General features: G+C 45.3%; 1 protein-coding gene across 2 annotated transcripts; it reads left to right on the plus strand.

Annotated features, from left to right (window-relative positions):
• The first annotated feature begins 22,310 nt into the window (after positions 1 to 22,310).
• Positions 22,311 to 55,866, plus strand: LOC144145253 (uncharacterized). Of its 2 annotated transcripts, XM_077676793.1 has the most exons (6): positions 22,311 to 22,501; positions 26,234 to 26,343; positions 30,507 to 30,572; positions 41,118 to 41,159; positions 55,160 to 55,213; positions 55,730 to 55,866. In XM_077676793.1, exons 1-6 carry the CDS (start codon positions 22,426 to 22,428, stop codon positions 55,805 to 55,807), a joined length of 426 nt encoding a protein of 141 aa, XP_077532919.1. In that variant the 5' UTR covers positions 22,311 to 22,425; the 3' UTR covers positions 55,808 to 55,866. The 2 variants fall into 2 exon arrangements, with proteins under 2 accessions (XP_077532919.1, XP_077532920.1); XM_077676794.1 differs by lacking the exon at positions 30,507 to 30,572.
• The last annotated feature ends 11,634 nt before the right edge of the window (positions 55,867 to 67,500 follow it).

The following is a 67,500-nucleotide window of genomic DNA, read 5'->3' on the forward strand; positions in this document are numbered from 1 at the left end:
TGGTAAGAACGGCGTGCGGCTTATCCTGCTTGACAATCTATATTTAGGCCTTACCATTAGTTCGTGTTATCGGCCACTGAAGTTGCTTTCTCACTGAAGTTGCTTCCCCTAAAAATGTTTGCAGAAGAATAACAACTCTGTAATGTGAAAAGGAACAGCGCCGTGTCACCTGCTCATGATTATCGTTAGGACGAAAGATTTATCTAGGAATTTTCAGCAATTTGTTTCTAATACGCTCACTACGGCGACCACCAAAGGCCCAATCAAGAGACAGTACAACCTTATCGTGAGGGTAAACCCACATAGATTTGGGTAAGCATTCCACAGAAGTATTCGGTCATCTCGTGGTATCTACTTTCAGCGCCCGAGATCATATTACCTAGCATTATGCATTGAATGTATTTGACAATATCGGCGCCTTAGCTTCTGCTGCTGCTTGTTTGTTTCAGTAAGCCGTCTGTAATGTACAGCAAAACTAGCATTTAGGAGGAAATGTTTTCGAGAATACCATATTCATGAGGGTCTCGATATGCATAAGAAAGGAATAAGCGCAGTAAGCAGAGAAAAACAGAGCAAGCGTGAATGGCTTCAAGCGGCTGTAAAGCTATCACGCTGTATTGATTGGCAGATTGTAAGATTGTAAGGGTGTATTGATTGGCAGAAATCGTTTTAGAATTGTAAGTTGTATGAATAGTCTACCTTCGCAAAGCAGAGACGGTGTTTTTTTTTTCAAGTCATTTTGCAGCAGTGCCTGCTCTATGTTGTGGTGGGGAGCTTACCTTCCACAGTGTGGCCGGTAGAATTTCTGTCATTTTCTTTGGCTGTCTAAAGCTGGTGCCCCCGGCAAAAAGAACTATCTTCCGCTATTAAATGTCTTCTGCAGCCTTTATTCCTCACAGGGCACTAATTTATAACGTTAACTGTAATCATATTGACCGTGAATGGCCACGGCATTTCAAAGGAGGCGTGAAGTTGAGCCGATACTCTCAAGATGTTGTTATCTCCTTCCCGACATTCATTTTTGTCGACTATGTCATATTAGCCTAATTTTGCAGACTGTTTCCTGTCTGCCAGCTTTTATTCTGGACATAGCCCGCATATAATCGCGACATTTATTGCTTGGAATATGTGTACGCGAATATAGAAGTGGTGTGTTAACTCGTTTTACAGAGGTCTTCCCGGTCCAGCGGTGGGATCCTGCTTTGTAAGGTCCAATTTCTCCAAAATTTCAAAAAGCAACTACTCTATATCTTAGCCCTTCAGAATCTCCTCTAGTTACCTATACTTTATTGCCTCCAACCTCCCGCTTTTCGTACCACCTACCTGCTTGAAACACTCAAGCTTGTCAGCCTGAATTTTTCTCGCTATGCTGCGACAGAATGTAGCTCTAGCGTCGAGAGTGGACTTGTAGCAATATTTTTTTTTATTTCGCTCATGCTGCCCTACGCCTGAACACGCATACGTATCCCTGCTGACCAAGGAGCCCAATTTAATTCTGTCGGGGGCACGAATATTTAAAGTATCTATGCGCCAAAGATGCTAAGTAACATTCCCACTGCTTGGTGCATGGTGCTCATCTTTTACCTCGCACACCTTGGGCAGTCATGTTCAGTTCTGCCACCCTATCTATACGAAACACAGGTGAACCTTCACTTTGTTAAAGCCATTTTCTTCCTACACTACGACCGCACTTGGAAACAGCTGTCCCATGTTTTCACTGAACATATTGCAATGACTGCAAATAAAACAAAAGCAAAAAAAGTGTTCACTGAGTAAAAAATAGGCCCCCGCACGAAAACGTAAACAATAATTTGAAATATGAGGGACACGGGAAGCGCCAGTTTGTGTATCTGGAGCCATTTTTTTCAGGCGCCGACATCCAAAACGAACACAAATCAGGATTTGTGAGCACAGAAGGCTTGAACGCGGTGGCATTTCGCCATCCATACTGACGATTGGGAACCCAGTTGGACGCGGACGCTGTGAACAATAGACTAGGTGCGCTGCGAAAGCTATGATTATCGCAATGGTTCTGGTATTCTGCATCACCGTACCCTCAATCTGGTCCTGCAAAACTGATCCGCGAGATGGTAAAGTTTTTATCTTCGTGTAAAGCATGTTGCACTGGCAGTGTGCCATAGGAGTTGGAATATTGTGGCTTTTCAACGTGTTTACCCAGCCCCAAATAACTGTGAGTGTATATATATACATTAGGCCAAGCGTGCTGAATTAAGTGAATATCCGCCTTCTTGCGATTGTTTAGGCATCTAAATGTCGAAACAATATATGAGGGTTTTTTTTTTTGTAAAACCTAAAAGTTTTGTTTGTACAACATATGCAATGTGTACCCAACCTCAATCTAGGAACACAACCGCATTCCCATAAGTGACAGAGCGTGCTGTCAGGGCATATCTATCCAATTTAGTAATGGTCACAACTGCAAGCCCTCGTTTGGGCGCATGCTCTAACATTACATGATAATATGTAATGCAAACATGATGTTATTTCGAGTTAAACGTAAGACCGCAAGCGAGAAAGTGTGTCGACAAAAGCCTATTTTAATATAAAATTGCTAGCTTTAAATCTATTCATTCATTATTGGTCACTGCTAGGGCGGGCTGTAGAACTGAAATCTTGTGACAAATCGTCTCATAAATATACATGAAGGCATGATTTTGGCAAAGGTACCAAACATCTGTGGGTATCTTGAGCCCGGCAGTCCGCAACTTTTACGTTTTCAATGCAACCTGTTAAATTTCTGTGGGATTGGTAAATTCGCAATTGTATGAACAATTGTATTTAATTCTTCGTGAAGTATTATAGTTACTAAAGATATTTCAACCGGTATGTTGAAGTACCGTGTTAACATTATTTGAAGAGTCTGCAGAGTTTCCTTGGTGGCTCTAATTAAGTGCATTTATTCGCGTGAAAACAAGCCCACATCGAAAAGCAGTGACACTTCCAAAAGGTTTTGAGCCAATTACACGCCTTGATAACAAAGCGCACTTACGCGCATACACCACAAATATTTAAATTTGACATTAGGCTGCTCGAAAAGAGGTTCCCAACTTTTAATTTTGGTAGCCAGAAGTAACGCTCTCAGCTCCACTGATTGCGAAAATATTCTTTGTACGCACATATACAGGCAGTACAATTATCTGAGAACGGGATTTTATGTTTGCTCTTAAATAATCTCCACATACACCGAGTTATGCTAGACTGGTATAACTCTGGCAGAAGTGCTGGAACATCGAATAAAGAAACAGTATTATGTGCAGCCTCGAGGGCGGAGATTCTTCGAAAATAATTAAATCGCCTCCGACATAGCAGCTTCGGCGTAACTGCTGTTTGTATCTGCGCGATGTCATGACACTTGCTGGCAACCCCACGAAGACCTCTGGGCGCCGAGCTTATTCGAGATGGTTGCGGAAGCTGCACGTGAAATGTGGGCGTTGAAATCATAGATATTTTTAGAACACCTTGAGAACGAGAACATTCTGGCCACAGGATTGGACGGAGGATAGATTTATCAAGTTTTTATGGGTGTTCGCACCAAAGTTGCGCTTAGGCTTTGAAGAGCTCCATTGTAGAGGATGACGGAATATATTAAACTAATCGGGTATCTTCAGCTTGCGCCTTAATCACCCACAAGGGCGTTTTAAAACGAAGTTTGGGTGGCTTCATGAGTTTTAGTGTTTTTAACACACCCGTAGAAAGCCAACTTTCTCTGACTATGAAAATAAATGAGCGTGGGTAAAAAAAAAGAAAAAAAAAACCGCGTCCCGTGGGTGGAATCGAACTTTGGTTGTTCGCGTTCAGAAGAAGGCGTGTGTTCGATCGCGCCATTTCGACATGCTTGATAATAATTGTCGTGAGAAGCAGACGAAATACACGATGAATTGGCCACGACAGTACAATCCATGTCTTCTCGAAGTGGGGACGAGCGCACCGTACAGATTCATGCTCGCAATACATATAGTCCAGATCACAAGTCCTGATTAGCCTCCAACATATCCTGGAAACATAATCTTTACCAGGAACACATGGTGAGGTTGTGGGAGGGGCACATTGTTCAGAGGCGCCTTATTATTCATAATGCGGCTTCGATAATGGTTTTGGGGTTCATTGAAACAAACGCTGAGATGTAGGCTGTATGCCTGATTAGCCTGATGCATAAGCTTGGTGTTTCAGGCGATAACTGCAGGGTCCTCCCTGGAGTTTTTGTTTACGACATATAATTTTTGTACCAACTATAGGCTAACTGCTTCGCTGTAAAATGCAGCCAAAACATTTAGGCGGATTAGGCACAGCATGTCAAACACTTTCTGCTTTGCTCCACGTGCAAACGTACCCCATGTAGCTGTAAAATACTTTACCACTCTCGGAGCAATGGGGACAGGTACCCCAATGCCGCGCATCTCCCGCTCTGTATGGAACTGATTGAGCGCCTTATTACAGACAAGCTGTTAGCCTCTCGCTGGTGGGAAACATTTATGTCGTTGTAAGCAAGAAACCGAGGCAGAACTCAGAAGTTCTCTCCTAAGAAAATATGGGCGAATTAATTGAACTTCATGGAACTGCACGTGAGTTGGCCTTGAAGCCGGAGACGTCAACATTGGCGAGTTGCCACACCACAAGGATGGGTTGTCCATCTCACGACGCGAACCGCGCCCTATGTACCTTTAGACATTTTGCGCTCACACGCAGGCATCGCAAAATGATGTGTAAAGAGATCGCTGGCAAAGACGAGACGGCGAAGTCGGCCTATCTCCCTGCAAGGCCATCCAACTCTTCCTTCTCTCTCTCCTTTTTGCCTATTCAAGGCACATCGGCTTCTTAGTCTTAACATAACAATTCACTTGCATGAGTCATTAAAGAGTTCGGCTTGGAATTAAGTTACGTTTATTAAAATTCTAATGTAGCCGCTTTTCAAAATTTAGTACAAATATTAAATGATACCGAGGTGCAAAGAACGTCCGGAAAAAGGGAGAGAGGAGAATGTTTGGAGAATTATAGAAAACTTCAAAGCGCACAAAAAACTAGGACAGAGAGAAGCGACCCGCAAAAGCGCTTTCTCGCAGCTACCGGTTTATTGAAAACAACACAAAATTTATACATGAACACTAATGATAGATTAGACAAACATGGTGCCGATTAACGCGTGCTCCTACCCTTGAAGATTGGTAGATGATTTGCTTAAACACTCGTTATTATGTCCCTTGTTAAAGTAGGCCTCCACCGGTTCCCTGACAATGTGATCATTTGGCCTCTACAGCACTACTGTCTTATCAAACAAAGGATGACACCCACACTTTTTACAATGCTCAGGAAGATCGGCGCCTGGTGAATATGTCATAGTGGACGCATGCTCTTTCCGACGGATGTTTAGACAGCGTCCAGTCCGGCCCACAAACACCGACTTACATAACAACGGGATTCTGTAAACGGCTCCAACCACACAACGAACAAATGGCTGCGCATGGATGACGCCACACTCGTTTCTCTCTTTTCTAGGACAATCCTTGTTATTAACGATGCGGCAGACACTGCAACCTTTTATTTCTCCAAAGATTAACACCCATAAGCTGTATCGGGGCACCAGGTTCTTCAAACCGTGCGCCATTTCATGGACGTACGGGATTACAGCACATTTTCTGTCACACTGGTCTTTCTCTTCCTCTGAAAATTTGCACTTGATCCGGCGCACAAGGCTACCACACACTGCCGACGGAGGGCATCCAGCCGCCTTAAGGCGGTGATCTGGTAAAGACAAGGACGACAATGGTGGGTGTTCTGCATTTTTAAAGACAATAACGAGCCAAAATGTCAGGCAGAGAGGGGTGTAACTGTTGGGGGCTTCACGGAGTTACTGATGATGTATTTTATGTCGACTTCGTAATGTTTGATGGGAAAGTACTGCACCAAAAGGAAGGAGTATGTATTGGTTCTTGCGTAGTCCCTGTACATAGCCATATTTTCCTTGAGAGAGTGGATGTCAGCGTTAAGGAATGCATTCAGGATGATGCATGATGCATCTACAGATATGTGTTTATTATTTGGTCTTTGTGCGCGGTGAAGAACCGAAGTTTGAATTACATGATATTGTCACGAAGCCAGAGACGACGCAGTTGTCTTGAAGGAAAACGCGTTTATTGGAGCGAACTTGTGCTTCTAACAACTCAAAGAATAAAGGCGGCATAGCAGCACTCAACAAAGTGACGTGCGAAGGCGAGCGCAACGATTCGAATGCCATGGCGTCTGCTCTACAGGCTTTTTGATCTCTTGGCGCGAGTGTTTTTGGAGCCGTCGATTTTGGAGCCGGGGTGCGTGAGTGGGTTAGGCGACCAGGCTTTGTTAGGCGCTCCACGAGTTAACAAAGCAAAGGAGTTCTGGCGGCGCGGAGCACACACGTGGGCGTGCACGGTATGACAATACTTTAAGACGTGTCGCCCGAGAGCCAATTCCCGGAGTTGGGTTTGCTTTTAGTTGGTGCATTTCATTTCTGTTATATTTGTGTTTTGAGAAATACCTTTTAGTTTGTGTAATAGAGTGAGAGAAGTGGGTCACGTCACTATTTTTAGCCCATCTAGCTTTGTTTTCTGCGGTGGCCAATCTGGGCCTAGTGTGGGCTAATGAACGAGCCATCCTCACTCTCAAGTTGTGACGTCCCGTTTGTGGGCGGGGTTTTGTTGGTAAAAGCGGGGAGTTTGATGTTTTTGGGTATCGAACAGAGAGAGGACAGGAACAGAGTGGAGAGGTGGAGAGCGGGGAGCTCACGCTCCACGCGGGCCTTCCTCGACCTCTTGTTTCAGATCACGAGTCATGACTTCAAAATACGTAATGTAAATATATTGTACATATTGTATATTTTGAGTTTATTTGGAGTAGACCGTCGTCGGCTATGTGCCGTCGGCCAACGAGACAGCGAGTCGTCGTTAATCGGATCATCACTTCGATCATCGACATCGGCGACCGAGCCACCTATATTAACGTCGTCGTTTACATTTTTCCTATATCATTTAAGTCTGTGCATGTGGGCCAGACTGGACGCTGTTTAAACGTCCGTCTGAAAGAGCATGCGTCCACCATGACAAATTCAACAGGCGCCAATCTTCAGGCGCATTGTAAAAAGCGTGGGTGTCACCCTTTGTTTAATGAGACAGTGGTGCTGCACAGGCATAATGACCAGATTGTCAGGGAGCTGGTTAAGGCCTACTTTATGAAGGGACATAATAACAAGTTCGTAGTAAGCAAATCATCAGTCACTCTTCACGGGAAGGAGCACGCGCTAATCGTCACCATGTTGGTCTAATCTTTGATTTGTGTTAATGTATAAATTTTGTGTTTTTTCAATAAACCGGTAGTTGCTAGTAAGCGCTTGTGTGTGCCGCTTCTGTCTGTCCCGGTTTTTGTGTGCTTTGAATTTTTCAACCATGCACCAATCAGCCCAACTTCCGATATTGCTTCGGTTTGGAGAATTAGCCAGACTAGAGTCTGGTTTGCAGCACTGCAAGCTGGCAGAACGGACTGGAGCGGCTCTTGTGCGGGATTCCATTCCCGGTAGGTTGCCCTTCCTCGTCATAGCAAGGCTGAGTGGACGGAAGAGTGTCGCAAAGTGCCATACCCTGTCAAAAAACCCCGCGGTTTCCGGTGTTAGGAGAGCGATGGAATAGGATGGAGGGAACTAAAAACACTGGAAACCACCGAGAAAGCCGGCAGCAGTGTGGGGAGGTGTCTGGGAAGATCTGAAACACAGAGGGACATTGCCCGTGGGGACTGGGCTCCAGCGAGAGCACGCGGTATAGCACGTGTCTTCGCTGTAGTGCAGTGTCATGACGCCGCTACTGCGATTGACACAGGGGAACGACGCGCGCTGCAGCTGCGTTCCAGCGGAGATGTGAACTCTCTATACGACTGCGCCGAGGTAGACGCACACGCTCCGAGACCGCTTAAATGTTTGCTGCGTTGGGGCTCAGAAATCCCACTTTGTTATCGTGCGTTCCACGATAACAATAATAGAAATAGCTGTGTACGAGTCATCATCATCTCGTTCAGTTGCATTGAAAGTGGCTTTCGCAACGAATGTTTCCGCTAATACCATTTCGAACGCGTTTGAAAATCGTTCGCTATGCATTTGAAATTTTCAACGCAACTTAGCCAAATCACGCTAATGTTTTAACGCATCATGGTATCTTACTAACCAAATGAGTGGGTGTAATAAATCATTTCACAAATTGTGGGTGTCGTTTAAGGGAGCTACAGTTGCATATACTGTACCGTCCACAAAAATGGATAAGAGATTCAGGCAAATAGAATAGTTTGTGGGAAAAAAGTCTCAATGAGGGACATGCAAGATGTGCTTTTTCAACACGTCCTTTAGGTAGTGCAGTCTACATTTGAACATGCCTTTTTTGGCACCTTTGAGCGCCCCTTTGCGTCCATCTGCGTGTTTTTTAACGCGTTTATTTTAACCGGAACCACTGTTCCAATGAGCGGGATTCCTGAAAATGATTCTCTAAAACCAGTTAACCAGCGTCCACTACCTGTGAACGTAGAAAACATTGCGGGAATGAGCTCAGTGCATCAACCCGCCCTGTCAGAAAAAAAAAAAAAAAAAAGCGCAGGAAGAACCTCCCCGAAGGAAATGGGCGGTTGTCAGCGCCACTAGTGGAAGCTGTCGCGCTAGAGTAACACGAGGTGGCGGACACCACAATGCGGAGAGAAGGAAACGGGGGGGGGGGGGTGCGGACACGTTCTGGTAATCTGCGGGGGAACATTTCCCTCTCCACCTCTCACATGTGCGTTGTGCGTACTTATCAGAAATAAGTTACGCAGAACGTTTTCCCGAACAAGTGCATATTATGCCTCCGGGAAGCGCCCGCAGCAACATGTGAAGTTTCTAAATCTGTGATAAAAGCGAGAAGGGCCCGATTCCAAGCATTTCGACGCGGGGACTCCTACTAACGACAAACCACGGTGCCTCAGACTTATCGTGGCTCGATGAGAGTTATTACGAGGAACCTCGCCGTCAGTGTGGTTTGGAATACGTGCGATGTGCTTTGGGAAATGCGCTTTTTCGCCACAGGATACTCTTCTAGGGGCCGGTACATCCAAAAAAGGGGGCGTCGTCGTGAAGCGACGCGGTAGCGCCATTCGTGTGCCTGTATTATTGGGTTACGGCGTTGATTCCATGTCCTTAAAAAGGAGAAAAAGAGGTGGAGAATCGCGAGAAGGAGCACTGTGAGAAGACGGCAAAGCCAGGCGCACTGCCCCTGTCGTTTTGCGCGTCGCTTTGCGGCCTTGTAACCGTGGTTCCTCTCGGCACTCTCCGTCTCATTTTACCCGTTCATCGAAGCTACGCCTCAAACTGAAAATACGTGAATAGCATAGCTCTGCCGCGTTGCTTCGAAACGGCGCTCCTTTTTGTAGATTTTGTTGCAATATTTTGTAGAAATATTTATGAACTCGTGTTTTTATTGTGATAATGAATTTACCCACCTTCTCTTTTTTCTTCTCACCGCTTCTGCGCCGCGCGACTGGTGGCGCGCATGCCGGAACACGGTCACCGTTGGTGCCGCCTTCCGCCCGGCGAGGCCGACGCGCGTCTCATGTAGTTGGAGATGTCTCGTGTGTACTCTCTCGTATATTATGTTGCTGCAAAAGGAGCGCCAAGAACACCAGGACGAATCGCAAGAAGAAGTCTTTGAGTGCTGTTAGCGAAAGGGGAGAATCTCCTTCGTACGCAGATAAGCTGACCTGAAGGACATGACTTGGGTCGTGCTTGTGCTATGCTTGATAACAGACAAGCGTGTCCGTGTTTTATTGCGTATCAGTGTTTCTCACCGCACGTCACATCCGCGCAAGCAAGGCTAATAGAGTGTTCAAGTGGTAGTCTAGCTGTCGCCGTTCCTGCCCAAGCGGCTCACACCGCACAGAATAAAACCAATCTGGCAGTACGCATCAATGGTTGCTTATACTATTCATTTGACGGGTTTTGTGGCAGCCCACACGTTTCATGCTGTGCCTGTGGTGGTTTTCAGTAAAACTACATATGGTCGTAGTCTTGTAACACGATCTTAGTGCTGTAGCACGACGTGTAAATGTTGTTTTATGACAGTAAAAGTAGTTCCTCATGTGGTGCGATTGCTGTTTTATTTCCTGTGTGTGGTACTTGTGAAATTGTGTTCCGAAAGAAACTAACGTGCATTGAACTAAAGCGTCACGTGAAAAGTTTTTCGGATCGACCATTACCCACTCGTCCCGAATAGAAAAGAGCTACTTAGTTTTATTTGCAATATTTAGGCTGCGTTTACTAGAATTTCAAAGTTTGTTTGGCGATTGTAGATTACCTTCGCTCGCACCGCCATACAAAATCCGCGTGTTCTGTCTTTAGCAAGAGGCTGAAGAGGCTGAATACCAAATACCAGCTGGTGTAGACAGCCTAAATAGTATTAGGTAAGCCGACTGCTCCTTGTGCAGCCGTAATAAAACCTGTTATAAAATGGCACGCCACGCGTCCTTGTCCCCATTTGCGAAAGTTCTGATACCATTCCACTGAAAAGACCTTCGCAACGGCAGCAGTAACACATCCTATGCGCTGCGTACCAGGAGACCGCTTCTGGCAATGTTCTTCGTAGCCTGTGACCTAAAGGTAGCACTTAATAGGAAAGTTCGAAGTTACTAATGTGCCATGTTACGCACTTCTTTTATTGTTTTTTGCTCAATGTCATGCTGGGAACTAGAAAATGCAGGTGAAACTACGTATTTTCACAATGCGACCGGCAGGTGTGGTCTCATTCCGATCATGTTTGCAGTCTGCCATTGCCGCACAAGACCCACGGGCCTTGGCTGCGACCTTACACGGGCATGCAATTCTAAATTGCATCGATTGGCACAGAGACATCAAGAAAGATGTCTCGGAAAACTCAGTGAGAAATGACAAAAATCTAGGGATGTTTCAAAAGTGTCCTATACGATTACTTCAGAAATTGTAGGTGACTGAGGCACATCAAAAATGCAAAAAGTACCCCGAGAGATTTTCTAATTTTGCATGATCCTTCCTTCGACATTGCCCCATTTACCCTACTGTCGTTGTATAAATTCACGTAACGCATTCCCTGGCGCGGGAAGTTTTCTGTATGGCTAGTTGTGTCTGCTATTTTCTCTGCAAAGCTTACATTTATTACAATTTTCGCTCGCGCCAACTAGGGTTGTGACTGTTATTTGATGTCATTTTTATGTCTTCGATTTATATGTGTGTCTGTTTCTTTTTCTTCTTTTGTTTTTTTCTCTCTCTCGGTTGGTCCACAAAATGTGTAATCGAATATCGCATATGGTCATGATATCTGCTCTTGTTGGCACCCGGGGCAGCCTCCTCGTCAAGCCCCTTGTAACAGTTGCTTTTTACGGTTGCGCCGACTTTTTGTAACATAAAGGAAAAATAAATAATTTGGTTTGCTTTCATTGAGTTCCAGAAGCCCCTAAACCGTATGCACTGCTCCCTCCAGGAAGCCACGCCGACGCGGCCCGCGGGGGGTAGGGTGGGGTCTGGTTTCCCAGGGTACCCACGTCAGCGAAACTGACTTGGTCCGGCCTCCGCCTCCCGAGGTGCCACCTTTGACAGCCGAAAAAACTGTTGCATCTATTGCTGCGGTCTCAAGCGTTGGTCATGAAAAACTTTGAAACTAACGTTTCTCTAGCGGCTACAGAAACGCGACTCTAGTCGCATAAATTCCGGTGGCGATGAATGTGGACGCGGGAGGGACCTTTTTCGCAGCCATGTCCATCCATCAGCCATCTATCGCCAGCCTATCTACGCTCACTGAGGGCGAAGGCCTCTCCCAATAATATCCATTTATCCCGGTCCTGTGCTAACTGCGACCAAATATTCCCAGGAAACTTCTTGATCTCATCTGCCCATCTACCTTTCTACCGCCCCCTGCAACAATTGCCTACTCTAGGGACCCCCTCGGTTACCCTTCATGACCAACGGTGATCTTGCTTTCGCGTTACATGTCCTGTCCACATCTATTTCTTATTAATTTCTAATATTATCTCCTTAAAACGCGTTTGTGTCCTTAGCCACTCCACTCTCTTCCTGTCCCTTAATGTTACACCTATCATCTTCCCTTCCAATGCTCGCTGAGTCATCCTCAATTTAAGTTGAACCCTTTTAGTGAGCCTCCAAGTTTCCGCCCCGTAAATGCGTACCGGTAAGATGCAGCTGTCATACACTTTCTTCTTCAGGGACAATGGTAGGCTGCCACTCATTATCTGATAATGCCTGCCCTATGCACTCCACCCCTTTCTTATCCTTGTAATTATCTTTGCCTCATCATTGGGATCCGGGGTCACAACTTGGCCTAAGCAGATATATTCTCTTACCCCTTCCACTGCCTCGCTATCTATCTGAAACCGCTGTGCTGTCCCGCGGTTATTGATCAGTACTTTAGTTTTCTGCATATATTTTCAGGCCCACGGTTCTACTCTGTTTGTCCAGTGCGGAAAGCATGCGTTGCAATTCGTCCCCGGAGCGGATTAGCAACGCAACCTCACCAGCAAATCTGAGGTTACTGAGGTATTCTCAATTAACCCTTACTCCCACCTGTTCCCAATCCAATGTTCTGAATACTTTTTGTAAATATGCTGTGATTAACATTGGAGAGATTGTGTCTCTTTGTCTGAAGCCCTTACTTATAGGTATTTTACTGCTCTGCTTACGGAGGATGATATAGCTGTGGACCCATTGTAAATATCCTCTAGTACTCTTACATAATGCTCATTTACACGCTGGTTCCGTAACCAGGGTTCCTGGTTTCTGATATGCTGGCAGCCACGTCCAGCATATCAAAAATGTTGGGGCGGGATCCGCTGCCATCCCATCAAACACGTTTCTGGGTGTGTGCTGTAGGACCTCCATCTCGTCAACGCCCCAAAATTCGGATGGCGACATGGATATCCGCCAGTCCGACCTGCATACCACTCGTCCAAAGAGCAGCGCGCCAGTCTTGGCCATAGAAAAAAAAAATCACTCTCCTCGAGTCATGGAGACTGACTCGGGCGCAGTGCCTGAAAAACCCATGTATAATACCATCATTCTCCTAGGCGTCTATGGTAGCCCATCGTATAATGCAATAGAACTGTAGGGATTTAATGAAAAACCTCGATCACATCTTGAAGTCCTCCACAAACACCAGCCAAATGTCATCTGCTTACATAAAACACACTTGAAACCCACACAAAGCAACTTTTTCACTCAATAGACAGTATTCAGGAAAAACAGAGACAGCTGCACTCACTCCTCTCGTGGTGTAGCGATTGTAATACAAAAATGTGTCTCCTGTCACTTCCTTCAGTTTACTGCTGCTTTCGAAACAGTGGCTGTCCGAGCAATTATTTAAATAGGGTAATAACAGTCCGATGCTTATCGATTCTTCCTGACTACTGCCTATCAAGTTCGGAATTCGAGTCCATAATGAACGAACCTATGGAACCTTTTTTACTTGTAGGCCACGCAAATGCTTCTTGTGAACTTTGGGGGTTTGAACATGGAGATAACCAGGGTACGCATGCTGTAAAAAGTTTTTTTTTATCATTCGGAGCTCGCCTATTTAAATAAAAATCGCCAACGTACTAGAGCACAGCGCATCACACATATTCGCACATTGATTTGGTCGTAGGTTCTTGCGTTCTTTTTCCATCTGTTAAACGAGAGGTCGACACAACCCCTGCGCAAGCGATCACTTGCCAGCTACCCTCAGATGTCTATAAACACGTCCTTGCTGTTCAATTTTACATAAAAAGGTCACAGAATCAAACTGCGACAGGGGAAAGTTTGAAGGAGAATCCAAACTCTCCCACGCCACCATCAGCCACTTTAGGATCGACGAATCTTCCATTTTTTATGTCACATATCCTTGAGCCTGCCCAAAGCGCAATTCCCCAGACCCCTTGTGGCACTTGCAATCTGAGGATGCCTTGGTGGAGTGACGATAGTAGGCTTGCACGACAAACAGAAAATAAGGCCTGGGGAGTTCTTCATTGATACCTTCCTGCCTCCAGCTTTTAAGCGTGCCAAAGTCATGGGAAAGTGCATTCGCGAAGGAACGAAAACTAACCGGTGGAGGTATTTCAGATTATCTATAATTTCTTACAGAGACACAACCAAGGTATGAAATTGAATAAGGAAACTCAAACGACACGACAAATAATATACGCCTTGTGAATAATTTACGCCTTGCACCAGGCAAAAACGCTTGCAAAATCTTTTGCACATGTATCAAGTTCGTCACACTACACGAGCACATTTATTCAGTATTAAAGTCCCAGGAGCCCCAGCCTATACAGAACAACATGCCATGGCAGGACTCCCTATTCTCGCTCCAGGAGCTTCAGTCTGCCTTGGCCAGATGGACAAATTCAGAACTTGGCCTGGAAAGAATCACATACGATATGATATGACACCTCCATGAAGACACAATTGATGCTTTTCTTTTTCTCTTTAGTAGAATTGGGCCGGTTGAACGCTTTCCATAGGCGTGGTGAGGGTCGATAGTCCTATCAATTTTAAGGGATGGCAAGGATGTTTCCTCTCGTTCTAGTCATCTTACAATTGCCCGGACCTGCTGCCTAAGCACGTTGTTTAATAAATGCTTAATAGAATATTTATTTATTTATTGGGATACCATGGAGTCCTTGATAGCTGCCAGGCAGGATTTCGGTCCGGCAAATGCAGGAATGACCAGTTGGTGGCCTTAGAATGGTACATCAAAGACGCATTAGTTCAGATGCAGCACTGCTTGTGTATTTTTTTATTTAGGAAAAAGCGCAGGACACAGCTTCGCATTACGGTATCCCGCGCAACCTGAAGTATTATGGTGTGTCAGGAAACATGCTGAACACACTATGAAGCTACCCGTCTCAGCGAAGTTTTCGAGTAAGAGCTGGTGCAGCACTTTCAGAAACACACACACAAGAAACAGGTTTCCGCAGGGTGTGTCATTCAGCTATACACGTTTTATCATTAAGATGAACACTCTTTTAGAGGCACGGCCTCCAACAACTTTTTTCGCTGTATATGTAGGCGATATTCATATCAATTTCAAACTTGCAATATTTCCATATGTGAGCGGCAGTTCCAACTGGTTGTGAACAGGATAGATAATTGGGCTGATGAGAAGGGCTTTAAGGTGAATCCCAAAAGGAGTGCCCATGTTTTGTTCACGAGGCAGACTGGTATGAGGCCGGACCCTGATATTACTGTCAAAGCTGCAGCCATTCCAATCCAAAAAGAAGATAAATCCTTTGGTGCGGTTACTGGACCACAAGCTTACGTTTATTGCGCACATTAAAAACTCAACAATCATCAGGCAATCATCAGCTAAACAATCATCAGCAACGAAAACATCAGCAAAACTAAACAATCATCAGCATACGAAAACTCGCGACCCACCAGCCATACATAACAGAATAAACGTCTGTTCTGCGTCTCTTCAACAGCTTAGTGAGGTTGCGCCTGGACTATGGCAGTGTAATTAATGGATCAGCCAGTCAAACAGCCTTAAAAATTTTGGATTTATTCCTGCACCTACGGCTCCGCTTTGAACCCGGAGACTTTCGCGCACGCCCGATCCAAAGCCTATACATTGAGTGTGACTACTGGTGCATAGAGCACTAGCGCTCGTATACAAAATAAAGTATGTTTTGAAGATAGGATCATTGACCTATAGTTTATGTAATTCCATCATCACAGACCACGTTTGTACAATGTCTATATAATTACCAAAAATTATTCTTTCTTGATCTTTACAATTCATGTATCAAAACAGGATACATTCCATCACGGTGGAAGGAATCAAATGTAATCCTAATACGAAAATCAGGAGATAACCAAAGGAGCCAACAAATATAGACCCATAGCGGTCAACTCTATACTAGGAAAAATACTTGAAAAAATAATTAAAGACAGAATATATTACTTCTTAACCAAGAAAAAACTCCCCAGTACAAAACAGTTCGGATTTACCTATAACACGTCGCAACCATCGCCTTAAACGAGTTAAAAAAGAAAATTGATCAAGCAAGATTATATAAACCGGTATGTGTTGTCATTTCTTTAGACATAAAGAACGCATTTAGCTGTATCAAATCATCTGTCATTCTAAACTTTCTAAAAAAATCAGGGTGTCCGAAAAATCAGATCATTTCGACTCATAAGTTTTTTAAAAATAGAAAAATTATCTATTACACGGAGAAATCAAGACTTCATCTCTATCTTAAGTCAGGCTCTCCGCAGGGGTCACCTTTAAGTCCATTACTCTGGAAGATAACAATTTTAGATCTCCTAAACAGCAAATTTCCTAGCGATGTATATATTCAGGCTTTTGCCGACGACATAACCTTAGTAATAAGAGGCACTTCAAGAAAGAATATCGAACAAAAGGCAACCGAAGCGCTCAAAATAGTAGAAAACTGGGGAATAGACGAAGAACTTACATTTAACACAACAAAATCTAAATTTACTGTAATAGGGGAAAAGTACATTAAAAGACCTCCCATTATCAAACTAGGAAACAAAAATCTTAAATTCTGTAAAGAAATTAAAATATTAGGCGTCTATATAGACAACAAGCTCAGTTTTATCCCTCATATGAACTATGTAAAGGAAAAAGTAAACCAAATAATAAACAGCCTAAGAAAATTTACAGCATACAACTGGGGGCTTACCAGCAAACACCTACAACAAATTTATATCAGAGCTATAGAAAGAATCATAGTTTATGCCGCTCCAATTTGGTATCAAAAACAGGTACTGATAAGAAAAAAACTAAGAAGAATTCAAAGAACAAGCCTCCTTAAAGTTACCAAAGCATCTAAAACAGTATCCAATCCGGCCTTAAACATCATATCTAATGTCCCACCAATTCATGTGACGATAGAAAAACAAATCGAAACATTTACCATACTTTTCGCCGGAAAAATGTTCATCTGGAATAAACCGCGCTTTTACGGGAGACCAAACAAGTAACAAAGTAGATACATGGCAGCTGCATCCAGCTCATAAGATATCTTTTACCAATCTTACCCAACCAATTTCGTAGACATATTTTGTAGTATTTACAGACGGCTCGCAAGATAAAAGCGACATAGGAGCAGCTTTTATAATTCTAGAAAAATCCGGCAAAATAGTAGAAACCAAACAATACAAACTTCCGGAGTACAGCAATAACTTTGAGGCAGAAGGAATCGCGATTTTAAAAGCACTTGAATACCTCCAAACTAGCTTCAAAGGTAACGCACAGTTGTATACTGATAGCCTATCAACCCTAAAAGCAATTAGCAATCCAAATAATCGGAACCCAAATATATTTACAAATAAAGAAATGCTAAACAAAATAGCAAAACAGGTCAAAATAACGTTAACTTACATTAAAGGTCACAGTGGCAATTTCGGTAACGAAATAGCGGACGAAATGGCTAAAAAAGCAGCAAAATATGGCACAAAAATTGACTGGCCTATTTCACTACAATTTATCAAAAAAAAAAAACAGCTCTATATTAACCTAAGAAAACATTGAAATGTTGAGTGGCAACAAGAAGGAAATGAAAGCTACCCATTCCAATGGATAAAGAATATTTACAAAATTCCGGACCACTTTCCCACCAATTATTACACGTCACAGTGTATCACTCGACACGGTAGATTTCTGTTTTATTTTATAGGTTCGCCATTTCAAATAATAAAATATGTAAATGTAACCTTCCAGAAGACAGTTTTGATCACTATTTACAGGACTGCCCAATAGCAAACAAACAGACAGAACAACTTCTTGATATCCATAGAAATTATCTTGTCAGAAGGAAACCGGAGCTAATAAAACATACAAAAACAAAAAATTTTAGAAGAAATGACAATACTAGTTAACGCTAATATTCAACCATACTAAACCCTCAAATATTTTTCACAATTTCAGTCACACGCAGAAACAAAGTCAGCGGCAAATTACGCGATAATAGCCTTTAGACCTTCGTATTTACCATTGTTCTTTATTAAGTCATTTTCTGCGTAATTATCTTGTTTAATTACCTTTTTACTTTTTTTTTATTTTAAATCCATACATGCATTTTCAATGTATTTAATTTACCCGTTATAACTCGGTGGAACGGGAAGGGTTTCAGTTCTTGAGCCCGTTTTAATAAAGTAATCTCTCTCTTAACCGCCATTTCACCATAATGCCATTCACCTTTCAAACGGGAATGCAGGTACAGGAACTTGGGGTCTCATTTAGTGACTTATACAAGACGTCTCCCAACGACCTCGCTTCTCCTTGGGATCTAGGTCTAGTGTCTTGTGACATATATTTTAGACAAATAGACAAAAGAAATGCACCGAGAGAAGCTATTTTAAAGCATTTTCTACCTTTTACACATATGTCTCAAAGAGCACTTCTGGCGTCTAATGCGCTCTACATCGCCCTAACGTCACTAGTACAAACACACTGAATGCAAACAGCAGTATTTTTATAGCAGAATTGCATGCAATTGTAATGACAGTAGAGAACATCAAAGTGACAAACATACAACAGTTTATTATCTTTACAGACTCTCTCAGTGTCGTGATGGCACTACACTCGGGAACACGACTTATAAAGCCTGTATTAAACATACTGATTAGGAAGATAATGTCGGCTTGTGCTTCAGATATGACGATAGTAGTGGACTGGGTGCCAGGGCCACGCAGCATACGGGGGAACGACATCGCCGACTGATAAGCTGCGCCAGCAGCTCTTCACACTGGCATAGACGAACCGCTTCTTCGGTATATCGACATAAAGCCAGCTGTACGACGGAGACTTTGTGAAATGGGGGAACAGGAATAGAAAAAACCCCAACTACAAATTACACACAATAAGATGATACATATGTAAATACGTCGCTCAGAAACAAGATCGACTTACAAAAGCATCTATTTGTACACTGGGAATTGGCTTCACGAACGCCACACGCGCGTATCTTTTGAATGACACAGACCCACGCGTTTGTTACAGTTGTGGGGAGCAGCTGTCTGTTCTCTGCGTGTTGACTGAGCGTGCATCCTTGCGCTAGAAAACGATACTTCCCTAAAATGTACAAATGTACAGCTTTCACTATTCTTAGGAGATCAACCAATGTTTACTTACAAGTGTCTTTTAACTTATTTTGCAGATTTCAATTCTTAAAACTCTGCCGTGGAGGGCGTGACCTCAGGCCCTCTCATATTTTAAGACGGTTCTGATTATTTTTTTTTGTCCGCACAGAGAACCTCGCTGCGCAGAACGCTCTGATTCTTCAGGCGCCATCATGTCTCAACCAGTGCCCCGTTCATTTGTCACTGTGGGCATTTTCATGTTTTATTCTGTGGGCCCTCTATTCCCATATACAGATTTTTGGGCAGTACAATACCCAAGCTCATCTCTTACACATTTTAAGCGCAAATTTGACATTGAAGCACCACCTAACGGAGTCTTTACGCTCTTTGGTCGGAGATACCCTTGGGCCATTAAACACGCACATACTATTGCAGATTCATTCACAGGCACTTTTGAATATACGAGAATCGAAAGCATGTGTGTATCATTCCCTTTGAAATTGAGCGATCCACAATCTAGTAGTTTGATACTTCACTCATAGTCTAGCAACGTCTGTATACTAACAGAAAATTAGTGCAAATCAATGTCAGTTTAATTCATCGCAATTGCAAGAGAGAAAACCTGTTTTCGCAAAGCTGCTACAAAATGTTGCAGCTCTATTTTTAATATTTATTTATTTATTTATTTATTTATTTTTATACCCTGAAAACTATATCGTATTACAGAGGGAAGTGGTAAGAAAAATCGGGAGTAGTGCACTTACGTTACAAAAAAAAATTATCTTCTTATACAACATCAGCTAAGGCGTTTTGAAATAGTTCGTGATCTCAGATGGCGGCCGTCAATTGGAGAGGGGGGTTGTATCGAATGGATTTGTACAGTATATACGACCTAAAAAACTATTATTTCAGGGTAATTGCCTGCCTGAATATAATAAAAAAGCTGATACATACTCCGGAGGAAATAGGAGCAACCCACGCAGGAATGAATGGCGAAATATTTTATGAAACACACGGAGGAGAAATATTTTGCGGTAAGATGGTAAAAATGACAGGTTAAGGCTGAGTTTATTGCTCCTGTGCCTGGTTTTTGGTTATATTTAGTAAGTACTGAAGAACGAAGTTGTTTTGGATCATTTCTTGCGAATGTACGTTATTTTCGTCTAGGCCCCAGACGGGGGCGGCATATGCTAACCTGGGTCGAAGTGGTGTTTAAAAATAGTTTTAAAATATAAGGTGCTTTACCCAAAGTACGGTTCCATAACAAAATCAATGTGTACACCCCTGGTCAACACTACCTATTGCAACGTTATTAAGGAAATAAGAAAGCAAAGCGTTCGACGTTCTTGATACTCGAATAAATTCACGTTTGTTATTGTTGAATTACCTGTACCAGTCGCATCCGATGCAGAGACGGTATTAGGTCTGCCTGAAGAGCGGATGATCATTTCTTGAAGTTATTTCAACAAAACGGGCGCTATAGTCAGCAAAGAAATGTATTTTGGAAGAAAGGTCACAAGGTAGGTCGCTGATATAGACACAAAAATACCAACTATGGAAGCTTGCGGCACACGAGAACGAAGGGGCGTTGGCGGTGAGCAATTATTCTTAGCTGTTACATAGCGGTAAAAACTGTTCAGGAATTTTCGAGTGAAGTAAGCAGTTCGAGATGGAAAGTTATTGGTGAAGTGCAGATAACAATAAATTATGGCAAACGTTATCAAACTTCCTTTTAAACATCCGGAAAAAGCACGCAGCTCTTGAAGAATGGTCATGGATGATGTTACGTTTATCCGTCAGTGATACCATTTCTGCTTCAGGTGCGGAATCCTTACGAAAACCATGGTGTGAGTTTATTAAGAAAAAGATACCGCCATCTACACGAAGTGAACAATGATGAGAAGGGCGAAGCTAAAATGCTTATCGGTAAAACCGTCAAACATTCGCCCGCACATTATATAAACACTCCACCTGTCAAGCTTAGCACCGCTCCGTTGACAAGCCCGTCGACGACGTCCATGTTTGTGGTGAATATGAAGGGCTTGTTTGGGACGATGGGAATGACAGCTTCGTTTTCGTTTTGGATTTACATGAACGCATTTGCCTACGCGGGGTGTTGGGAGGCGCGATCAAAAATACGTTTCTCTTTGAACTGCATGCCTCGCGTGCACTGACGCCGCCCTGAGTAGAATTGCGAATTGGGTGGGTTATCAATTCATTGCCGCACAGCGAGCACGAAAACACATAAACGGCGCTTTGTGCGCCGAGGTTGTCGGCGAATTAGAAGTTGCGGCACTGCTCATTCGGCAGAGCAATATATTGTCAAAGCTGACGACGGTTGCGAATTGCTTGAAAGAGCCACACCTTTATTGCGAACGCCGGCTCCTACGGCGTAGACCAGCAGCACCGGCGGCTGATAGGAACGCAGCTTGATGAATATCACTAATTCAGGCAAGAATAACTTCTCCAAAGCTAATCAGTTTCTTTTTTATGAGCACAAAACCTTTCTCTTCCTATTACAAACCACCAGCGCCGAAACTTTAACAAATAGTTTTTAAAGAAGTCCGAGTCCGGCCGTAGTTGGCGGCAAATGACAAACCTGCTCCACAAACCTCCTCGACTCCGAGTCTGCTGTTTATTTAAACGCGTGGTTTTATTTCGTACAAAACCAGCTCTTAGTCACTAACTTTCTTGTTCGTCATGTTATTTACAAACGGAGAACCGGGTAACAAGAGTTTTTTTGTCAAAAAACCCCATTTGCGGAGCCATAAGCTCGTTTCGATCCAACGCGCAATCCGGTTCCAGAACTACCCATCATTACCATTAAAGGCTAAGCATGTTCGCGTTGACACTAGCGCCAGTTTCCCCTCTAGTTATTTGTACGAAACTCTATGCACCCAATGGCCAGTGCTACCTGCCTTTGATAATGCATTTTTCTGTGACAATGAAGGCCCACGATGCCATGCGAAACAATCTGCATCTTAGAATCTTCAATCATATTTCAAGGATCATGTCCGAACGGGAGGAAACATTTTCACGAGAATGAAAATGCGTGCCCGCGCTCAAATGGGGAAAATAAATCAAAATAAGGGGGGGGGGGGCGAGTGCATTACACGACTCGCCATTCTCTGTTTGTGGAGTCATATTTCTCCGCGCTGACAATCCAAAAAGCTCAGGAATAATGTTTTGGGACACAGTGGGCAGCTGCATCGCAGGGTTTCGCCCTGAAGACTGAGGATCGTCCACTGAGAGGGGAATTACGACTATCACGGGGCTGGACCTTTTAGGTTGCGGGGAGGATGGTTTTCGCAATTCTTCTGATCTTATTTTGCACCCTATCATTAAACTGGTCTTGCAAGTTGGATCAACGGGAAGGTAAGCTGTTAAGACTATTGGTAGCCCTTCTAGCACACACCTAGGATAATAGGCAACTGCGTCTTTGGTTTTTATAGTAATGTATTCTATCAAGGAATTCACATTGCAGAGCCGGTATATCCATCTCAGACGTTGACAATTTAGCCGAGAGCAGTCTTTTTGCTACCAATTTTCCCAGGGTAACTAGGAAAGTCTTTATTGGTCATAAGACATGCGAATACTCCTACGTTTAAGGCAGGAAATGTTACTGATAATAATTTAAGGGCTTGAGCAATCAGTGTGGTCACTCTAAAAAAAGAGTGGTAAGAACTACAAGCTCAGAAAATATACGTGGTTCACCCCTGTTAATAAATGTCAAAAACTCTTCCGAAAAGGTAGCATTTACAATATAGTTATTGAAGTTATAGTTCCGAGAGCGAGTCAAAGCTTCGTTTTTAGTAGAAATAATATATGGTCGATACAAACTCACAGCCGTGAAATGGCTCATGTCTTTATTCCGGTCCAAATATTCGGTCCATTTTGATGTCTTTTTTTTTGTATAAGTTATTTGTGGTATGTATTTGTGTTACACAATAGGTTCCAGTTCTCCAGGGAAAGGAAAGCGCACTTTCATTTTCGCGTGCCTTAGTAAAAAAAATCAACATCCCTTTGTCTAACGACAACGTTGGCACCGCACAAAGTTTAGTTCCTCTATCCTTATCGTACCCGCCGAACCAGCGCCATATCCGAGCCAAGCAAACAATCAAAACTCAATGACGAAATTCGACGATCCAAAAATCAAACTCAACGACTTCAACGACACCAGCGCTAAAGCTTCGCGTTTTCTCATTGTTGTCGCTAGACTGTGGGGTAACTTTTTTTTTACGTTGACGCGCACGGGCCTGCTCTTCCTCTGAACAAACGACACCCGGCCCATCGATCATGGTGGCCGGAGTTAAACTGATCCCTGATGGTTAAAGTGAACTTCAGCCCCATTTCGTAGGTACAGATGTTCGGTTCGTGTGCCAGACCGTCTTTTCGCGTACGTGGCAAGTGTGATCGAGGCGCTTTCGTTTGGTTTACACGGTGGAATGCAGATTTTTCTGTCTTACTTTGTACGTCCATGCACTCCTCTCCAAATCCAAACTGATTCGACCATGTCAAAATGGAGCAATAGGATAGACGCCGGCTTTATAACGCGAATGACCCAGGTTTGATTCCAACCATAGGAAGCGTTTGTTTCTTCCACTGCACTCACCACCATTCATCACCATCGTCAGAGCAAGTTGGCTTTCCGACAGTGCGTTCCCGCGTTAAAGATGACATCAGTGAGAACGGTGACGCTTCGCTTTAGTAGGCGTATTTCCGCTGCTTATATTCAAGGCAACATGTGTCAAGGAAAGATGCCCCAGAGATGTCTAGAAGCACCTGGAAAGTACATTTACTAAGACTTGCTGGCCATGACAGTCGGGGGCGTTCGTATGCACAACTTCGGCAAGAAATTGTTCAGTGCGAATAATTGTATTTCAATAAATTAGACGTGTGAGCAGAAAACTAAATTTTATTTTCAGTGGCATGGCAGATGAACTTGTGCAGTCGAAATTAGAAACATCCTGGTTTTAGCTGCTCTAAACAAAAACTAAGCTAATTTGTGGATGTCAAATCACACATTCGTCGCTCGCATTTCGATTTTAGCTATTAGAAAAAAAAATTTATATTTCTTTAGAAAAAAAAATTATCAATCAGTCCAAAACAAAAAAAGTGTCAGTTTTGTGCCCCAAACGGCGACTGCCTCAATTCGTAATTCGGGCGATGACTCAGCTAAACTTGTGCGACATGGCATCATCGTGATTAACTTCGCAATGAAGTGAATTCCTAACGCTTTCAGAGTTTCCAGTAAATATGTACAGTCTTTACCAACCGTTTCCCCCGAGGAAACAAGTTTTGTTTACGATTTTCCGGCCTTAAAAACTTCGGTCTTATTTTTTGTAAATGTTACAGTAAAATTGGTTTTATTTGTTTTGAAAGGCCGAGCAGCACAGCATTAGCACTCTCGGACGTCTATAGTGGCTCTATCTTTGGTCGTGATTGGGAGTACAATTAGGAATGAGCGACATGTTTGCCACAATAAAAAAGCTTGTTCAGCCGGTTTTCTGTATTTCGTTTGATTAACGCCTTATAGAGGTCCATGTAAATGTAGAGAATGTAACATTTTCAAAATTTCTCAGGCAGGTGCTCCCAGTGATGTGCCTATAAAGTTTTGTCAACCCAGCGGTTGAAAAGCTTTCTTGGAAAGCGATTAGTGATGACAGCTTAATAAAAAAAATCTGGCTTTCGTACGCTTCTGAAGTGGTTTCGAGGAGAATCTCAAAATAAATGTGGCTAAATTTGTAGCCTCTTCTTTAATCGGCCCGTTTATATCTGAGGAAACTGGCGCTCTTAGGTAATTTTTGCGAAGAGGAAACATGAGCACAATAATAAACTTAAAATATAACAAGGAGCTACACTGAAACGTCAGAAAAAGACTCAGACATATTATTCTGTTAGTTGTCCGTTTCACATGCACTGGTATTTTATGAAACAATAAGTGTACGCACAACTCGATGCTCAATATTGGGGCATACATTACACACCAGGTTATAGGGCGGCCCATCCGCTTGTGAATGACCTTGGTTTAAAAAACCTGATGATTTGATTTCAAGAAAGGTCGTTCATAAAATTGCGGAAATGTTTCCTGCCACGCACAACAATTAAGGAAAAGAGTCTGTAGGTTGTGGTTGTGTTCCTGATTGCAGGAACACAACCATGTACGAAGAAGTACAGCGTAGTACGAAACTTCGGACCTCATTAACGCGAGAGGACAGCTTAGGTACGGCTACTTCCCTCAAGATTCGTGTAAATGTGTCATTTTGATAACCAAAGGTGCCGCAGTGAAAATGTGTGCCTTGCGGTTTATGCTGTTGGCGGTTACAGAAAGAGGGCTCATTTGTAAGGTGTTCCGGACGCCTCACTCCCTGTGCTTTTTTCGGCTGGTTTCCGAAGACACGGTGATACAATTCCTAAATACCCATGAAGCAGGAGGACGTTTAATTAACGACACGAGCCCACTTAGTGAGACCGCTCCGCATGATCCTGACGGGGCAATATGAACCACCCATTCGGGATTCTTTGTTGGTTACCCCTGCAGATGAATAAAAACGAGTGCTGGGGTAGTGATCTCGGTAAGGGGAACAACGATTGTTATCACATATTGAGATAGATATCTCACGGAAACTGCGACATTGTTGTAATCGGAAGAGTAACTAATAAACTCACGTTGAAGTTCTAATCAACAAAACCTGCACTTTATCCTCAATATGGAGCGGCTCACTAACGCTGCGTCAAATGAAACAGGGTACGCTAACGCAGAAACGGCTAAAATGTGTTCAGTTTAGGTGCGCGCTCTTTTTTTGAACGCTTTTATTAAGGATTTTGAGGTACGGAGGTACGGAGCGGCAATCGCACTGCCTTCACCGGTCTCGTTCCCAAGACGCCAAAGCATTCTGACGATCCATACAAAGTCTACTAGTAAAAGTCCCACTTCATGTTGGTTCATATTTAAAGCATAGACAATATGCTCTCGTTAAAGTGTTAGCAGTACATGGAGTGACGTTTCGGTTACAAATGCCATGCGGCAGTCAGCCTACCAGCAGGGCTTCCATCTTTTATGCAGTCACTTTACACTTTTTTTAACCCCATCCTTGCACGTTTCAGCCTTACTCTACGCAACCCGCGTCGGGCGAGCTTCGCAAATAATTTTCCGAGAGTGCATGAACTTGATGGTGCAAGTTAAACCTCAGCCCCCCAGTGAACTGGCTTCCAGGGTAAGTGCTGCGATTTTCTTGCAACTGTTTTTTAATTGTGTGTTCTAAAGAAAAAAAACCAATGGCAGTATAGTGCAACAGCCAGGAATAGACTAGCCAAAAAAATGTTAATTCATAATTAAGGACGGAGGTAACATGTAGCTGGTCAAGTAGACAATTGTACGTATTTCCATATCTGTATTGCAATGACCACTGACATTCTCAAAACGCTATAAAGGTGTTGAAGACCAGCCATCATGCGCAAGTTAAAGGAGCCGCAGTTTATTTGCGACTTTCGAAAGACTAGCCTGATTTGGTGGATAACGATGAACATGTCCCTTGAATGATGCCCGTGTCGTGGTTGCCGGCCCCTGTTTATGCGTCGTCGTCTTCTAACCCCTCACAGTTTATAACGGGCTCCGGCCCGGCCCATAATAAGAACCTTGTTGGATAATATCTCAAACCCGAAATGAGTATTGCGAATAAGTCACGAACACTGAAACGATGCCGTAGCTAAATCGGTCGCCTTGAACTGATTCCGGCGGGCGTACGCACTACACATGAACTTTGTCCCACTTTGCCCTGAAAACTTGAGTCACTCGGCCGATTTCCACATTTGTCGATGAGCGCCTCTCGGATCAACAAGAGCGGTGTCTCCGAGGTCTAAAGGAACTGTAAATCCGTTTGGAGACAATCGGGAGGGGCGCAACGTGTGCAAATAATCGCAACGCCACCGTCTCTTCCACGGTTGTTTCAGTGGATATTCTATACACTTCCTTCGAGCACAAATGGTTTATGCTGACGGAGCTTCAGGCGCTAAAGTGAAACTTAAGCTATAGGAAGCACGCTGGCGACGTGGAGGAAAAAGTTTTTCAATTAAGCAAGCACCATCCTTCCGCTGACCTTCTTGATATAAAAACGCCCCCCTTCGCTCACCATTCCTTTATCGTCTAAGCAAGCGTTAAAACCTGGTCGATACACAACCCTACCGCTGGCGGTCTCTCGAAATGCGTCTACTTGCGTTTGCGGGATCCAGTACAATTTGGGTGTTGGTGTTCTTTCCGTATAGAGGTAACCACTTCGTCAGATTTTTACATTTGGCTGATGTAAGCGCACTTTCATCACCTGTGTTGTCCATACATTCGTCGGGTTTCAAATCACTGCTGTGGCCAATGTCTTCGTCGTACCCGGGATTATGATGATTCCATCGCCTAGAAAAATCAACAAGGTAGCGTTTACGGCTTCTAAATGTGGTGGCAATGGAAGTATTTAAAGGGACCATCTAAGCATTTTAAAACTTTTTTTCTAAATCCTAAATGCTTTGAGAACGCAGTCAACAAACACATCGGAGTTCACAAGTAACTCAGCCAGAAATAATCGCTAAACGCCCATTAAAAATTTAGAAACACGCTGAAAACATTTTTCTGTCTTTCTTCGTCTTGGCGTTCTTCTATTGCTAAAATTACGTCATTACAGGAAACGATGTAGCGGCTATTGGCCGGATTCTTCTCAGTTGCAGCAATGAACCCATTCGATATCCCCTTTAAAAAAATTCCCAAAAGCAAGGCCGAAGTGGAAGGCGTATCTGCTGTGACCAGCAAATCGCACAGTGCCGCCGCGTACTAGCTGTAACTATAGCTTTCACAAAGCTTCCAGATGCGAAGAAAAGAGTGCAGACGCTATACTAAGTGTTGCAGGGTCCCTTTAAGTCCTCGTAATCTTCTTTAGATTCTCACTCAATCGATGTATTCGAGATCCCAAAAACCCTACTGCACGAATACGTGCTCTTCACTTGTCACGTTCAAGTTGTTCACTTCTCCGAAGTCAACAACCGGGGAGATGAACGTTGCATCACCGTGTACTGCCAATCCGAAGACTTTCTTTACAGCAATGAGGTTTTCGTAAAGACGCTCAAGGTCCCCTGTCACAAATTTCCAATAACAGTCCGCGCCAATACGTAGGCTTATCGCTGTTTCTGCCGTAACTTCTAAGCAAAAATTGTTGGCGAAGGGCATCACGTTGGCTTCAAGTTCGTATTCGATGCAGCGCACGTTATTATCGAATTCAAGACTGTACCAACTAGCGCCTAAACATACCTTTATTAACTTCATTTCAAGTTTGTGTAAAGTCATTGGTTCCGTCATCCAAGGAGGTCGTTGCATATCTCAGGCGGCTCTTAAGCTACCCTCTTAAGCTACCTTTGGCACCAAGACTGCGAGAACAGAGGCCCTCGCCATGCATGTAGCGAATCAGAAATGGAAAATGAGGGGCTCGGTGAATTGAGACAAAATAAAGGTTGGCAGTCAAGAAAACCTCGGAAAGCAAAAATTATTCATCTGTTTCTATGACCTACCGCATTCCCCCTTTGCTTTCCGAGGTTTTCTTGATTGCCGACCCTTATTCTGTCTTAATTCACCGAGTCCCTCATTTCCCATTTCTCATTCGCTACATGCATAGCGAGGGCCTCTGTTCTGGCAGTCTTGGTGCCAAAGGTAGCTTAAGAGGGTTCAACGCTGGTCGACCACCCTCGATATGTCGTAGACACTCACGTCACGGGCTGGGGGTTAAGAAGCAGGTTCCTTTCACCCCGAGTAGTCAGAGTGGCGCTGGCTACCACCCCCAAGTCCAGGAAACAAAGAGATACCTTAACATAAATACCCGAGAAAGGGGTGGGGAAACAGCCCCGCCGGTAGCGTAGTGGTTATCGCACCAGACCGGTATTCTGAAGGTCGTGTGTTCGGATACCACCCGGCGGGCATTTTTTCACCACTTTCTTTCTGACTCAAAAAATTCATCTGGGTCTATGACCTACCGCATTCCCCCCTTTGCTTTCAGAGGTTTGCTTGACTGCCAACCCTTATTCTGTATATATATATATATATATATATATATATATATTCATATATATATATACATATATATATACATATACGTATATATATACGAGGAGATATATGGAGCAAACAAACTTGTAAGATGGTAGAGAACACAAGAAAAGAAAACTTAGAGCAAGGCAGAAACCACGATTGTTGCCAACACTTCAGCAAATACGAAAGCAAGTCTCTTTTCTGAAGCGTTGGCAACAATCGTGGTTTCTACCTTATACGGAATTTTCTTATATATATATAAGAAACCTATTTATACAGTAAAGAGATATATATATATATATATATATATATATATATATATATATATATATATATATATATATATATATATATATATATATATATATTCTGCCGAAGTAGGGGCTTCCGAGACGTAGCCGAGGCGCTGGGTGCGCTTGGCAAGCGCTGCGACACCCTGTGTATCAATTCATGTTTTGGGGACTGAGGTCATGCTGCCCGGGCGCGTGGGAATAGTGAACACCAGTGAAGACATCGGCCGGAACCCGCAGCGGTGCGAAAAGCATGGTGACGTCAGGGGCACCCTCTGGTTAAGGTGGCCGCTCGGCGCACGTTTTTTCGAAATCCAAACTCACGCGAATAAACGACGCCGTAAATGATTATTTACGCTGCGATCGACCGTGTAACGTAGCATTCTATGATTATTGGGCTGGTAGGCACTCATAGCAGCAAAAAAAAAAGTAACACGAAAATTTCGTGTCAGCACTCCTTCAATGATACTTTTGGAATGTGGACTATACCTTTGGAACCAAATTTCAGTTATTTTGTAGTCATTCGGAGTCAAATCAAAGTCCGTAATTCGCTCTCCGAAAGCGCATAATCACGCTCTCAAAGGACATACCTATAGGAAACTACAACTGAACCAAATTCTAAAGCCAATGCTTGCATACCGAACTTAAAGAAACGCGCAGAGTCCATCAAAATGCGATAATGAAACGTTCATCACCATTACCAATTCTATCGCAATGCGATTGTGTATTCTGGTGAAATACCGTGGCTTTCTTCAGTGCTTGTGGCGTTACCACATCGCGATCAGGGAGGCGCAAAAAGCTTCGCTTTAAAACAGAGTGACACCAAAGCCCAGGCCAAAGAAGTGTTCCATTGCGATCCCGCCTCACAGAAGTAACCGCGGAATATAGAGGGCTCAACAGGCACTTCCCTCCATTTTTGTGTTGAACACTGCCACAAAAGAAAAAAAGCTTTACAAATAGTTGTGCTATGAAAACTTGCTCTTGCTGCTCCAGGATATTTAGAAAGCTTGCTCTTATTTTCTTCTAGTTCCTCAAGAGCATTTGTGATGCTGGAAACAAATGCGTTGAGAGTCTACAAACAACCGCTATGAAGGTAAATATATTAAAAACGTGCCCGAAAAGACCTGTTTTATGCGGGAGTTCTATTTGCACTGCACCAGGCATAGAACATCGCGTGAAACATTCAGAGGAAAAGAGACCTCTGTAGGAGTTACTGTTATTTTTCTTCTCATCCCCATTGAGAGACTTCAGCCTCCTGATCTCCAGGGCCACGAGCATCTGTTTAGAAGTATTCACTTATAGAGTAGAATCGGCAAGCCTTTAAAATCGTACCCTATGTGCTCCCTCCCCTCTCGAGAAAGTAGAATCTATCGTAGTTTACCGAATTGAGGGGAAACCGAGCTATTCGATTCCTTTGTTGATAGCTGTCTATTGAGCATGGACAAGTAGGCTGAGTGACTAACTGATTGGAGCCGGGAGTGATATGTTGTCCACTTCTTCGTATTGTCACGAGGACGAGACGAAAATTGGACAATTACACATGCCGCCATGTTTGCCCACCTTCGAAGATGAAGCACATCGAGTGACATAGCCATGCTCACGCCAATGTGGCTGGCGCCCATTAAATTATCGCCTCATCTCTCATGGTTCGTCTCATCGTTACTCCGCCGTGTAACAATATGCATCGTAATATTCTTTAAATATAGCTTACATCGCTATTTACTTAGAAGACCTAAAAGTACCTGTGGTTACACAGTTGGCTTACCCAGGAGCTAAATCTTATGTGTAAGATTAAAACCGGCTAAGGTTGGGGTCGTCGCGTGTAGTTCGCAATGTGTTGATGCCTCGAGGAATGTCACCGTTGAGCTTGCGCTACAAGTTTTGAAACATTTACGAAACGCCGATCGGTCTGAAAAGCGGTTGCTATAAAAACACGCGTTACTGCGCGCCTTGGGAATCGTGGAGAAAAATTTGAAGCAACGAAGGTTGTCACACAAGAGAAATCAACACAGCGCAAGAGAGTTTTGATGTAGAAACATAAGAACCGCAGTGTTTTTTTTGAATCCATAAAATTGCTTGGAGGCGTGTGAACTCAGGGCGTCACATTAGCAATAGTCTTTTCCCAAAGCAATGTTTGATTCTCGAAAGGTTTCGAACAGTGATTCGTCCTTCAAGCATAGAATAATAATGAAATGCCTTGCAGCTAAATGAAACACATATGTGTACTTCAACTTTTGCTACCAGCCTTCCTCTTGGTAGGGTATTAAAATCATTTGTTATTTATCATACCCAGCATTGTTCTTCCTCCTAGTGTGAAACAGATTCAACCTAGAACTGGTTACGATGTAGAGTTAAATGCAAATTAAACGCGTAAACCAAACGTGTTATAAAAACTTACGTTGCAGAAACAAAAAAAAACGTTTTTGCAAAAAATCGATACCTATAAAAAGTACCCGATACACTGACTGACTCACTAACTGATCCGTCAACGCTCACCCAGAACTTTGTCTGGAATCGTCAGGAGCACATTTCTACCATGGCGTAGGGGGACCATAAGGAGAGGTTTTAGAAATTTGGTTCAAGCACCCCCTGCACAGGGGATCCGTGCTTGGGAAGTTACCCGATTTTGTCGGCTAACGCCCCAGTGGAAGGGGTCGTAAATTTAAGCGACCGCGGCGACGGATCAGAGGTCATTCCACTTCCGTGAACCGCTGTGAAAGGTTGTGTAATCATGATCTCACTTCGAGCGGTGATAGCGGCCAAAGCCAGCCGCGGAAACAGGAGCCAGGGAACCGAACTTGACTATCAGATTATCTTGCCGACGGTGCCTGCCGTACGGATTGCGTTAAACACAGTTTTTCTTCACGCGGACGTAAAGGGAAGACCATACCGTGTCGAAGACTTCAGGGACGCTCTGGCCCAGCATGGTGCGCTGCCCGAGGTTATTTTCTTGGGCGCGTACCAAATCAACCACGTCTGGACAGTGACCGTCAAGAACGTCGACGCAACTAGGAAAATGCTGGCCGCTACCGAGATGGTGCTGAAGGGGCATCGCTGCCTCGTGATTGACCCGCAGAACCAGGAGGTGAAGTTCAAGCTCCACTGGCTGTTGAACGGAGGGGCGTACGAAGACATTCGCTCCGCGTTTTCACCCTCTGGCAAAGTCAGCGAGGTGACCAGAGAGCGGTGGCGTGTTGCGGGTGTCAACGAGAAAACATCGACCACGAGGACTGTGCTACTCAAGCTCAAGTCTGAGCTCAAGCTAGGCGACCTGCCCCACCAAATTCGCGTCGCCGGTGAGCTAGCCCTCGTCGTGGTACGCGGGCGGCCTATGCAGTGTCTTCGTTGTCATAGTGAAGGCTACGTCAGACATGAGTGTAAGGTGCCGAGGTGCTCCCGGTGTAGACGGTTCGGCCACACGGACACCCACTGTGAGCGCTCATACGCGAGCGTTGTGGGACCCGCTGGCACTGATGCGGACACCCGGTACATGATGGACGCGGCGGAGGCGGCGGAAGCTGCCAAGGGGTCCGGGGACCTGGGGCCGGAGGCGGCGGCTTCTCGGGCTCGGGGAAGCTATTGATTCGGGGGACCAGTCGAAAGACTGCATCAACCGAACGGGCGACCACCTAATGGCAAGTCAGAACCCCGATGCCATGGAAGAGACCGGGTTTCCTGTAGCCAAGCGGGCCCACGTCGACGTTGCCGAGGGTGAAGAAAACGACCTCACAGCCCAGGCTGACGAGACGCCGATGAAGGCGATGGCGGGGCGTCGTTCGACGACGCGGCTCAAGACAAATGTTTCGGAGCGCAGAACGACAGGGGTGGCGGTAACGGCACCAAAGCACCCAGGTGACCCGGGGCCCAAAGGCGTCTCCTAACGGCGCATTGGACGTGAGAGGTAAGCACCATATCCCCGGTTTCCAGTGTGTGGGTGGAAATGGACCCTTATGAGTCACTGAACCTTGCAACCCTAAACGTCCGAGGTCTTTCGGCTAAGCGAAGGCAGAGCCGGGTATATCGCCGGTTGACAGACCTGGACGTGGATGTACTAGCGGTTCAGGAGACGAAAGTGGAGGGGGATGATGAGACGGGGGACATGGGGCGACGTTTCACGTCACGGTATTTTGTATGTATAAGCCATGCAGTTGGCCTCTCCGCATGCTGCCTTTTGTTTGTCAAAAAACTGCCGGGCCTTGTTGTTCAACATGTCTTCTCCGGTTTATAGGGCAGGCTTGTGATTGGTGACGTGGCGTTTGCTAAAGCGCAGTGGCTATTTATCTGATAGTAAACGCCGAATGTCTCTAAAGAAAAACTGCATTTTTCTGCAACGTACGGCCTTATCTATCAGCAGAAAAGCGACTAGTGGTGTTAGGTGACGTTAACTGCGTCTTGTCACCGCGCGACAAGGCTAGCACCACGCCTTTTCGAGACGAGAGTACTGTACTGTTGTCGGACATAATAGATTATTTTGTATTAGTGGATGTGGGGGAGTGCTTAGAAAGCAAACGTGATGTGAAATTCGCGGCGCATTTTTAGAGAGTTAGCCCCGCCAGACTGGATAGGGTGTATGTAACAACCGACTTGATTGGGAAATGCGAAAGTACACCGTGAAACCCGTATCCTTTTCGGACCAATGCTTTGTTGTGTGCAATCTAGGATTTAAAAAACGGACCAACCCCTTTAAGTGGAAGCTATGGAAGTTAAACGAAAAGTTGCTCCTAGACGGAGATTTTATGGAAAGAGGGAATAATAAAATAGGGGAAATACAGGGGGTAAAATCTGTGAGCACTGGGAGGAATGTAAAGAGGACGTGAAACTGAGGGCCATAGAGAGGTCTACTGTCATTAAATACGAACAAAAAGTATTGAAAAAATGGTAAGATCCAACCTAGAGAAACTAGCCTGTTAAGAGTGCAAAGCGTCTGGGGTGTTCAAAAAGATATTGCAAAAATAAACAAAGAAGATATTGCAAAAATTAAACAGAAACTTGAAGTGCTGGACAATGAACGCTATCGGGTAGCTCTTGTGCACGCGAGAGTACACCAGTTAGCGTCCGGAGAGACGCCTACTAAGCGTGCGATGGGTTTAGATCGGGCGAATGCGCGACGTAACGAGATAAGACAGAGTTTGAGAGAAGGGTGACGGACGATAAAAATGAAATCGCGCGGGCGTTTTTCCCAATACTACAAAGGATTGTTTGCATTTCGCAGGGTTGAATTGGAGTCTTTTAAAACCGAGTTCCTCGGCGCAATGGTGAGAATCGATGAAGACAGTAGAGAAAGGTTATAGCAGCCCATAACACCCGCAGAAGTCGAAAGTTCCATCAGTAACCTAAACACGGGAAAGTTACCAGGACCTCACGGGGCAAGCGCGGCTTTTTACAAGGCGTTTAAAGCCGAGCTTGCGCCACTCTTGGCCGTACTTTTTAACGAGGCTCTGGAACGTAAGGCATTGCCGCTGTCTAAAGCACAGGCACACACAATACTAATAACTAACACAAACAGCACAGATAATATTAAACATGTAACAGCATATCACCCAATCTCTTTGACGAATGTAGATTATAGGATTTTTATGAAGATGGTAGCCCAGAGAATGCAGTCATCACTCAAGCTTTAGGGACACATCAAACGTGTGACATAAAAGGGCGCACGTTTTTTTTTTCAACACACATAGGGCTGATTGATTGATTGTAGGGTTTAACGCGCCGACGCAACGCCGGCGATGAGGCGCGCCGTAGTGGAGGGCTCCGGATTAATTTTGACCACCTGGGGATTTTTAACGTGCGCCGAGACCTCATACACATGGACGTTTTTGCTTTTTGCCTCCATCAGAAAAGCGGCCGCCGCGGCCGGGAATCGAACCCGCGACCTCGTGCTCAGCAGCGCAACGCCTTAGCCACTAAGCCACCGCGGCGGGTAACACACATAAGGCAAGGTGTGTTCTAGAATGCTGTGACGGTGCCGAAGCTCGCGTTGTTGTTCTCCAGCTCGATCTGGAGAAAGCTTTCGATTGTGTCCCGCATGTTTTGTTTTTACTCATTTTGGACAATGTGAATGTAGGGACAGTCATAAAAGAGGGTGTGGCTCTGGCGTACCGGAAGTGCACCACGATATAATCGTTAACAAGACTCTTGGGGTCCCCATTAGCGTGGAACGGTCGGTACGCCAGGGCTGCCCTCTAAGCCCACTTTTATTTTGTCCGTATATTGAAACGTTGTGTTTAAAGATAATAGAAAACGAACACATTCGCTTGTTTTGGCGGTGTGAGGTGGAAGTGAAACTTCTCCCATATGCTGACAACATCGCTGTTTTTTGTACCACGAAGGAAAGTGTTAGAACTGCAGTAGATAGTGTTAAAAGTTTTGGAGTAATTACGGGCATCGGGCTAAACTGGGGGAAGTGCCTGAGATTCTGACACGGGGTCTGGCCATCGACACGACACTATTTCGCCAACGTGAGTTGGGAAACCAGCCCTGTTAAGTACCTTGGTACGCCGCTTGAATGCTAGAAGGACAGCGAACCGTACTGGCGCGTCCAAACAGGGCATATGGGAAAAAAGAGAAAAGTGGAAAGGGGCCTTTCTTTCAATGTTTGCGAAAGCTACCGTATGTAATTTATTTTTTGTTGCCAAGCTTTGGTATGTTATGCAAGTCTTACATTGCTCACGTGTGAATGTGCAAAGAATTCACCGAGTATTCGCGGTGTTTATACGGTCTTCCACTTGGGAAAGGTGTATCAGGGGTAACCTGTTTCGGCGGGTCAGGAGGGCGGTCTTGGGCTGATCCATCTTTCATTCCGCCAGTTGGTGAGATGATTTATCTTTCTTCGAGATACGAGCGACCCCTTCTTGCGGACAGTTTGCCAAGGCGGCTGTCTCACGCGTTACCGGAATTTGTTGTGTCAAGTGTGTAAATGCATGGTCAGATTCTGGCTTATTTTAAAAAGGTTGTAATGTCGGTAAGGTTTCAATCAGCTCGTTTTTCTATGCAGTACGTGAGTACAGTGTCGCGGAAAAAATTGTACAAGGATGTGTGTGATAGTCTGTTCCCGGTTCCGTGCTACAGAGCGCTGTACTGTGCAGGGCCGGGGCAAGACGTATTCAAGAGAGTGAAAATGATGCCTGTGCCATGGGGGGTGCAGTCCTTTTTCTTCCAACTTTATTCAGGAAAACTAACAGTGAAAACATGATTAAAAGAAAAGGGATTAGAGGCACCATGGGGTACAGACTGCACAATTTGCAAACAAACAAGAAAACGTGTTCATACACTGTTGGATGGCGGTACACTTTTGGGATGTGATGCAAAGAACACTACACAAAGACTTTCGACTTAATTCACTCGGTATCCGGTATCTATGCACAGACAATGAAGAAGGGGTCCCCCATGATAGTGATGTTTTTGGGCCTCCATTGCATCTGGCGTGCGCGCATGGCTTGGTTTATGGCGACGCGGACGCTCGCGCTGCGTGGTAGTTACTGCGGGAAAGCGTTACACAATTTGTTGAGGGGGCAAAGTACGCTAGAGCCAGTTCCACAGGGGTTGGAGTTTGATGAAACACTGACTGCTATTAAGTAATGAACCAATGACAAAGCCAAGTCGAAGTCACGACGGGCAGCTTTTTGTGTGTGCCTGTTGCATGTGGTGTGTTGAATGACTTGAGTTATGTCGAAGACCTGCAATAAAGGAAAACAAAGATATGGCTCAGAGTTACAGCACTCGCCTCGTATGCGGGAGGTACTGGGTTCGAATCTTGGTACCGCCGCGTACCCACCGGTTTCTTCAACGGGTACAGGCATCCCTGGTTGAGTGCGGGCCCATAAAAGAGGAATCCACGCCTGGAAAGCTGCCTTTACCTTTCGAGGGGTTCCTGACCCTTGTCCATCTGGTGGTGCCCCCGCCATCATGCCACGTTGTGCCATTGCCGGGGGTGAGAGAGTCTAGCTATAGTGAACTAGAATACAAGTATTCTAGTTCACTGTATTCTGGCGGCATGACCTGCCACAGGAGGTTGTGAATTGAGCGCCCACCGTGGCTGTGGAAGGCACAATGTGCATTCGTGTGCCTTGGTGGTGCCGTGCACCTACCGGTAAAATAGGCACAAGTGACTCCCCGGCCTGGCGCTGGGCTATTGTGGGGTACTACAACGCTTGGCAAGTTTACTAGGCTTGGACGTGATATCGCCCCACTGGAAAGGGGCTGCTGCAAAAACCCAGGAACTTTTTTTTTTCAATATCGTAATTTTCTCGCTCATCCCGTTCCGATATTGGAGTGCTTTTTGGTGATATATGTAGCCCGCAATAATCTGCAAAAAGTAGTTTGCAGTTTTGGTTAAAACAGCACTAGTGGTGCGAATCTGCATTTACGAGCAAACTGGGTGTTTTTAAGCATTCCCAATATGTAATTCACTGCTTGATATATCCAACTGCATGGTGCTAATAGGTGTAAGTGATAAAAATTCGCAAACCCTATTTCAAGGGTTTTGCCAATGCACGCCGCTTAAGGAAAGGACGTTTTCAAATTACACCTCTCACGGGCCAAAATGCCTCATAGGTGATGTCAACGCCTAGCAAACTGCTGGTTCCAGGTGATAAATGTTTCAGGAGTGCATACCTAATATCGTGTAGGAGGAGTCTCAAGATTTTTTTAAAAAATCACACTCCTAGGAGTGAAAACCGATAAAAAATATTTCCACAAATATTTATTTTTATTGCAGGCCCGCCGAAATATCGGTCAAGTTTTTGTTTGTAACCCATGCAAACGTCCCAAATGGGTTCTATGTAAAAGCCCACTGGAAGGAAAAATGAAAACTTTAGAAAAATTACACAATCTTACGCTTTTCTCGCTAAATATTTAGCCGGTTGAGATAGTAACATTGTTGTCTACAAATGCTGCTTATACAAATCTCCCCAAGCAAATCTCACAGTTTGGTCCCAAGAAGCAGATAAACAGGAAGCGGGAGCTTTTAAACTACCACTCTCAGAAAGTGGAATTCAGTTGATTTCTTGCGCGTCCGAGTACCGCGTGCCATCTCGTGGGACTTTGTGCAACCACACGCCTCCCGCAGAAAGTGCCCGACTGACTGACTGATTGACTAATTCAACAACGCCTGGGCACAACTGGTGGTCCTTATATTTGAAACTTCCGGAGTATATTTCTCTCATGGCGTAGGGGCTCTCTTAAGAGGGATTATTTGAAATTGCGCCCCAAACAACAAAAGAGGGAAATTGCGTTTTCTTAAATTTGTGAATACGTTGTTCACAGATTGAGATTTTGAAGTGGTTTTTCCTTATATATGTAGGCTGTAAGATTCTTTAGGCTGAGCTTGTATGGTTTTGCCCTAACCAACCGTAATGAACCGAATTTGCATTTCAGAGGCACCGGGTTATTTTTAAAGACCTCCCAATATATGCTTTACTGGTTGGTACATCCAACTGGTTGTTGCTGATTATTGTTACTCCCAAGAATCCACAAAACCAATTTTAAACATTTTGCCCAGAGTTGGCGCTAAATGGGCGAAAACTATTTTTTGCAATCACACTCATGACAGGACGAAAAGTCCTAACATTTGATGAGGACACCAAGAAAAACGGCTTGTTGTAAAATTTATAAGAAAGCGAATTCCCGTTAAGGTTAAGGCTCAATTTCTTTTTAAATTACGCCCCTGAAAGAGCAAGAACTGCTAAAATACTGTTTCACAAATTTTCGACAGTATCAAAGGCTCGTTGAGATATCAATCAAGTTTTGGCTGATATAGGTAACCCATACAAATGTGTAAATACTGTTTTATAAAATATTTCTATAGCAGCCACATGAGAGGGAGGATTAGAATTTTTAATAAATTACGCGATGTTACGTATTTCTCACTACACGCTCAGCCCGTTGATACATTCAATACGTTTCGGTTACAAATGCTGCCAATACAAATCTCGAAAAACCCATTTCACCATTTTGTCCTGAGAAGCATATAAACAGGCGAGTGCGATGCTTAACTGAGTTGAATTTTCACAAGTTCGAAAACTGCGCGCCAACTTTTGGGAGCTTCCGTAATCACGAGCCCCACACCCCGTAAGAGCCCATGTCCAGATTATATAAGGGATGTTTGGATGTTTATCCGTCACACCTAAAATGATAACACTTGCCATGGGAACAGAGAGAGAGAGAGAGAAATATCCTTTTTGACGTGCGGGGCTGGGGCAAGGTGAACACCGACCTAACGATTGCGACACCTTCAGCGGCTGTAGTAGCTACCTTCTTGTAAACTGCTGTCCTAGCGGCCCAACGCCTGCATCCACTGGTCAGGAGAATTCACAGGAAGGGATGGGCCAACTGCATGAGGACAGATTTTGTGTTGGACTGTGGCCCATTCACCACGGCGTGCCGTACGCCTCCGTCAGGAGCCGATGTATTCACAGCAGGCGGGAGTTCCTAATTGTGAACAACTCCACGGTGAAATACCCAATTTTGACATCTAAGGAAGAAGTGAACAGGTGTAAAACCTGGTAATGTTTTACCCTATAATCGACTGTAAATACCGTTAGCCCTTTATAAAAATAAAATCAACGCCCTTTTTTCAGGAAAAAGAACCTTAAAATACGAAAATTTCTTTATGCAAACAGCTTCCCATCAAAATATAAAATCCAAACTTCCAAAGTCCAAAGCGAAGTATACTTCAACTTCACAAACCCAAATGAAATGCTGAGCTACCGGAATGCAATTATGGAACGTTCAACATAATTCGCGGTTCTAATACAGCGGTAATCTGTCTTCCCGGGCCTCGATGTACCGTGTTTTATGCGTCGACGTGCCATTGTTCGCGCGTGTGGTATGATTGTTGTGCCTTTGTGGAAATCTAACAAGTACCCGCAGCTGTGTCTCAGTGGCTAAGGCGTTGTGCTCCTGAGCCCGAGAACGCGGGTTCGATTCCCGGCCGCGGGGGTCGCTTCTCAGATAGAGGCGGAAAGCAAAAACGCCCAGATGTACGAGATTTCGGCGAACGTTAAAGATCTCCAGGTGGTCAAAAGTATTCTGGAGCACTCTACTACGGCGCGCCGCATCGCCTGTGCTTCGTCCGCGCATTAAACCCCACAATCACTCAATCAAACCAAACAAAGTATAGGTAGATTTCCTACAATGCATTTTCCATTACAACATATTCAATATTGAGGCACAAATGCTCCGCTTTAATACATTATAGTGTTTGTATGATAATATGGCCCTACATGCGAGGGCGCACTATTGCTATTTTTTTCTAAATGAGGATGCAGGGCCGAAAAGAACTTTTCGTGCAACCAAACTGATTTGCTTGATTCTAGGGTTTAACACGCCGACGCAACGCTGCTGTTGAGGCGGGCAGTAATGGAGGGCTCCGGATTATTTTTGACCACCGGGGGTTTTTAACGTGCGCCGAAATGTCGTACACAAGCGTTTTTGCTTTTCGCCTGCATCATAAAAGCGGCCGCCGCGGCCTGGAATCGACCCCTCGTCCTCGTGCTAAGCAGCACAATTCTGTACCATCTGTTTGCGGCAAACCTTTCTCGCTTGCCACTATCGATTGCATCGTATCTCATCTTAATTGTTTCCCGTACATAATGTTTTTCAGTGCCAGTATTCCACTTCATTTATTTCCCTTATGCAGGTGATCACACCATGCGTACGGGACAAGATGTGGAAAATATGGGTACGTGAGTGACAGTACTCGTGCATATTTTTGCTGCGGTGGTGAGTTACGTGCATATGCAAGCTTTTGAACGGCGAACATTGTGCAGAAACCTCTTTGCGGTTAGTTGAAGAATGTTACATACAGGCGCATAAACAAGAAAAACGAAATACTCCTTGCTGTGTATTTAGAATATCTCGCATTTTCTACATGGCTTGATGTATTATCAGAATTTGTGCTAAAAGAGTTACAAGTTCGAATAATCAGCGAATCGTATAACCAGAGTAATTGAGAACGCGCTAAAAATGTTTCGAAATGTGCCTTTACTCTGTGACTAAACACTGTTGCTTTCACGCGCCACAGAAGAAGGTGACAAGATAACGTAGAATCGCGGGGAAATAAGCGTCCCCACCACCTACATACAGGGTTGGTTTTGTAGCCGGCCTGCAGCAGGCAAAGGGTTATTGCTACTGCAAATCGAAGCAGCTAGCTTAGGTGAAGTAGGACAATGATTTCACCAGCGAGCTGCCACAGCGCTACCTTGCGCAAGCTTGGATAGGCTCCATCAATTCAACACAAATGTGACGAAAGTGTTTCGAATACAGCGCTGAAAGGAAAAAAAAAATGCAATGCATGTGAAATCCTCGGGCGTACAGCACATTCTAAAGCTTACTGAGGATCGTTTGGGTACAGGCCATGTAGTTATCCCGTTAGGGTTCCAGTAAAACATCGTGTGAAGTAGCAACCCCTTGTTCGCACGAACGTCATGGTTGTAGCATTCAGAAAAATATGTGCGCGACGCATTTTTGACTCCTGCTGCACGCCAGTGCCTTCAAAAACTAAATCCACAAAAACGCCTGTACCTTGCTAGCAAACTTAGTTTTTTTTTATTTTGTTACAATGTAGCTCAAATGCAACTGCTCTATAAATTCATTTGGCAGAATAGTTACCAGCTGACCTTGGGGTTGTTTTCTAGCCGTAAAACATTGAAGAACTCAAGAAAGTTTATTTTCAGTACCAACAAGACACTGAGGTGGGCGCAGCCAAATTATTGGCTTGATGAACGTCTGCGCCCCCTTACAAGGCTAGCGGTAGGAAAGTGATCGCGCGACACAGTGTTTACTACAAAGATCAAAAGGATGAGAACGAAATAAAGAAAAAACGGGAAAGTTTCAGGCCGGAGAAGAAAAATAGGAGACACTTTCTTTTACCCATTCGGGCTGTGAACAAATCACAAAGAAATTATGAGAATAGGTATACACAGAGTAAGTGTAAGCAGAATTAGCTTGATTCACACACACAAAAAAGATACAATAGACTGAAGAAGCAAGCAACCAAATGCAAATAAGTAAAATGCACTCAAAACGATAAAAAACGTTCTTTCATTAACACAATAACCGCTTATTGCTACAAGACGACTCAATGACATTAAAAAGGGCAGGTAATTTATAGTGAATTCTTTCGTACCCATAGTTCGTTCTAACTTTTGGAATTTCCCAACGTTCATTTTCCCGCAACTCTCGCAATTGTTCTTTTGTCTTCAGCCCGGAAAGTTGTGGCATCAACGTCATTGTTCTTAATAGCTAGTGGGTGCCGTTTTAAAAGTGTGGAGTGGTAAAATTCCGTTACACGTAATAGGTTCAAGGACTTGAAAATACGTTCCGTATGGTCATCACAGGAGGCCTTAACAATTGTACGAACGGCTTTATTTTGAATTCTTAACAATTTTTCTTTATTGCTTTTCGTTGTTGTACCCCAAACCAAATATGAGTACGTTATGCATGGTAAAAAAGGGAGACATAAAGTAACAGTTTTTATTTTTTGAGGGAGAAAAAACTGAATTTATACATGACACCTACTACTTTAGACAGTTTGTTCAGAACAGCCTCTAGTGGATCGTTCCGAGACATGTGCTCTTCTAGAAGTACCCCAAGACTTTTTACTACCCGCACAAACTCAATCTGTTTTGGTTTGGCCGAAATTTCAGCTCGAAATCTATCTCAGCAGGTTTTCGCATGGCACGAAACAGGACAGCCTCCATTTTATTTTCATTTATGGTCAAGAAAGTGGCTTTACTCCAAGCACCCAATTTATTTAGCAGCGCATTACCGGTTTCTATACGGCTGCCGAGGTGTTTTCCTGTAAGAAAGAGGATCATGTCGTCCGCATAAATGACAAATTGGGTTTTTACGTCAATACTAACAACATCGTTTATATAAAAATTAAAAAGGAATGGGCTCAATACACTGTCCTGCGGCACACCTGTGTCTACAGGCCTAAATTTAAAAGCAACACCATTATTTCTCACCTGTTGATAGCGATGTGCAAATTAAGATTCAATTAGTTTTTGAAGTGTTCCTCTAAAACCGTACCACCCAAGCGTTTCTAGTAAAATCTGTGGTTAACGCAATCGAAAGCCTTAGAATAGTCGACAAATATACCTAATGTGTAATATTCTTTTTCCAATGATTCCAAAATATAGTCTTTCTGAGTCAACAGAGCTGTCTCTGTTGAAGGTTCCTTTCTAAAACCAAATTGGCACTCTGTTATGAGGTTGTGTTTATCTGAAAAATTCGTGATGCGGATGAGTATAAGTATACACACTTAGAAAAAACCGTTAGAATGGAAATAGGACCGTAGTTTTGGAAGCTGTTAGTGTCGCCATCCCTAAATATTACGGCAACTTTGGCTAATTGCAGTTTCTTAGAAAAAACGCCTTCTACAAAAATGCAGTTCACTATATGTTCAAGAATTGGAGCGATTATATTTATGACATATTTAACTGGTTCAATTTGTAGGCCATCAATGTCAGAACATTTGATATTTTTCGTAGATATAATATTGGTTGATATTTCATGCGCTTAGGTTGGTGTTATAAATGCACTCTCTGTGACTTGTGGCTTTAAATACTCAGCACAGCTGGGGTTATAACTACTGTTCGGTACTGAAACAAAAAAACTATTGAAAGCATGAGCTAATTCTTTCCCTGGTAATTCAACGCCATTAGCAGCAATTACGGATACTGATTCCTTAGGCGTCGTTCGGCCAAGTTTAGCGTTTAACCTTTTCCGTACGAGATCAGACCTTTTCAGTACTTCAGGATTGAAGAAGTCATACATATATCGTTGTTTGGCATCACAAAGGAGGCTATTTAACTTGTTTCGATGTTGCTTAAATCTCTGAAAATCCAATGAATTTTTCGTTTAAAGATATCTTTGAAAAAGTTTATTTTTTCCCCGAATTCTATTTAGGCACTCTTTCGTTACCCATGGTTTTTATGCTTTTAACGGTTGTTTTCTTACTTCTGTGGGGAAGCATCTAAAATATATCTTTTGAAAGTTTCTAGAAAGCTGTTGTAAGCCTCTTTTGGATTGAAGCCTTGGAAAACCTCTGTCCAGTCAACTCGCACTAGTTTTGTGCTGAAACGCTCGGTGTAGTGGGATTAATATTGTTCCGTGGTGGCAGGACAAATGACGTGAACCATGAGATGGGCGAACAATGTATTCTCACTATTTACAAGATGTCGGCCATGAGACCGAACCGGCGCTGGCCGCGTGCCTGCCCTATTTCTTCTTCCTTGTCCTCATCCTCGTCGTTGTCTTGTAACATTACCCCGCCGTCGAGGGAGACCGTCCCGGTCGAGGCCTTAGTAGATGAACGAGTGTAGTGAGTACGAACGATGAAATTATAATACACAGTGAATACGTCGTTGCCACCACGGTGAGGATGAAGAGCTTGGTCAACACTGGCCCCAGAACACCCATGCCCGCCGACGTCATGAAGCAATGTCCAAAGCCCTTGAGGAGACGCGCTGGCGAACGGGGCAGGGGGATGGCATCGTCGTCTTGTCGGGTCGCGCCTTCTCACGTCTTGGCTGATTTCGGCACGTCATAGGCTGGGGCTTGGGCTGGGGAACAGATGCCGTGATGGCTCACCGGGGCTGGGGCATGCCGACGCGTTCCAAGAGCCTGGAGAAGATCGCTTCAGGAGTCAAGATGGCGAGATGCTGTGGGCCAGGATGAAGATGATCGCCCCGCACACTCCACCAAACATGTTACGTGGTGGCAGGACAAATGACGTGAACCATGAGATGGGCGAACAATGTATTCTCACTATTTACAAGATGTCGGCCATGAGACCGAACCGGCGCTGGCCGCGCGCCTGCCCTACTTCTTCTTCCTTGTCCTCATCCTCGTCGTCGTCTTGTAACAATATCACTTGAAGTTACAGCTGGTGCAGGCTTCTTCAAGGGATTAGGGGGCTTTAGGTTATCTAGCACGGGGAAGATAGGGAGGTGATCACTCAAGTGGTAATCAATAACACCGGCGCTATGTTTTCTTTTGGAGAAATCGTTATAAAGACATAGATTAAGGTCTCCTTTCTTGATGTAACACGTGTCTCTAGGTGAATAGCATTAATGCAACTATTTGCCTCAATAATTCTCATAACTTCTCCTTGAAGCAACGAGTGCTATAAGAAGTCAATATTAAGGTCACCCCCTAGGGTTATAGCGTAATTGTTTTCGTTTATCCAGTTTAAATATGGTTCGAAAAAAGGTCCCTTTAGGAGGGTGATGCATCACACTAAAAATGTTAGTGTCGCTTTTCAGTGGTAACATTTCGTAGCAGGAGAGGGGGGGGGGGCTGATATTCAAAAGCTAGTGACTATGGAGCAAGAATCAATGTTGTTCGTCAGAATTGCAACGTCAGCTCCTCGTTTGGAACCATTTAAAAATAGGACCTATACCCTTTTATTTTAACACTTCTTGTTCGCTTCAATACCATGTCTCCGTTAACATGATAGCATCAACCGGAGGTGTTCTGCCTAGTAACAGCTTCAATTCTTCTTCTTTATTTCTATGCCGACTGAGAATTTATGTGAAGAAATAAAAAAGATGTTTTTTTCTTATCTGCAAAACATAGCAATTCTTCTATGGAGAAGCGGTGGTTCTTCAAAGTACATTAGGGTCGAACTTTGGATACGAGTTTACTCTATCTAATCAAGGTCGTCGGGGGAACTGATCGGAAGAGCACGCGTCAATTCAGCCTTCCTAACAAAACGTTTTCGTTTTTCGTCCAGCAGAAACGCCATTTATGTTCCTTTTTGGCGACGTTCATTCGCAGCAGTGTTTTAAGCGACGGGCAGAGATGCTCGTTTACATAGATGGGCAGTGCAGTCTCTTGTCCGAGATCAGCAGTGGAAAGTCGCTTTTTCTTCGCCTTTTCTGGAAAGGCATCACGTTTAGAACGGGAAAGAAACTGCACGACCATGTTCGCACGTGAGCGGTCCTTCGTAGGTACGCGGTGATATATCTTGAGATCATCGTCTGTCACGTGCTCATTGATAACATCTCCAAAAGTATCAATGAGTTCTGACAATTTCTGTCCAAGGACAACAGCGATACCTTTGATTTACCCGCCGCGGTGGCCCGGTGGGTAAGGCGTTGCGCTACTAAGCATGAGGTCGCGGGTTCGATTCCCGGCCGCGGTGGCCGCTTTTCTGAAGGAGGCGAAAAGCAAAAACGCCCGTCTGTACGAGATTTCGGCGCACGTTAAAGATCCCGAGGTGGTCAAACTTAATCCGGAGCTCTCCCCTACGGCGCGGCTCATCGCCTGCGTTGCGTCGGCGCGTTAAACCTTACAATCAATCAAATCAACACCTTTATTTTAATGTTCTTATTTCTGCTGTATTGTTCCAGCTGTATTATTCGGTGCTCATATTCAACAACTTGCTTTTTTAACATTCTGCACTCAGTTTCGAAAGAGCTGTTAGCTGCCTTTAGCTCTGCATTCTACTCTTCAGTTTCCTTTAACCGCTCTGTCATTTCTTGGAATGACTTGTTCGTGAGGCTATTCACAGTTGTCTTTATTTCACGATTTGCTTCCCGCAGCTCCTTTTCAAGTGATTTGTGCATGTCAGTCATATCTTGCCATCGAAATGTTTTTCACAGCGTGTTTAGTTCACCGCGAAGGACACTCATGGTAGAAATGTGGCAGCATATCAACAGCAGAACGGAAGGTCAAAAATACTTGCACAGGCCACAAGTTCCGACAAAACTGCCAACCTGCGCAGAAGAAGCGGAGCTCGTCACTCAACCAGCACGCCTGCTGCCGCTGCAGCCAAGTGGGTATTGATGCTCCGATGCCTCGCTTACGTTGGCTCATCCTGCATGCGGGCGTCGCTCGGAATCCACGACATCAATTGAGTCAAATCCGCCAGGGCGATATAACCCGCCTTTGCCTGTCGCATCCTTGGCGCAGTCTTCTCTAGGAAGGCATGCAATGGAGCACAACTAAAATAATTACTAGCGCGCACTCGAGACGCGTCTCCACCCTCGCTGATCTTTTGCGAGAACCCTTGTTTTTAAAGCAAAGCTTTTTACCTCTACCCCCCTAGGGTTCTTTCGCGAACGTTGGTGTCAACAGAAAACTCCCGCTAAGAAATAAAAGAATCGAAAATGGAATCGAACCTGGAACTAATAGAATAATAAAGCCAGAGCCCGTCATCCTACCGATTTAGCTACGAGCCCACGCGGAGGCGGGGAAGACAGGTGGTTCACTCACCAAGCACATCTACGGTGTACCCCGCATTCACGCTGAATGCCACGTGATAGCGTCACGCGACCTTACACGCTGCTGTGCGCTCCGTCCACGGCACGTCTTGCGGCCCTGTGCCCGCCTTGCGCCTGTGCTCGGAGTTGCAAAAAATAAAGGAAGCTCACACCAACGCATAGCACCTCACTTCTAGTACACCATTGTGCTAAAGCCTGTGGCCTGTAGTGTTCACGTAAAAAATCAAACCTCCTTGTCGTCCACCTTCACGTCAAACGATACATTAAGGAACACATTCAAATACTCCTTGATGGCCAGGCCCTCACTCCAAGTCCCAGTATCAAGATCCTGGACCTACAAGTCCAGGCCAACACCAAGAGGGACGTATCATTGCCGCGCCTCAAACGGACCATCAATAAAATTATACACATGATCAGGCGAATTGCCACGAAGAAGAGAGGCCTCAAGGAATTCGATACCTTTCGACTAATTCAAGCTTTTGTCCTCTCAAGAATCACTTGAACGTCTCTATGTAAAGTTCAAGACATAGAGTCTAGATCGTTAGGGAGCCTACACGGACCTGCTTTACTCTTTTAAAATCTCTTCAGAGCCTCACCATCCTCTTACGTCAGTTTTTTTATGATACATTCATATCTCAACTTCTTTTGAATCGTACATCAATCTCTGCTCCCTTCCGTGTCAGAGTAAAAGAAGAAGGGTCACAACTTGATGTCATGTTTTCAGACAGCTTCAAAACTTCCGTCACTCGATTTATAGTGCCGTGGCAGCTTCGCCCGATATCTAGAAATTGTGGGAATCGTGGAGAACCGTGACCCGCGATCCCGAGCCGGCGCGCGCTTCGGGAAAGACTTGTGCGCTGAAACCGGTCCGGCGCTCCGCTGCTTCGTCGGCGTCCCCCGAGAGATAGCAACACCGATCTGCGCGGTGATAGGCAGGAGCGCGGGCACTGGCGGCGCGAACATGTGAGCGCGGGAGTCGAGGGAGTCTCGTCGGAGACCCGGTCGGGGCTGTCTTGGCGGAACATCTTGGCGGTGGCGGATACCAAGTCTTTCAGGTGGGAACTGGTGTTTGTCGCGCGCCGTGAGTGCCTGCCTCCCTTTCGCGGTCACGACCCGGACGGCGTGATTCGTGAGCGCCGTCGAGCTTTGTGTTCGCATGCTTTGGGATTCCCCAAATAAACAGCTGTGCTTCGGCACAACTGTCTACTTTGTTCTCGTATCGGCAAACTTCGCTGGGCTGCCGTAGGTATGAGAGCCCGCATGATTGACGCCGGGAGCTGGCGGGGGGGCTACCCCAGAGTGCTGGCAAGGCCCCGAGGAATCCCCCTCATATCCCACAGGATGTATCTGCCTAGAAACGCGATCCTGCAATATTTCTTGTCTGTGCAGCAGAAATATAAGTGTGCTGAATTTTTCACTGACGGTTCAAAAACAGCCACAACTGTTTCCTGTGCTCCGCACGGTGGCACCTTTAATGACTGTAAAACTATGAATAGAAACACAAGTAACTTTACAGAAGAGGCCTCTGTCATAGTCCTTGTACCTAATAATATTCTTTTATATCGAATTCCCAAATCCGTAATTTATACCGATTACTTAAGTGTTGTGCGTACATTGGCATCACAAGTCTTAAAACCATGTGGTCAATGTTCTCATTAATACTACAATATGTCTGTCTATGCGTTACACCTTGAAGTGACCATGTGCTGTGTGCCAGGGCACTCTTGGATTGCAGGTAAGGAGACCGCAGACAGGATGCCTGCTGGTGCTGCACTTAGAACTACAGTTGACGTAACAACAATACCCTACACCGACCTCAAGTCGCACTTCAGGCAACACCTTCGCACAACATGGCAAGCACACTGGAATGAACGGACAGACAACAAACTGCATGTTATAATGCCATTCTTGGGAGCATACACCACTGACACACACAACAGACTCAATGAAGTTACCCTGGCTCGATTCCGGATAGGCACACATGCAAAACACTCTCACCTGCTCACGGGATCTGCAACACCCACGTGCAACGGGTGTGGAGAGGCCCTATCCATGATCCACATGCTAATTCAATGCAAGGCACTTGACACAACACGACGCAAACACGTCCCGCAACTATACAGACCACACGTCCCTTTTCACCCATCAGTTTTTTATGAGACGAGCCCATTTTTCCATCAAGCGTGTTTTTAAATTTCTCACTGATGTCAAGTTTTAACACCTCATTTCCTATCATGCATCTTGACAACCTTGCAGTTTACACCAGTCATCTTATTACGTTGTGTGTTACATTGTTTAATTTTACTGAAATGTTTTATGTTTACTTTCATGTCACTCGTGAAATGCCTTTTGTTTGGCGCTCTTTGCCCTCAGTCGTACTTGCGCCATAAAAATCTAATCATCATCAATCTTCGCGCACAACGACAGCGCCATCTAAATCAGTTAACGGTACATTGTTACATTCAGAGCCCTTGATGATTTTACAAAACTGGTAATAATATCAGACACAAGACATGGCAAAGTGGTGTAAAAGTAGAGGGGCTTAGGTTTACTGATGTAATTTTTCAGCGAAGGTGGGACACACTTTTAGCTTTTGCACTCCTCTTAACGTTCCGTAGGAGCCGTAGGCATATTTTTTGGTTCAACTAAACGATGCGACGTCTCGCGCTTTAAAGGTCCCCAGCATTCGCAAAGCAGTTCCAATTACACGAAACTTGCGTTCGTTGAATTACGCCACAGGCTTCCGGCATCAATACAGGGTATTGTGGTGCTGCGCACTGTTGTTCCAACCCTGTGCAGCGCCTCTTATTACGTCTGTAAAGCCATGGGTGTAAATAATATTCGGGGCATGACAAAAGCCACTTCGCGAAAGCGCGTTTGGCAGCTACAGAACCATGATGTAAATGTGATGAATGGTCACGTGATTGATTGGCCATGGAAGTGAGCCAGCCAGAATGACAGCGGCGATAAAAAAGAAGACGCGCGCGCAGGAGTAATCGCGGGGGCTGGAACGGAAACGGCTGGAAGCCAAGCAACGGAACAGGGCGCAATCCTTGGAAACTGGCCCGTGAGACGCCTGGGCCACCTTAACTGGACCGTCGCTACCCTCCGCCAAAGCGCAGGAGCGCATTTGGGCACCGCCATCGCGGTGCTGGGGCGCCCATTGCTTACGCTCCATTCCAGCTGTTTGGTGCTGCCGCTCCTGCTGTTTGAGCCGCTTATATCACATCGCGACTGAACGTGAGCGGACTTGCCTATTGGACATTGCTCTCGGACCTTGTGAACTTCGAGGCTATTTTGTGTACTTTCTAACTGTTGACTGTGCGCCCGTGTGACCCAAACCCGTCCTGTCGGTAACATTCCCATCTCTGCTATGCCACGTCCCGTGCTTGTCCTCCATCCTGTGGAATATAGTCTTCGAAGTGTTAAACAGCGTTCGACTCCACCTGCATGGTCCTTGGCCTATTCATAACAAAAGTGGTGAGCCTGCCAGGATCCCACCCGTAACAACTGCAGAAAGTTGAAGGCTGTCAGAACACGTCACTGAAGACTAGCATGGATGTGGAGAAGCTAGTGGCGATCGGGACGTAGCTGGGTCTCTCAGGACTGAACTTCGCCAGTGGATCGACACCCAGCGGGCGGAGCAGCGTACAGACAAGGCAGCTGAGAGAGCGGCACACCGTGATGCTGCAGAACGGGAAAAAGAGGGACGGCGAGAAGCTGCCGAGATAGCCAAGGCAGCTGCTGAGAGGAAAATGCTCATCCTGGAGTTGAATATTCGTCTTCAAGAAGGGTCGCAAAACACCACCGTTACTGCCGGGAAGAAACACAACTCAAATGTGCCCTTTCTGAGTCCGCAGAAGCTCCTACCCCTGTTTGGCGAGAGATGCGACGACCTACACGCGTACTTGCAGCGCTTTGAGCACGTGGCGACTGGACAGGGGTGGCCGCAGGAATAACTGGCCTTCGGCCTCAGTATGGGCTTGACTGAGGAAGCGCTGACCGTGATTGGCCGCATGACTGCAGAGGAGTGGCTTGACTGCACCAAGATCAAGAAAGCGTTACTCCAGCGGTTCATATACGTGGCACAAGGGTACCAGAAGTTCCCGCAAGCTCGGGCCGAAGACGGCGAGACGGCAAGGCAGTTTGCGGCGAGCCTCTCCAGCTACTTCGACCACTGGGTGGAAATGGCCAACATTCTCAAACGTATGGAGGACTCCGCGATTTCGTGATTTCAGAGCAGGTCTACTGTTTCTGCCACTCGAAGCTCATGGTCTTCCTAAACGAACGCGAGTGGGCCACCCTCAGTGTCTTGGCCGACATCACGGACCATTTCTTGAAGGCGCAAAGGCCTGCGAACTTGGAGAAGGCTCCAACTGACGCGCCAGACGTTACACAGGGTCAGCCAACACACCGGGAAAGGCAACACTGAAGTGCTTTGTATGCGAACGTCCTGGACACCGCGCGCGACTGTCGCACTGTGAACAGGGAGCATGAAAACTGCTGTAAGTGTAACAGGGAAGGCCACAGTCCGACACTTGTGGAAAGGGATCAGGAGACATAGTGATCGCATGCGCCATATACGAACCTCCGAGGACAGCTGTGAAAACAGAACCACTTCAGACCACATGCTTCAATGTGCGACCATCCTCACACACTCAGTTGAACTGAGGTAGACTACCCAAAGAGCAGCGCAAAGGCCACACTTTGAGACCTTGTTACCGAAAAGTTGGAAGGGAGTCTTCGTCGGCACGAAGTCAACGCTATACCTCTTATATAGAGAGTGCAAGTTGTGACTGGGAAGACGGTGAAGCCGGTGCTAGTGCCGATAATGTTTAGGGAGTCAATTCTCCGAGGTGCACATCAGAGCGTTACTACTCGACATGCGAACATTCGCAAGTCTTCTAAACCAATTTTAGAGGCCTTTTACTGGACGAATTTGCAAGGCAATGTTAAATGGTTTGTGCGCTCATGTCACATCTGCAGCCGGAGAATGACCGCCGTGAAAGTTGCCGCTTCATGTACGCTCAACGAGATGGAATATAGCATGCAAGTGACTTTGACGGTTTGAGTACAAACCTTGCGTCCGCTTCCGTACTCTATGCGTGTGAAACAGTAGTGACAAGCAATGTGCAACTGACTATTTCTGACTACGTGATGTGCTTGAGTGCGGTGTCACCGTGACGTGTGGCCGTGACTAGTAGAATAGTTGTTTGCTCCTCTAGAACTTTCTTGAGGTGGGGGTGATGTGATGAATGGTCACGTGAGTGATTGGCCGTGGAAGTGAGCCAGCCAGAACGACAGCGACAATGAAAAAGAAGAGGCGCGTGCAGGAGTAATCGCGAGGGTTGCAACGGAAATGGCTGGAATCCAAGCGGCGGAACAGGGCGCGGTCCATGGAAACTCACCTGTGAGAGGCCTGGGCCACCTTAACTGGACCGTCGCTGCCCTCCTCCAAGGCTCGGGAGCGCATCTCGCTGAATGAGGAAATTTTTTTATGTTCAACTGCGTAATTTGTTCAGTCAGAAACGTACAAACAACGCCGAGGGGCTCCTTAGCAACTCCTCTGTGTTGGGAATGATTGAGAATGTCATTTCGCAGGACGGCGGTATGCTTTAGTGAAAGACATCAGTAAAAATAGCCCCCGGTGTCAAGTAGTGTACCTAATTAGTTTAAAGTGACAGACTAAGGCTAGTATGCTATATTCTATTTTATAGGGGCCACGTGTTTCATTTCTTATGAGACAGAAACAGTAACCTACTCATGCCTGTTTCTTGTGGGATCTGCCGGATTGCTGCTGGATCACTGTTTAGTGATGCCACCCGGCTTTCATTGCATATGAAACTTTTGTTGATAATGCGTATACTCAGAAGGAACGTCAAGCAGCTGTTGTTTCTCGAGATTACAAAAGCCAGCTGCGCACTTTTTTTGTACGTGCCCGAGGCATTTGTGAGTTTCGTACACATGAATACTGTATACACAGCTAAAGCTGGGAGCGAACTACTAGCGTTGATCGGTGATACGCTCAGCCGCAGAACTGTGGAAAAGAGTAGGTCGCACGTGGTGGCCATGTAGGTGCGTACACCTGTGCAAAAATCGGAGCCTGAAACGGTCAATATTAAGTGCGAATGCACTTTATAAGCGACCCTGAATTCCGGTGACCGCCGTCCGTCCACATAGCAACAGCTGCGGGTGCGCGCGCTCCTCGTCTTCCTTGGCAACGGGGGGAGATGGGCGCGCGCTGCCTGGCCGCTGACATGGCACATACCCACGTGGGGGATTGGCCAGGAATCTCCTCGTCTTCCTTGGCGATGGGGAGAGATGGGCGCGCGCTGCCTGGCCGCTGACATGGCACATATCCACGTGGGGGATTGGCCAGGAATCGGGCGTGAGAAGGGCTAATGCACCCGCTTAAAGGAGTACTGACACGAAATTTCAAAGCTGAGATCCGCTCTAGCAATCAAGTACAACGACAACACAAATAGGTGTCTGTGCATGGCACATACTCACGTGGGGGATTGGCCAGGAATCGGGCGTGCGAAGGGCTAATGCACCCGCTTAAAGGAGTACTGACACGAAATTTCAAAGCTGAGACTCGCTCTAGCAATCAAGTACAACGACAACACAAATAGGTGTCTGTGACTATATGCATCTTTCTTTCTTTGTAGTTGTGTGTGTGTGTGTGATCTCTCTTTCGCGAACATTACTGAACCGCGCAAATTCAACTCCTGCATTCGCACTTTCACATTCTTCCCCTCGGGGAAATGCGGGAAATTTTTTTTCTCTTCACTGCCATAGCTACAAATGGTTTTACTGGCCGAGGTTCACCGAAACTGGTTCTTGCACAAGACATGCCGAGGTAAAAAAGAGAGAGGTTCAAGAGCATTGGTCTGAGGTCACCCCCGCGCGGTGTGCCTATCTACCCGCAGCAAATCTTTGCGGCACCTGCTTAGTTCAATGAAATAATGACCTCGCGTTGGGTCCCTATGCATATAGAGAAACGTCGTCAAGGCCCCGCACCCGAAGTAGATGGAACAACAATTGCATGCGTCAAAATGCAGCGACGTCCTGATATAATTTTTCAGAGGTCCCACTTTGCCAAGTTCAAGTTGCTGCAAAAAGTCGCTACGTAATCACAAATTTTTAAAGAAATGGCGCTGCAGTCGAAAGCCATGACATCACGGTCTATTTTGTGATGTCTGGCATACCACTTTGTAAGTTAAAAATATTCAATTTTTTAGGCATTCGGGCCCACCTACCGCGTGCAAAAAGCCTGCGTTTCCTGAGGTTGAGCATTTATATTCCTTGCTTCACAGGCGGAATAAAGCGACTCATTGTCCATTCATAAGTGACAAATACTCCCCAGAAAATATTCGGGAACATGTACCGGCACTGAGTGTCACCTGTTGGCTATTGTATGTTTTCACAAATTTTCATTTCGTTTATTCAGGGTGACCACCCTATGTACAGCTTCGAGGCAAAGAAGCAAGTAGAAAAAGCGATGGTAAGTGTCCCATACATAAAATTATTTCCGTGGTGTATAGGTATATCACAACTAGCTTTCACGTTTCAAATCACCTAGTTTTCTGTGCTCACAGATTTAGTGCTTAGAGGAGTATCGAAGCGTACTTGTGTATTTCATAACAAAGAGTTACTTATACAACTTTGAAATGATGTTATGGAGGTTCACAGGCCCTTCACTATTGGAAAAGGTTATATTAGCACACCCTATGGTAACTACAATCGATATATCTTACGCATTTTACGAATCCATGAATGCTTTCTCTCCTAACAAAAAGGCACTTCAGAACTGTTCGTAGGTTCTTGCGAGCGTTTGCGTTTTGACGTCTTGGATACACACTAAACATTTTCTCTTCATTTAGGCGGTCGTGTCTGTTTTTTTTAAACCTTTCTTGCAACATTATTTTTCTCTTTGAAGAGGACAAGTTAGCGAAATCTGGATATATAAATCCATTATGAATTATGTAGCCGACTAGATATAAAATTTATCTGATTTCAGGTATGCGCAGCGGAAGCTGCTGAGGACGCCAAGGTTGCGTGGCTCGCCACTGCCATGGCACTACGTATCACCGGTTAATACCTTCCTAACAAAAAGGAATGTGGGTAGCCTGTATTTTCCAGCCGCAATAAATGCTCTCTTCGTGGCAAACTGTTCGAAATATCCGTCATATAAAAGGGTAAATTAGCCAAAGAGTAAAACGGCTGTAACCCTTCTCATTAACATTTTTATCTAAAGACGCATGCCAGGAAGAAAATAGGAGTAGACGTTTTTGTCATGCTCTTTAACAATTGCAGAAAACAAGTACAGACGAAATAAAAAATGCGACAAAAATGCTTTATGAGAAAATTCTCTCGTAGAACGGTGCAAGCTCGGTCTGCTAAAATTATCGTTAGGTAATTTGTCTGTAAGAAAGGCACGTTGGCTTTAAAGGGAAGCAGGAAGTATGGTGACGCAGATTCTACGCTCCAGAGGACATCTGTCAAGTTGGCGAACCTTACGAAATCTTCCACGATGACGTTTCATACGTACAGTGGTGCTGAAGCTGGTCATATTCTGTTTCCGACGAAAGACACCTCAAGGGTCCAAAGGCGACAATCACGGATCGAAGAATGGTCTTGCCAGTCCAAGTATGCATTGGATGTGGTCGGGCGTGTAGGAAAGCCGCCGTTGGGCTATTTGAGAGGCTACGAATGTGGTCCTGGATGGACGGGTCGTAGGCTTCGGGGTGGTGGTTATGACGACGGAGAGGAAGAATGACGACCTGGTCGTCTCTCCCTGGTGAATACCACTGCTACGTTCGAACGCAGGTGGTGTGAGGAAGATGACAGAACGTACACTACGGAGATACACTTGTCCAGCCGGTGGCAGAACTTGAGGCGCGTGGTTGGGTTCTGGGTAATAGTGGCTTGAATTTGCCTCTTATGTAGGTCTTTCCCAAGGTTCATGCTTTCTCTTCGTAATGGATAAGTTGTTTAACGTAGGCCTTTGGTAGACAACGTTAGATCTTTGCGATGGATAAGTGGGATAACGTGGAATTGTTCACAGCAGTGTTGAAAGGCTATGATAAAGCTTGGATGACGTGGTTAGAGGGGAGTGCGCAGTGCGCCTCGTGAACTTCTACGTTGCAATTAATCTCTTGGTGATAAGTTCTCTCATTTAAACTGGCAATAATTACTTCCGTCGCCCTTTGGCGATAGCCTATTTTGTCCAGGCGTGCTGAGGATAAAATCTTGTGTGTAGGCTTGCAGGCTTCAAGCGTGTTTTGGAAGTGTACCGATGCGCGTAGAAGTCGTCTTGATTTCACGCGATCGGCAGACCAAGCCATTGCATTGCGTTTGAGCGCTGCAGACTCTTTTTCTAGTGTGCTGGCCACATAGCTGGATTCTGTGATAGCAAACAGGATCACTCGTTACAAAATCTTTCCTCTAGTCAGCCTTCAGCAAAGGCTCCATCCGTGTACAAGAGCTTCCTAAGTGGCTGTGCTTCAGCAATACGTAGCTCGTGGTGGATGAAAAACTGTGCGACGAGGCCGCTGTCGGTGGCAGTAAGGGCAGCGAGAGGTATACGATATATTCCAGCCTGAGAATTCCTTACTCTATCTTGTGTGTTTCACGCGTTGTTTGCGACCTTTATCATTTTGAAATGACCTCTTTGTATGTTAAACAAAGTGCGCATAAACCAGGGCATAAGTCTTGCTAGTGTTCCTTACGAGATTTTACGAAGGTATCAGAATAAGTAATGTTGCCAGTTTCAGGATGCAAATTTAGATTACATGAACTGCGTCACCGCTCTGCGAAAGCCCGAAGGCCGCTGCGCAGCCTGTCCAGTCTGTTGCGTTATTGCTAACTTACTTCCTCCACAGAGAAAGTTTCTTTTATGAGCCTTGCTAGTAGTAGATAGACACGCCCTCCTAGAACTTTTATGTAAAGGAACGAGGCCTTATTAAAGGACAAATATAACCAGTGTTTACATTAAAAACATCAGCACATTATTGTGATCAGGCAAGGTACACAGGTGAACGGAAACGACACCTTTTAACGAGACTGCGTTACTGGGCTCATTTCCCGGTTTCTCCGTGCCTCATAGTCTCCGCTATGAGTCGTGCTCATTAGGCGTTCACGAAGTAACCTCATTGATGTTAACAGGATACTGCAATAGTGGCAGCCAGACAGGATGGCTCGCCTAAAACGCAGTACCGAGCAGAGGTAACTTCATTGGGGAAAGGAGCACTATGATACTACGACGGAGACAAAAGAAAAGATACGCGATGTAAGCAGACGCCGCTCCTGCGCAGTGAAGTTCCGTGTAGGTGCTATGGGCAGTCGCATGGTCGGCAGGTACAGTCGCCAACCGTGCTCGCAACATGCTCCACCCCCAAAGTGCCCTTTCAGGTGATACTAATGCCATGCGCTAGCTAACATTGTGCTACATAAAAGGGGTGCAAAAGATTGGCGCCAGGGTCTCTAAAACCCAGCTACGCTTACGTTAGAACCAGAAACAACATAAAATGTACCTCAATAAAAATCAAAAGCAGTACATAAACTTTAATTACAAAAAAATTAAAAAGATTTTCCCGGTGTTTTTCCGCCCGGTGACCACCGTAGGCTCTGTCCGGCAAACAATGAATGAAGCTATGCGGCCAATTAACAAAACGTAAAAATAGATCAGCATGTGATCCGACAAAACTGTCACGTAAGAATCATTGGCAATGCCCCACAGAGCAGGCGCGGAGGCAGTCACACATCGCCAGCATATAGGAAATATTTCATCATTTCGCCCACATCGTAAAACTCCGATTCAGGGGAAGAGCATGGATAGAAGGGGAAAGGACAAAGCTTGTAAAGGCACGTTTCATGACCCGGCTAGCGGTACGCCTGCTATGCTAGAATCTTTTCCAAACCGAAGACAGCCATATAAACACCGTTATTTTTACAGCATGTAGGGCAGACCTACTGCTTCATCTTTATGATGACTGAACAAGTTCTATACTGTGTCTTATAATAACTTTGAATATATTAGAGAGGTAGGACTGCTTTCTCAAAACGAGACTCTCCGAAAAGCAATTTGGAACCAGCCGTACAATAGAATATATGCGGCACCCCCTGAGAAAAAACATCTACCCGCCACGATGGATAGCTCAGGGATCAAGGGTCTCTGCATAAAAGTCCTTGTACTACACCAAAAATGCACCGAAACCTACCCAAGCCGCTAGTAATAAATTCCGTCGACAAAAGCTCTAAAACTAGGGAAACGCAGTCTACGCCGACGCCTATTCGTTCGAAAGGACGAAGGCAACAATATTCATAGTGGACTACTTTAGCAATCGCTGTTACTTCATTACCATTCTCCACATGGGAAAAGGAAAGCGTAAATCCGCTCAGGCGATCCGCATAGCGGAACTCCCAAATATATGCCTAAGCATTATTACATACGTTCAGAAGGTGACTGTTCTCTTGACTGCTGGCATAGTGCCTAAATATTTGAGGCCAATTCTTAAATCCACATTGATGAAAGTTCAAATCACAGCAACACCCGGACAAAAAGGTCTGGAAGAGAATAACGCAGCGGACTTAGATCCACGCGAACTCGCATACCTTTCTCCCTTTTGACAGAAACTGCCACACTACCCTCCCACAAAAAGTATTGAACAAGTTTCCTTATCCTGCTCCTAGGAACACCTTCCATCCACGCGCCAGGTGGGGATTTCAACGGCGAAGACTCGCAAACTCTGCGCCGGACACAAACCGCTGCATACATCCACAAGTCTACATGGGCGAATGTGCTAAATAGGAAACTTGTGACATTTAGCCTAAACTTTGCAAAATACGGGGAAACACCTACTCTTTTCACGTAACCTTCTCCTATTCAGGGATATGCTGAGTGAATAAAAATTCAAGCATTGTATATTACATTTACATCGACATATATGAGGGGGTCCAGGTCAGCTTGTCACCTCAAGATCAGGTTCTGCCGATGCTGGGGCCCTGGAATTTGGGTCCCACCCTTGCGGTCTACGTTGTTTTCACCAATTTCCCGATTTCCATTAAATCTCAGTATTTTTCTCTCGAATTGTGTGTTATAAAGTAAAACTTTGAGCCACGCCATTACACTAGTGAATCAACACTTTGGAACACTAACACTCCCACCATAGTGCTCAGTTAGACCAACACACGTCATGTTTTTTCGTTCACGCCCACATCTTAAGACACAATAGCGTAAATGGCCTCTGGTTTTCCTGTAACGCAGTGATGAAAATATCATTGCTCCTACTCTAGCTTTTGTCGCTGCAAGGGCGTTCTTAGAAAGCATAAATGGTAAAATCTCCCTCTACGCCGAAGTAACGCTATCGCGTCACGCATCTTAACATCTAAACGTAGATGTAACCTGCAACATTTTTTTGTACAATATTGACTACCTTCGCAGCTCCTGTGTTACCTCTCTAACATCATTGATAAAACAACAATGAACCTCCAAAAGGCTTTCACGCGTGAAATTGCGAGCATGGGACATCATTCTTGAAACCAATGAACAAATCTATGGCACGGTTTTCGGGCCAGTGGCTTTTATTAGAGAGTTATAGCGGGTCGGAAAAACAATTCCGGTATGGTAACGTCTACCGACTGGACAGCACAGCGCATGCGCAGAGCCCGACCGCAAACCGGAGCCACTTGGCTGGACGGTACCGAGACGTACCGTGCCCGTCGTTCCAAAGCGGACGGCCGCTTTGGAAGAGTTTGGTAGACGTACGCTTGGCTTACGCCTAATTGAACGGATTGTAAATGTGAGATTTAAAAAAAAATCCCCCCACCTCCCCGAAGGGGATCGTGCGGAAATGCGAATGCATTGGGTGCACCGAATTCCTCTTTGCGGTATCGTTGCCGCGAGGGATTCGACTTCACCGACATCCATCGCTATCAAGGCGCCAGTCGGCAAGCAGTCACGGAGAGAGGCGCGCGCTCCCTGCATTTATATGCGCAGCAAGCGGAGAGGGGTACGTGGAGGGGAGAGAGAGGCCCGCGCCCGCCCGCGCGCGAGCTCTCTCTCCGCCCCTAGCTCCGCGATGCGAGCGCCCTCACACGCCGAGCGCGCTCCTCCTCTCCACTCACTCTCCGCTACTCCGCCCGAGCTCCGCGATGCGAGCGCCCTCACACGCCGAGCGCGCTCCTACTCTCCCCTTGCCCTCCGCTACTCCGCACCTGCTCCGGTTGCTAGGCGCGCGCCACAGCTGTTGCTAGGCGCACGCCGCTCAACGACGCAAGACAACCTGCGGCTAAGAAATGCATTCGCGTTTAAAATGAGGTTGCAACAAGCGAAATTCGTGCGATTCTGACAGCTCAAGCAGCGAGCGAAACACGGTCCCGACCCAACTGCCGTGGCTTGTGTCGTCGAGCGAAGCATGTACGATAGCTTCTTTCAGGTTAAATAAAGGCGATCCGGCTACATAACTAATATTAATAGCAACATGGGGCCCTTCTACAAATCGGCGAGTCAGGAACAGGCGCTATCAGTGCTAGGGACTCGCAAATACAACAAAAAACAAAAAACCATTTGTACAAGTGCGGCACGCACACACACAGCTGGCTGCGCCGCATCTGTTGAAAGTGCTACGAGTTGTGCCGCGCCTCCGCCAGATGGCGCCACGGGTCTTGAGACCGAGAGAAGACGCAGTGAAACATCCCCCTCGCGAGGGGCACGATCAAATGCAGAGCATTTCCGGGGGCGCACGACGTTAAGTAGTTTGCGTTACGTTAATGTTGTTGCACTTGTGGGAACTGCTGACGAGAGAGCGCTCGTCAGCAGTAATTTGAATGAGTCAAAGATATAAGGCGCGTTCGTAGCGTCCCATTGTGTGTCGGCTTTGTGGCGCAGGGGGTAGAGCACCATGTACATTGCGTTCCGCTCGCAGGGTCGAGGGATCGAAACCGGGCGCCGGATAGTATTTTTTTTATATAGTAGGGACAACGACGGTGCGGACTACGGACGTCAACGCGGGTGACATCGTGAGTTACTGAAATGCTCTGCATTTAAAAACTGGAAGCATCCAGCCGTATGTATGTACTGAGAGCCCAGGTTGATCTGCTGGCGCCATCTGTTGAGACGCAGTGGAAGTAAAATGCCCGGTTCATGTTCACGCAGTCGCTAGTTCGAGTCTCGGTATGGATGTTGGATTTTTTTAATACTGCTTTAAGCGCTTTTGAGAACTGAAAACTAATATTTCGGCACAGGAAACGCCACAGACTCACGAAGAATTGCCAAACGACGTACAACCCAAGTCGCTCCCAGTCACGGTAGCATGTCCGGTAGTTACGATGTGCTATAACTGGTAAAACGAGCCATCCCGGTACGGTTCGGTAAGACGTACCGCGTACCGTACCGGAACCGTTTTTCCGATCTGCTATAACTCTTTAATAAGGCAAATTCCGTTTCTTAAGCCTTAGCCTACATGCCCTGACACCTAGTAGCAGTGTTGGAGCGTGTCCGATCTCTAATTGAGAACGACGCATTCTTATCCCAAACATCGAATATTGACCATGAACCTCGGTAGGTTCTTCGAATTCAAGGTGCCGTTACATGGCACCATTATAGCAAAGGTTTCCTTTTGTAATTTTTAAAAATGGAGGGCCTTCTGAAGCGGAAGCTGTCTTCAGGGTCGTCACTGTGCCAGGAGGTTCTCGTAGTAACCAGAGGCTGCTGTGGATGCTGCTCCACTCGGAACGCGGTGAAAGCATGGATAGGAACCATTTGGAGCTGTGGAATTAGGCTATTCTTTTAAGTGAACTTTCAAGGTATTTTGTTACCAGTGTTCAAACATATTTGAAGGTTGCGGCATGAAATTCACGAACATGCAGTATAGAAACTGACCAAACTGGTTTGCTTACTACTGGCCAACATAGTAAAACAATATAATAGAGCTTTCATATCCAATCCGAGTATGTAGCAAACTGACCCGTACACAAGACAAAGAACCTATTTAACGCGGACATCATCCAAACGTCCGCGAGGACACCTGATTATCAATGAACTCATGCGCTTGTTGATTGCTGCGGATGTGTTGTGGCAGCCTCATCAGTAAAGCAAAGGCCGTGTGATAATTTTTTGTGTTTCTCTTCGATTTTCATCACCCTTAGTAGAGGCAAGATTTACTGCCAACTTTCTTGTCACTACGTGAATAGAAGCATGAAAACGTTCGCTCCGTTTCTTATTGACATACCTGCACGGGTGCCCTAATGAATGATTCTCAACGCTGGATGCCGGGAGGCCACAAATAAATAAATGCTCACACCGTCTGTATTGATGTCTGAGGGTAATCGAATGGTGGTGAATTTACGATGCCCCGCAGGTTTTCCAGCCGCTGTGCACATTCGCTACCCAACTTCTACAACCAAATGAGAACATCTCAGGGAATAGGCAGAGGGGTCTTGTCTACAAGGTTTGGTATCAAGACTGCCAGGCATGGTACATCCGGACGAATAGAACATCTAGAGGAACACAAAAGAAGGAGCTAGCTACGTAGAGATATTTCATGGGCTACAAATACTACATGCAAAAATTCAAAAGTGGTCGAACCGCACAGCGGCTGCGCCTGCTTTTTATCATCTCAACACAAAAACATGAATACATGAGGCTCACCGCCCACAGCGGCGAGCCTTAGAAAATGTATTGAGTGGCGGTTCGACCCCCGTTACCACACGGTGTGAAGCGGGAATTGTGTCCGCCATCCACGCAGTTAGCATCTGCTTGATAAATAATTAGAACATTATTTCACCTAGGCCGGTTGCATTGAGAGTACAAGACACCTGAAGAGTACAAGACACCATTGAGAGCCCAGACACCGAAACAATTGGGCATGTGAGCTCAGTGGGTCCCATTTATACCGATTAAACAAGTTACTTCAGTAAGTTTGAGAATCCCAAGAAAGCTGAGGAAGCTTTTATAATCACCATTTATTAGAACAAGTTGCTAATTTCGCCTTTTGGAATATCTCCTAAAACACAGCCGAATTGGTATTGACTAGGTTAGAAAAAGGAGTCCTATCTGAGGCAAGCAGTGCACAAAAAGTACCATTGCGGTGCGGTGGCTGTGGCCACCGCACCGCCCGTGCCGCTTCTGGTGCCCCCGACGCCCGTGCGATGGCGGCTCAAACGAGGGGCCCCCAAAAAGGTACCACTTCCAGGGGCCCCGGCCCGTTGGGCACCCCTCCGACATCTGACGAGGAGATGGATGTCGGGCTTTTCCTGCCTGTAAGGCAACACAAGGAGCAGACGCAGACGTCCAAGCCAACAGAAAGGCCCAAAAAGCCCCTCCCAAGAGAACAAGCCCTGAAAGACGACGCATGAACACACACACACACTCCAGTATCCTAAAATATAAATAATGGCAACAGAAAACATCATCCAATGGAACTGCAGAGGTCTCTTAAAAACCTTGACGATGTGTTTGAGATGCAGCATACCAATCAGCCAAGTATCATGTGTCTTCAAAAAACTCACCCCAATTTCAAACAAACAAATTTCTTAAATGAATACATGGTATTCAGAAAGGGCAGGGTTGGCTGCACACACTCTTCGGGTGGTTTGGCCATTGTCGCCCGGACAACATTAGCATCCCCGATCTCTCTTTAAACTGTCCTTGAGGCTGTAGCAATACGTACGATAATATAAAATAGGTTGATAACGGTATGCTTCCTTTACATCTCTTGTGATTTTGCACTTCTGAGCTCGGATTTTGAGGCACTGGTTGACCAGCTGCCCGAACCATACATCTTAACGGGCGACCTTAATGCGCACAACTGCATTTGGGGCTCCTCCAGAACGAATGCCCGAGGTCGCCTGATAGAGAAGTTTCTTACATCCCCTGGAGCATGCATGTTCAACAAAAAACAGCCTACATACCATAACTTAGGACACAATACGTACTCACATCTTGACTTGGTTTTTGGCTCCGCAGTTCCCTTTCCATATCTTCAGTGGGTTGTGCGCCCGGACCCATGTGGTAGTGACCTTTTTCTACTTCATTAACATACATAGGTACAGGCCCAAGCAGTCCATCTTCCCAGAAAAGGTTTAATGAATCAAAAGCAAACTGGAGCACATTCACAGAAACATCTAAACTACACCAGGCATTCATAAAACACCTACACGTGGAGGAAGCCGCCCAACTCCTCACGGCGCACATCCTCAACGCCGCCGAGAAGTCCACTCCCCAGGCCTCCAGCGCGTCCCGCAACCCAAGCAGGCCCTGATGGATTGAGGACTGCAGGCGGGCGCGAGAGGCCCAGAAAAAAGCGTGGGGTGTCGTTCGGCGGTACCCCACGTCGGATAATCTCATTTTGTTTAAACGGGCAAAAGCCTGTTGAAAGCGTGTGCGTGATGAGGCGAAAAGGGAGAGTTGGCGCTATTCCCTCACTTCCATCAACTCATGCAGAGACACTCAAAAGGTATGGACAAGAATACGTAAACCTAAAGTACAACAGACACACAGCCTGCCCCTGGTCAATACAAGGGACACACTGGAAGATCAGGCTAACGCACTCGCACAACACTTCTAACACGTGTCCAGTTCAGCGCACTAAACTAACACTTTCATACAACACTGAACATCTACAGAAAAGAAGCCCTTTTGAGACAAGAACAAGTCGAATTCGGTTTACAACTCTGAATTCACACTAGAGGAGCAGAAGGTTGCTCCTGGCACTTGTAAGCCTTCAGCTCCAGGGGCGGACAGCATTACATACGCCATGATACAACTCCTACACGCAGACACTCTTGAGGCACTCCTACACCTATAAAACCAGATATGGCTGTCGGGGCAGCTTCCAAGGTCTTGGAGGGAGACCATAGTTGCGGCCTTAATGAAGGAGGGTAAAAACTCCCTCCCGCCAGCTTTAGACCCATTGCCCTGACAAGCTTCCTGTGTAAGCTGCTCGAGAAAATGATCAATAGGAAACGTGGACTTTCTAGAGTACAATGGTCTTCTAGAGAGCTGTCAGGCAGGCTTTCTGGCGGGGGGATCTGCAAATGATCAACTTGTTTCGTTAGAGGCTTATAATAATGACGTATACATACACAAGCAATGCTGCATTACGGTATTTTTCGAAATTGCAAAGGCATATGACATGGCGTGGTGCTACGGCATTCTTAGTGACTTAAAATCCTTTGGTATTTTAGGTAACATGCTGAACGCTCTTTCTAGTTACATGTCTACACGGACATTATTTGTCAGAGTTCTGTCGGCACTCTCAATTGCTCACGTGCAGGACAATGGCGTGCTCAAGGTGATGTTTTGAGCTGCACATTGTTTATGTTTATCGCTAAGATGAACTCTCTCCGAAAGGCACTTGCATTATCTATTTCTCGCCTCGTTTATGTCTATGATGATCAAGTATCCTTCAAATCATGTAACATGTTCATATGTGAACGTCAGGTTCAGCTTGGGGTAAACAAACTCTCTCGCTGGGCGGACAAAAATGATTTCAGACTCAATCTTGCGAAAAGTACCTGTGTTGTATTCTCAAAAAGGCGCGGCATCCTGCCCGATCCTGACACAAAACTCAATGGTGATTCAATTCCAGTAAAAAATGAACACAAGTTTGTGGGTGTGGTGTTTGACGGGAAACTCACTTTCATCCCTCGCATAAAACGACTCAAACAAAAAAGCCTAAAACAATGAATATTCTGAAAGTCCTATCTCACCAATCATACGGTGCAGACTGCTTCACCTTTATGCCGAGTTGGTAGGGTCACTGTTGGACTACAGAAGTGTTTTGTATGGGTCAACCACAAAAACAGCACTTAAAATGGTCGACCCAGTGCTTCACTTGGGGCTTCGCCGGTCTTTTGGTGCATTCCGTACTAGTCCTGTTCACAGTCGTTATGCAGAGTGCGACACATGGTGCTTAGCGTACCAGAAAACTTATCTTGACCTTCTATATGCCTCCAAAATCTCATTTATGAATAACCATCCCTTTAAACCATTTTTAAATATACATCGACAACTCAGCTCTTTTTAATCTGTCCATCAATTTCTGCTCCCTTTTCGCAGAGAGTGCGGAACGAGATGACTATTCTTGAGGCCTCCTTCTTCGAAACATTCAAATCATGTCGAACTGATCTTGTAGCACCATGGCGTATTCGTCCTCTGTCGTGGGACTTCTGTTTTGTACAATAATTTACGAACAGGACACCAAGAACTGGGATTTCGCAGCAGTTCATCTATCTGCAGGACAAAAACAGGGCTGCAGAGTTTCTCAGTGATTCATCTAAAACGTTCACTGCAGTGTCTTCTGGTGCACATGGACCCAACTTTGAAGCAAGTAGAACTATGTATGTAAATACTACTATTTTTACGGTGGAAGCATATCGCATTTTTCTGGTTTTAAGTCACATAGTTGAACATCATATTCCCAAATCCATCATCAACACAGATTCGCTGAATGTCATTCGTGTATTGTCATCCGGAAAGTAATCGAAAAACCACGTCATTACTCTTGTTTTCAAATCGTTTATGATAGCCTATTCTTGAAACCTTGGGGTGATTTTGTGTGGGGTGCCAGGCCACTCTTGCATTGGCAGAAATGAACTGGCGGAAGAAATGGCCGCCAATGCTGAACTCCGAAACACAGTAAACATAACAACACTACCTTACATAGATCTCAGGCCACACATCAGACTGCAACTCCGCAAAACTTGGCAAGCAGACTGGAGCGAACAGACAGACAATAAACTACACGTAATAAAACCACACTTGGGACCAGAGGTCGGCAAACTCAC

The sequence above is a fragment of the Haemaphysalis longicornis genome, unplaced genomic scaffold, assembly GCF_048455015.1.
Source record: "Haemaphysalis longicornis isolate Haplotype H1 unplaced genomic scaffold, Haemaphysalis longicornis Haplotype H1 scaffold_7, whole genome shotgun sequence".
Taxonomy (NCBI): Eukaryota; Metazoa; Arthropoda; class Arachnida; order Ixodida; family Ixodidae; genus Haemaphysalis; species Haemaphysalis longicornis.

Bases quoted from the DNA above. Each gene is read 5' to 3' on its own strand.
- LOC144145253 (XM_077676793.1), top strand. From the start codon at position 22,426: ATGGTTTTCGCAATTCTTCTGATCTTATTTTGCACCCTATCATTAAAC. The intron at 22,502-26,233 runs GTAAGCTGTTAA...TGCACGTTTCAG, and splicing joins CAAGTTGGATCAACGGGAAG to CCTTACTCTACGCAACCCGC. The intron at 30,573-41,117 runs GTAAATATATTA...TCCCTTATGCAG, and splicing joins TACAAACAACCGCTATGAAG to GTGATCACACCATGCGTACG.